We start from the raw sequence: 67,969 nt of genomic DNA on the forward strand, positions 1-67,969 counted from the left end.
TTCTTCACCTGATCTTAACTCTCTCTCACCCCCCCCCCCCCCTCCTCCCTGCACCAATATCCATTCGTGCATCATCTAATTTACCTCATTTATCCGATCCTGCTTTGAAACATCCACCTCAGCAGTTCGGACACCACAGCACAGTGATGACGGTTGGGGAGGGGGGGCTGAGCGGGGGGGGGGGGGGGGGGGGGGGTGTTGCTGGGAGTGTCGGGGCAGGCGGAGTCAGGAAGGAAGGACAGGTAGATGGGGTATAGCGTGGAACGTTGGTCAGATGATGGTGTTTCGGTTGCTTCTACCCACTTCTGTTCCTCACCATTAGCAATGAAAAATTCATCTGTGATTTTATGCTGGCTTGATAGCGCTTATAAAATATTAACCCTCCCCCCCCACACACACACACACACACACACACACCCATCCCTGCACTTCTTCTGCAGGTTCGTGCTGCATTTGAGTGCAAGCTGTGTCGCAGGTAATGGCTACACCGGACACCACGCTCTCTAAATGTGCTTCATGTGCTTCACTAAACTAGAATTACAGAAGAGAGCTGTACAAATCTCATTTAAGGTGGAATTTTCTGTCTGTGGCATTTTTATTTATTTGAAGATGTGCCAAGATCATGCCAAACTAGTTGACAAAGTTTTTATGGTTACACCACTTAGACATTTCTTCCATAATCCTCTAATATATTCTCTCAAAATGGATTAAAAGCAGAAATTTGATGCTGGGTTCACAAAAAAATAATGTGTGCAAGTTATTAATATGTTTATTTTCATATTTGAACCCCTTTTAAATTTGACTAAACCACATAGAAACCAAAAATGGTCATTGACTCTTATTTAGTTAATAGCTAATCAGCCACCTATTTGTGCCAGTTATTACATGATACACTCATTCAGCACAATATATCACAACTGGGCTGACTTCAGAGCTTTCAGTCACAAGTAAAGGGAGCTCTCTGTGCTGAAAGCTGACTGTTAGTAACAATGATGGTTTAATACAATCAGCTCGGCTTGATTCGGTGTCAAAGATGCTTTCACAGATACGCCGAACACTCTGATTCTAATATTTAATAGCCATTAAGGAGTCTGTGGTCCTCTGTTTGCTCACGTGTGATTGCCTGTATGGAAACTATAGCTGAGAAAAGAAAAACTACATATGTATTTGTGCTTAGACCTTCTATAGAAAACACTTGTTTGATACCTTATCTCGATTACGGACCTCAAAACATTGATGGAGTTGTGTTGGCAAGGTTTTGTTGCGATTGGAGTCGTCCTACGAACCACATTGTGTAATGCAAGTAGTCTCATTCAACACTGAGCACCTCCAAGTGTGATGAAATGAGTTTTGATAGGTATTGGTAGAAGCATCTACCTCTAGAGCCAGACTGTGATTATGTCATGCATGGAAGATAAACACTCCTCATCTTTAAACTGTGACTGACAGGAAAACAGAAGGTTGCCTCTGGCTGAGCTCGAACCACGTGGCACGCTCTCTGTCTGTTTATCGAGTCTGTTATGCTGATTTGTTTAGTCTGGTCCTGAGACGCCGCGGTTTTTATCGTGTTGTCTGTCGGTCGAGGTCACTCGAGACCCCTCGCAGACGGCCGCTAATGCCCCGATGCGGCGAAACTGTGGATAAAAGGATTTGCGATGTATCGACGAGCGCTCGTGTAGCAGTCGGCCGGAACAGTTCGTACGCACTTTGTTTTCCTTTTTACCGTTTGAGTGTTTGTCTGGTGTCAAAGAGTCAGGCCGGTCCAGCTGCATCTTCTTGACATGAATATGAAGCCAGTTACCTGAAGACTGTAAGTTAACTGACTGTGGTTTGCTTTGATGCAACATGAAGTCGTTCTCAATGGGAAAATAAAGACGCTACATTGTAATAGTTTTCTTTTCCTTGCACGCTAAGGACTTTCCAAAGATCTGTCTCATCGATATTAATTCATATTTACCTGATTAAACACGAAGATATTAGTCAACACCTTCCATCTGGGTTGCATATGCTCGGCTGGTAAAGATGTCAGTCAAACCTGTCAAACTTGCTTTTTTTTTGGCATTTAAGCTCCCACTGGGAACAGTAAAACTGCCAAGACACACACACACACTCACACACACACACACACACACACACATTATGTCCCATTTTCATAATCTTATTTGATCTAAAAGTTTGGATGGCTGTGTGGCTGTGAATGGCATCATGCCCACATTGATGCGGGTGTTATTATATGAATGTGTGTACTGCTCTACTAGACTGCTGGGAACAGTTTTCATTGACTTTTCAGCTCATAATCTGTCTCTGTCTGACTCTCTCAGATTTAATCAGCTTAAAAGAAGCACTACTGCTAACCGTACTGTAACACACACACACACACACACACACACACACACACACACACACACAGTTTCCCAGAAACGTTCATGTTAGCGTTGTACTCATTAAGCTACACAACACCAAGTGGATGGATGTAGATGTTTATAGGAAAGGCAGTAAACCACAGTGAGCTGCTGCCACTGCTGTACTATGCATTCACTGTGGGCAACATGATCAATAAGTCACCAGAGGTCCATTCATGGCATCAGTTATTACAACAGAAGAATATGCATCTTGAGCAATGTAAGACCTTTAAGTTGTCTATAACTTCTGTTGAATCCTAATACTTTTATACTGACGCCTTAAGACTTTACTAACTGAACAAGGCATGTGTTAACACTCATCATCACCTGTAGCGTGAGTGCCCTGTTAATATACCTGAGAGCAGTCCCCAACTAATCAAATGGGGTCACAATGTTAATATTGGGGAAGTAGAAGGGTCTTGTTGATTGGTTGACACCGGACAACAATCTGGCGCAATTAGTCTTGCAGTGGCACCTTGCGTGGAAGTGTGATTAGCAATTAGTTCCATATCTTGATGTCACAGTTGTAATGAGTGCGTATCACCCTGCAGATCATTAGGTAGGAGATTGTCTTTTTTGAAAAGGTATTGGACAAACCCCCAACATGATTAGAGTTAGGGGTAGTAGGATAGATGCTGATATTGATATCCTTTTTAAAAGATCATTTGACATATTTAGCCTACATGTTTTGCATAGAGATTGAATTTCTAACAAAGGCTTCAGTTTTTTCCAGCGCTTTATGAAAAGTAACCCTAATTAATTTAGATAATCATCACACTCAATATTTAGCCACATTTTTCTCTAGGTCAAAGTTCTGACTGTACAGGGGTATGGTTCCACATCATTTAGTCATTCCTCTATTTTCTTCTTATGCCTTCTTATTTGTCTTCTTCCTATCTCATCCCTGGTTTCCTCTTTTCAGTGTGTTCTCCTCTCCCTGATAGTCATTTAGGGTCACGTTGCTTTTTATCTGGATATGAAAGTGTGGGGCACAAACCCAGGTCCCAGGGCCCAGGGCCCCCTCTGTCTGGTCTTAAGAGCTCTGACCCTCGGCCTTTGACCCTCCTAGAGGCAAAGCCTTTCCTCCTCTACCCTCCTCCTCCTTCTCGAGGACCACACTCTTTCCATTCTCTTGCTTCTTTTCTTCCTTCTCCTCCTCTTTCTCTGTGCTCCTTTGTTCTGCTGGAGGCTGGACCTGAGCATTGATTTAATGCCTTCACAGCTGAGGGAACCTCAACAACTCCAGTTTTTACATTGGACCTCAGACATTTTCAGGCTTCATTGGCAGTGTGTTTCCGTCACTGCGTATCAACAATGAGTCAGGGACGAGGATTTGAGACCAGGTTTCTTTTTTGTTTAGCTCGGGACATTTGACCGTTATATTATTCATTTATAATTCTATAGACTTAAGTTGTTATTTTGTACAATCAACAATAAGAAAACAAGTTATTTCATTTTAATTAAAAGTTCCTGCTTCAAGGAGGTATCGATGCACCCAATACGAATGATAAGTACATTAATGTAAACATTTAGAATCAGTGTTTATTTAGTGAAGACCTCAGGTTGACAGAGGATGTGAGAACAATTGGGTCAGACCCCCCCACCCCCATGTAAATAGAAGGTATATGCATATTTTTTGAAAAGACAATAGATGAGTGAAAGAACTGGTAAGCAAATGTAAAGCATTTTGTTTTGTTGTTTGTCCGCCTGCCCATCCATCTTCCTTGCCCGCCCATTCCTGACCTGTTACCATGGTTTCAGCCAACGGTGCAGGCGGCGACAGTAGGGGTCAAATAAGTTCACTGATGGTGGCTTGATGGGGGTGGGGATATCTGTGTGTGGTTGGGTGGGGGGGGGGATCGAACTGGAGTGATGGTATGGAATGGCGCTGGAGAGGATAATTGGGTAGTTGATGTGTTGATAAGATGGAACTTTGCATGTGTGGGGTGGGGGTGGGGCATCATGAAGGTTTTGGTGTGTATGATGGTAGTTGCGCATGTGTTGGTGTAGTGAAGGGGTCAGTTGTTCTATGTGTTTGGAAGGTTGGGGGGTGGAATTGGTGATATAGCTGACGGTCCGAGCATTGATCGTGGATCAAAGGGCTTTATCATTTTTTGGGGGGGGGTTGGGGGATGTCAGGTATTTTGGTTGCACAAAAGACTATTCATCTGTGCTAGAGCCTCCTGGGGATTTGGGTGGAGCTTAGTGTGGGAGGTAGAGATGGTGGGGGGTTGGTTGTTGTTGGGGTTTAGGTCTTTGATGCTCAGTTGGGTGGTGTGCAGGGTTAGATAAGGAGCGGTAAAGATGGGGTCACCATAATGATTGCCAACGAGGTCCACAGCAGAATAGGTTACAGGTCCTCAATACAAGCAGCTTCAGTGAGGAGGCCTGAAGGTGTGTCACAAAGCAACAGATGGAAATAATCCTGTGTAGGGATGGATATCAAGAACCTTTACAGTGTCAGATTCTTGAGTATCAATTAGAAACAGCTGTGTTCCAAACACTGATTTAGCACCAGAACGCACCTTCCTGGTGTTTGATATCATGGTGGGACATGAACTAGACACCAGGGGTACTCACACACTGAATCAGAACTTCCTTTACTTTTGTGACATTTCGACCAACTACAGGTCTTCCACAGGCAAATGGTGGGACCTGAGCCACGGCACAAAGAAAAAGAAAATTGATTTGGTTTCCTTCAGTAAGACGATGTAGCTTTGAGCTCCCAAAATTAAACAACTTAAATCAATGCTATACAATCCATATGTACTTTCATTTTCACCTTATCAAATGGAGAGTGATTTAATAAAAAATGCTATAGAAACAATAACTCCCTAACCTAAAACCCTTTCGCACCTCTTTTCTCGCAATGGAACAGTCCCAGAATTCTCAAGGAAAACGCGAGAACTGAACCCCGAGAAGATTGCAAGAAAACGAAGGAGGCTTTGCATTACTAATGTATTGAAAGCGGAAGGGGGGGAGGAGGGTCAGCCATGTGCAGCAGAGAAGCGGTTAAAGATGAGAAACAGCCCGGAAAAAACATACACAAAAGAAAAGATTCTAGTGATAACAGCAAGTGCACGGAACACACCTGCTCACAACCATACACAAACATGTTTACTGGCAGAAATACAGGATTAAGATGCAGTTGCACACACACATGCGACTGCCACCCTTTTTATTCAGCACTCCACCCTTCCCCCACCGTGTGTGGGCGGTTGAACAGGACGCCGTCCCACTGCTTTGCTGTTGATTTGGTGGTTTTCTCCAGCAACTGGAGCTCAAGGCTTCTAATAGTAGTCTACAGCAGCTGGACTGTCATGTCAGATGTGGCGCATTGGGGAAGTAGACACCCCTTCCATCCTCTCCACCCCCACCTACAGAGATGGTTTGATAGTCAGACTCAGAATCTTTACAACAGACTAGAACCAAATGTTTCTAGCAGTTTCTCTGCTCAGAGATAGTGGTACAGATGGTGCAGGGATATCAGGACCTTATGGGCAATGTGTCGAGATGATACAAGACTATCTCCATGACAAAGATGCAAAGTGCCTACCAGACTCATACACATCTCCATCTGTGATTGGTTAAATTTGCACAACAAGGTTTGTTTCAAAAGCCTAAAGTTGAGTTTCATCTAGCGAAATCTTGAGCGAAAATTGAGTCATCAATGTAGGTGAACAAGCCAACAGTGTTGGCTCTTCCTGAATGGATTCCCAAAGCCTGGCTGGCCCTGACCTTTGACAACTTATGGTGAAATATGAATGTTTCTTAGCTGGAAACCCTGACAACCGAAGTGTTGTGCTCATTTAAAACTACCATGGATACCATTGTTAATGACTTGTCGATGTGTATATATAAGATCTCTTGTTGCCCAAGTTGTCTTCTTTTGATGAGGACTCTGTGTGTTCAGACATGCCAAAATAGAATGTCTATACAGTTGAAAAGACTTAAAGTCCAACAAATACTGTCTGCACTGCATCATGTGACCTGTGACAGTTCAATTTGATTCAAAAATACATGATTCATTCCTTGAGACGAAGTACACATTTGAGTTCATTCACACACACACACACTGCACAGATAGATCATGTAGATGTGGTCCTGTACAGTTTGGGATTTGTGAGATACTTGATGGATATAATTGTAACGTCTGAGAGGTTTCCATGATGTGTGATCGATTGGTTTAGGCTGAAGTTTGGTAGATGGTTAAGACTTCATCAGAGATTTCTAACCCCTTTCAGACTGTAACAATGACCCTGGTCCAGTAGAACCTGGGTGTCCTGTCAGTTGGAAGGTGCTGAGATGGGGTTAGTGTTAGCAACCCTAGAAAGACGCCTGTTGGAGTTTTAACCTTTTTCTAAAGGTGGATAAAGAAATGTTGCACCCAAAATAAAAGCAACGTTTTCATTGAGCACTTTTACTGAGGTCAAAACACAAAAAACATGTTGGACATCCAGCAGAGGTGATGGATGTAGCGTTAGTACACCGTATAGATTTAGTGTTCGTACTAAAGGAGGTGACTTCAAACAGACTCTTCCTCTCTGCACTTGTTTGTCTCTCAGGACACGTTCTGACTTCATTCAGAGGCCTCGTCTGCCTTTCACTCCCTCTCATCCGGGGAAGTGTTACACCTGTCAGCAGTGTCCACTTCCAAAACACACACAAACACACACACACACACACATGCACAGAGAGTATTTGGCTGCTGAGACACTTGTCTTTCTGTTTGGAGATTTCTTTTTCTCCCTGACTTCCTAACATCCTCTCCTTCTTTTTCTCTCCGCAGGACCAGGAAGCTGCAGATCAGAAACATTCCACCTCACCTGCAGTGGGAGGTGAGTTCCTATTTCCTCTTTTATTTTTGTTGCCGGTATCATTTACAAGCATGTCACATTCCTGCCGACCACAAAATCTTCACTCCCTATTTTAAATCAGTTGTCTTTCATATGTGGGCTTCGTCTGTCTAGGCTCTAAAAAACAGTATTTGCTCAAATATGACATTTCACTGCTGCTCTAATGACCCGTAATGTCGTTAGAGTCCTTTCAGAGTCTCTAAGTGGTGTTTTGGGGAGTTCGGCTTAAGAAAATCATATATAAAACAATCTAAAATGCTCAATTCCATTGTTATCATTAGATCACTTGGGTCCAGGCTTGTGTTTCCCATTTCAGACATGCATTCATCAGCCTCTCAATAAGCCCTCTTATCACTTTTTATAAAAGCCACATTAGTGGAGTGCACTTGTGGTGGAGTAGTAAGAGCGCATGCCACGTAATTGCAGCGTCCCTGGTTTGAATCCGGCCAGGGACTTATGCTGCAGGTCATTCCCCTCTCTCTTTCTCCCTCTTTCCTGTCGGCCTCTATGCCAGTCACTATATAAAAAGCCCAAAAAATAAATCTTACAAAAAAAAAAGAAAAGAAAAAACCACAGTAGTAATCTTGAAACCTTCAGTGACTTTCATTAGATAATACCTGTGAATTGAAAGCAGTTAAATTCATACAAGAAATACATACATTAGTGTCTTCACCTTCTAACATCACTATAATCAATTTAATATCTCATCCTATCTTATTGCGGAAAACTTTAATGCATTGAGGAGTTCAATCTTCTCCAATCAGATCAGGCTATAACATTTATTTTTTGAATATGTAGCGAAATGTTTCACACACACACACACACACACACGTCAACATCCCATCATTCAGTGCTCGTTCATGTCAAATGTTATAAAGCCGGCAGCAGAATTTGCTTCCTAATAACATAAAATGATGAAACTGATGTGAAAAGGTGTCAGTGAATTCACTGTGAGAAATAACAGAGTGTCACTCGGTCCACAGCGGTCATTAATTAAAGCTTCAACAGCAAAATTCATTTCGAATCCATCAGTGATGTGAACAAACAAACAAAAAAAAGTCTCTTTTCTTGCTGTCGTCTCCTCCCAAATATCACATGAGCATCATGTCTTTCTGTTAATGTCCTGTCACACCTGAATCAAGCTTTAGGCCACATTAATGTTAAATACACAACAAAAAGACAAGGATCATAACTATATTAAAAGGGGTGCAAAACACAGAACCTTTCATACAGGTTAATGTATTCAAAGTGCTACACAGTTGTAAAAAAAGTCTATATATAAAAACTCCACATGGTTCTAAAACCTCACAGAGAGGCATGAGGAGGCTATTTTGGATGTTTACTGGCGTTACCAAATATAGATATTGGGCTGATAAAGGGATGAGGACATGGACACCTGTTATTCTCTACAGTAAGACTTCCATTCTTTATGTGCTGTTTGGACCTATGGTGTCTATTTTGACCATATGCAGCATTAATGTATTAGTATGTAGCCTACATATGTGTGGAATGAAGCCCAACCTTAAGGTGATTTTGTTCTGTGGTTCGATTGTTTTTTTATGTGTCCATGTGGTTTAGTCAAATTTAAGGGGTTAAAATGTGAAAATGAACACATGAATAACTTGCACACATTCTTTTTTTGTAGACTTAGCATCAAATTTCTGCTTTTAATCCATTTTGAGAGAATATATTAGAGGATTATGGCAAAAATGTCTAAGTGGTGTAACCATAAAAAAGTACCATAATAATTCAACTTGCTTAAAAACAGTAAATTCTCAATAAAACACCATATAAACTAGTTTGGCATGATCTTACATTATAACTTTTTATATTAAATAAAGGTAATGGAATAAAATTGTTCTAAATATTACATTTACTCTGGGTTACCATGGAGATCAGGAAACATTTATGTTTTTTAAAAGAAGTAATTATTAGTATAAGTTCACTTATATACACTGTAGGTGATAAAATATTGAATTTTGATCATTATTTTGTGATTACACCATTTGACATTTTCTTACTTTTGGTAAAAAAATGGTGCAAATGTCATTTCAAATGACAGAAAAACAATAAAAATACTAAATATACATGTTAACAAACCTGATGCTGCTTTTAAAACTATTTTTTAACATATTTTTGAATTGTCCATCTTGCCAACCCTTATTTATCACTGACCCATTCACAGTTAAAATTGCCTCTTAATGTTTATGAATGGTAAATTCATAAATTGGTGATTAAGGATTCATCACCAGAAGTCAGAAGTTTTCCGCTGCAGTGAGCAGACCTGAGCATATCGGATCTGCAACTGTTTTTTTGGTTCAGAGTCTCAATTAGTCCTCAACTTCAGAACAGTCCACAACAAAAAACGGCTCTGTGCAGCTGATGAAGTGAAGCCTGACTGTTTGTCACATTAAAGTCACAGTCAAATCTTGTGATTGTGAAGCAGAGGGAAAAGAAAGAAGGAGGGAGGCAGAGTGGAGCTAATAAAAGCCGACTGACAGCGTGAAGTAAAGACTCCTCCACTCCTCCACACTGTGAGGTTTTGGATAATGCCATCCAGACTGACCTCACTGCAAATATTTGCACCACTTGAGGCATGTGTTTGTGTTTGTGTGTGTGTGTGTGTGTGTGTTTGGGGGTGTTTATCGGTCGTATTTGCTGACTGAATCAAGAGGGCCCGAGAACCACAAAAATCCAGCAGTCACTCGCAGCTTTTGTCGCCTCGCAGCTTCAAGATAATTCTTAACGAGCGCCTGGCGATTAGAATCCAACATTAACTAATAGTCACGTATTGATCAACGCACGGGGGCCGACCGCCGTAAGCCCTAACCTATCGATCGTGCTGATTGTTGCAGTTACGTCGCTGAATGTCAAGCACCAGCTACTGTAACGTTTAACAACCGCAGGAACCCGATTGGGCCTCCGTGTGATTGTCAACATGTGTACACATTAACCACGGTAACAACACAACAGTCTAAGCTGCAGGCAGGATTACATGCACGTTCGGTTCAGTGTGAAGTGCTGCAGAGTACAGGATGATAAAATATTCAAACATAAAGAGATACTGAGCTTCAGAGTTCATGAGGGGAGCGTTCACCAGCATCACAAGATGTTTCTCAGTACATGGAGCTTGGACTTTAAGGAGTCTCTGCTTGTTTTACCTGCTGCTGTTCCCGAGGTCAAGAACACACTTCAGCTTTGATAAATCTTATTAACATGAATAATGAAAAATCTGAATTTTTGTGTTTTTGTTACAGCAGTTTTCTTGCTGTATTTACTAGTTAAAACAAACCTTTAACATCAGGAAACATATTGTTACAAAATAACCTTAACCTCCAATGAACTACCAATAATCCAAATTGAAGCAATAAGACATGATCTTTTTTCTATATACATTATATAATGTATTTTGATTGATTTAATCTTAATATTTACTGTATAAAGTGGTGTTTTGTGGCATATGAAGCTGCAGTATTTTATGACTAGCAGTGAACAAGTTTCAAACTAGATTTTCAGTGAGTTGATGAAGTTTAAATTCAGTTTAAAAATGTATTTCTTAACAATAAAAATGTAAAATTCCTAGTTGATCCAGATAAAGTGAGACACAGAAAACTACTGGAACATTAACAGGAATATTCTACAATTGACTGTTTATGGTTTCAGCTGTTTTTTCTTGTTGTATTTATTGATGAAAAGAACATAAGAAAACATTTGGTCACAAAATAATCTTAATTTAAGGTCCAGCGTCCCATAAACTACAGATCAGTAAGACGAGCTTTGTTCTTTATACATTTAATCATATTTTTACGTTTTTTTTTTTATCTTAATACATACTGTATAAAATATTATTCTCTGTGGTGTTATGTAGTGTGTGAAGCTACAGTATTTTTATGACTCAGCAAATCACATTTCAAACCAGATGTTCAGTGTTTTGAAGTCAATTCAGTTTAAAAAGTATTTTTAACCACAAAAATGAAATGAATTCCCAGTTGGTCCAGATAGATTGTGAGGTTATGTGACAGACACAGAAAGGTACAGTAAAACTACTGGAACATTACAGGAATATTATAGAAATTGACTGTAAATGGTTTCAGCTGTTTTCTTCCTGTAATTAATGATGAGAATAAACATTTAACGATGTAAGAAAACTTGTCACAAAATAATCTTAACTGAACGTCCGGTGTCCTATAAATCAATACCGATCAGCCAATTTGAAGCAGTAAGACATCAACTTTTTTCTATACATTATATCATATTTTAAACTTTTAAAATCTTTATATATGTAGTGTATAACAGGTTATTCTCTGTGGTGTTTTGTGGTGTGTGAAGCTAAAGTATTTGTATGACTATCGATAATCAAGTTTAAAACCAGATTTTCAGTGAAGTACATTTAATTTAAAAAAGGTTATTTTTAACAACAAAAATGAAATAAAGTCCCAGTTGGTCCAGATAGAGCGTGAGGCTTCATGACAGTAATATTATAGGAATGTTATACAATATACTGTACATGGTTTTTTCTACAGAGCTGGAGGGTCAAACATAGGCCTGACTTTTTCTAAATATATCAATTCTAAACTGTGAAACAATAAGTATTTAAATATGATAAAAAAGGTCCAAAAATGTAGCTTGTTCTAACAGTGTAAGATCACAAGACACCCAAAGCAGCAAATGTTTAAATCTGTCCGTCTCTGTGTTTTTTCTCTTTCCACCACCTCCTCCTGCTGAATCTATTCGCTTCTCTTTAATCTGTTGATTCATCAAACGAGGCTGAAAGCAGGAGATGGGAATGCAGGAAGATCAATAGGATCCATGTGTGCGCTCTGTGTGTGTGTGTGTGTGTTTGTGTGTGAAAATGTACCGTTATTGTTTCTGTGAGGGTGTGGCGCTCGGCCTGCCTCCCCTGGCAAGCAAGTGCCTGTGGGAGTGGCTCTATGTGTAAGTGTGTGTGTGTGTGTGTGTGTGTGTGTCATTTGATTATGTGCCAGATTTCTCTCCCTCTCTTTCTCCGTCTCTCCGCTGGTTTAATCCTGCCATCTGTGTCCACACGGGGGCGACGTCTCTCCGCAAAAACGGAATGAAATGTGTCATTAAAATGCTTCTAAACCTTTTATCAACATGTGGCGTTCAGGGTCAAAGGTCACAGAATGAATAATCAGTTCAAGAGAGAGGTGCTGACACTCCTCCTAGACACATTAGATAGGTTACGTAGAGCAATATGATCAAGAATCAAATAAAAAAGTGTGTAAGATGTTAAATGTACCATTAAATACAACATTTTACAACAGGTAACAACACAAGCTTTAGCTGCTAGATTGTATTATAGAGGCAAATTTCTAGAAGAGAAATGTCTCAAACGTGTTGTCTTCCAATCAAAATGTAGTCTTTTAAACTATTATCTGAGTACTTTAACAATTATAAATAACTATAAATAAAAAAAACATCTGTACGTATATATTAACTTAAATATAAGTATATATCTGGAGTTAAGAAAAAGGATCAAACACACAAACAAAAATGCTGCCTACATGAAGTTAAAAAATAAAAATATACCAGTACATAGCGGACAACATATTCGCTGATACTGATAGATCTGTGACAGGCCGATATCGACCGTTAATGTCAGCTGATCGTTATATCAGTCGGACTCTAATCATCATCACTGCTTTTTTCAGTTCTTTGTCAAATCAATTTCCCCGCACTGTTTAGTCATCATCAGTTAACTGTTTCTTTGCGTTTCTTTTTTGTGAATAACCGAAGTGTATTCTAAATTTCCTTTGTGTTTCCCTCATGGACTGACAGTGTTCTCTCCTTTCTTTTGGCTTCCTCTCTTTCTGCTCTCTCTTTCTCTCTGTGTATCAGGTGCTGGATGGTCTGTTGGCCCAGTGTGGAACCGTAGAGAACTGTGAACAAGGTAAGACCTCTGAGCTTTAACCTCACTGAACACCAGTGACACCAGTGACACTACACTAACATGAGAAGGGAAATAGAAGCAAGTTAAGAGCTCTAAATCAGGGGTGTTAAACTCATTTTAGTTAAAGGTGCCACATACAGCACAATTTTATCTCAAGTGTGCCAGACCAGTAAAACCGTTGTATAATAACATACAAATAATATGTAACATATATATTCTAACTTCACTATCTATTTACAAAACAGATGAACAGTCTGAAGATGTCTTCAAGAATGAGTGCATTTCAACAATATTATCGCTCATTTTTTCCCGGATTATTTAGCACAATTGACAACATTTTGCACAAACTTCAATATATAAATGGTTTGAATATGACCACATTCATATTCATTGTTTTTTCAGAAAATTGTTTTCTGGTCAAGGTGGAAAAAAACCCATCTGAATCAGCAGAAAAATTGGCACTCATTTTTTTTTTTTTCAATTTTCATACTTTTTCCATGCAAACCTATCTAGTGGGCCGGATTAGACCCCATTGGCGGGCTGGTTCTGGCCTGCATTGTTAAAGCTAAATTTGGTGCTTTGCTGGCTCCAAGTGGTAGCAGGGTGATAAATGCTGTGTTCATTCTCAAAGTTAGTATTTCTCAGACTTTAATATACACAAAAATCATGCAAGAATTCTTACAGATAAATATATCTGCCCCATTCAGTGTAGTTAATCTTAAATAGCACATGTCAAACTCACCTCAGAGGAAGAAGGTGTTTAGCAGACACACTAATGCAGCATCTGTACTATTTAGTCTGTTTGTGAGTGTTGCACCTGCTTGTCAGCAGCAGTTACAGCAGCTTTCATAAAGTTCTTATTGAGTACTTGAGCAGCCATAACTGTTTACACTGCAGACCCATTGAAATGTTTACTGACACATGAATAAACCTGTGTGTGCTGTATTTAACAGTCTTTCTTTCTCTCTCTCTCCTCAGTGAACACAGAAAGCGAGACTGCAGTGGTTAATGTTACATATGCATCCAGAGAGCACGCCAGGCAGTAAGTTTCTTCATCCCTTTTTAATATTTTGTTAACACTCTTTGTCTCTTTCACTTCATCTTTGAAGTCATCTTGCTCTCCTCTATCTAAAAGTCACTTTTTCCCCCTTTGATTCTGCCTGTTAGTTTAAATGGACTTCCCTCTTTCATATTTTACTGATAGATTTGTGCATTCATGCCTGACTGTTACTGTCAATCACTGCTTTATTTCACTCTTTCAAATAACTAAAGGTAAATAATAGAAATCTAGATGTTTATAACACTTATTGATCAGATTTACTAAGAAATTTCCCAAAAAAGCTGCGCCGAGTTAGTCGTATGTTCTATGCTGTTTGGGTGCCATCTAGTGGCCTTTTGAAAGAACTACAACTTGAAAGTTGAGCTTTGCTTATGAGTCTCTCATGTCTGATCAGAAGCATTGTGGTCTTTTTACTGAAGTAAAACTAGCATCACCACACTGTAGAAATGTTCTATTACAAGTAAAAACTATATGTTTATAGTTTTTCTCAAGTAGAAGAACAAAAGTATAAACAGAAAAATATATTTTACGTATCAAAAGTCAAAGTCAACACACTGCAGAAGTTGGTTGGTAGTTCATGGTTGATGTGGAGCTAATTTGAACAACTTGATGTATTGTTGGGTAGTTAATTTATCATTTTAACAGCTGATGAGATGTTTTATGTTCAAAATATTATTAACCATAAAGTAGCTGTAATGAAATGTATCAGTACAATAAAAAAAAGCACAATACTTTCCTCTGAAATGTGGTGCAAAGTAACATAAAAGCGAAGTACAAGTACCTTAAAATCAATAGAGTACTTGTGTAAATGTGCTGAGCTTTCACAATAAAATGAAGAAACCCAATGTAAAGATATATAAAGGTCCAGCATTGTCCCTCACTTATGCTCATCCTTCTTATTTTACTTCCATTAATGTACTCACAGTTATTATTAACTTACTTGAACTACACAGTGATAAAAATGGACAGAAACACAATTCCTCAGTAACTGATGAGGCCTTTTAAGAAAAATAGAGCATTAAAGTATTGTAATGGTTTATATTAAATTCATTTGGATGATTCTGTTTATGACTGACATACTGAGTGCTGCTCTCTCCCTCTCAGAGCCATCCAGAAGCTGAATGGATACCAGTTTGAGAACAACGCCCTGCGTGTCTCCTACATCCCTGACGAAACCTCTGAGCTGGAGGGAGGGCAGCGGGGTCCCGATAATGGCCGGCGCCCTGGCTACGGACCTCGCGGACCTCGTGGCGGGTCCCCCTCCGGGATGCCCTGCAAACCTCCACATGCCGACATCCCTCTGAGACTGCTGGTACCCACACAGTACGTGGGAGCCATCATCGGCAAGGAGGGAGCTACTATCCGCAACATCACCAAGCAGACGCAGAGCAAGTGAGTGCCGATCTAATGTGTGTATGTGTAAATGTGTGTTTAGCAGTAACACACAGTTAGTTCACAGTTTGTCCCTGTAGTCTTACTAGTGCTGCATATCAGCAAAAAGAGACAATTCCCTTTTCCAAAAATCTAAACAAGAATGGTGAGTTTCTAATGTTTGAAACCCCACTAATCACTCAAAATTAAGGAAATAGGTCCAAAATATTCTGGTTTCTGAAACCCAACCTCAGGTATACAAACGTACATCAGTTTGGCCTGACGTCCATACAATTGCTAATATCTTTTGACTACTTATACCTCATGATTGTTTGACAACTCAGTCTACACCATTTGCTCCAGATTTTTTCCTGATCACTGTTTACTCATTCATGCATTCACCTTCAACTTATTAGATATATCTAAGCTGGACAGCTACTGACTTCTTGACCTTGTGTCAAAAAACAGCAGGATAACAATATCTCTTGACAGGTCAGGTCAGTGTAGGACTGCACCACTTTAACATAGTCCCTTAATGATTTGGTTGTTATGTCAACTGTGTGGGTATTTTTTAATGTACTCATCTGTTAGTTCAGTTTCAGCAAACCTCAATAGCCTCTTGTTAGAATGCAGCACTGGCCAACAACAGATTCAGTGTTTTACATCATTATAACACATTTAAGTTTGAGTTTAATTTGTACAATTGATGATAATCACTTGATTTGTAGAGTTGTGTATATTGTAGTGAAATGTGGTCAGGACCAAAATAACTCGAAATATAATAAGTATTTTCTGAACCTATTGAATAGAGTGACTTAACCCTATTACCAGCCTGAGGGATGCAGTAGTATTTCCCATCAACATGGTCGTTATATCCCTGAAAACCTCCCAGAGATCTCCTATATCTATTCATATATGTATATTTGTGCCGTATTGAAACATTTTGCACATAAAACCAAGAAAAAAAAAGATTTCAATACAAATTTTCACATGCAAAATGATGTCATGTCTGAATAGGCAAGGCAGATGTATTTGTACAACAACAAGGCAATTCAAAGCGCTTTACAGAAAACAGAATATGCATCAAGATCAGATTAAAAAGCAACACATGGTGAAATGAAAAGACATTTAAATATGGTTTAAAGTGTTAAATTGGGCAAGTAATAGCTTTACTTGTCCTGAAAAAAAAAAGTACTACATGGCACACCTGTGAGACATACACTGCCTTAGAACTCCATGGTTCAAAGGGTTAATAAAGTTCTTCTGATCTTGTTCTCTCTCTGCAGGATTGACGTGCACCGCAAGGAGAACGCAGGCGCTGCTGAGAAGCCGATCAGCATCCACTCCACCCCCGAGGGCTGCTCGTCCGCATGCCGCATGATCCTGGACATCATGCACCAGGAGGCTAAAGACACCAAGACGTAGGTTTAAAAGAGCCATCCACCACACGATCCTCCACGGTTACCTTAACGAAGCTCTTCTTAACATTGAAACATCTGCGATATTTTCAACATGTTAACATTTGGTTTGTGTTTGCAGTGCTGATGAGGTTCCTCTGAAGATTCTGGCTCACAACAACTTTGTCGGACGCCTGATCGGAAAGGAGGGACGCAACCTGAAAAAAGTCGAGCAGGACACAGACACCAAGATCACCATCTCCCCGTAAGACACACACACACATACTGGAATATCTTAATTGTCTCTTTTATATGAACTGATCACTGATCAGCTCCATGTATCAATAATAAACATGGTGTGATGGTTACAGTCTTCAGGACCTGACGCTGTACAATCCAGAGAGAACCATCACACTCAAAGGCTCCATTGAAGCCTGCTGTCTGGCCGAGGTGGAGGTCATGAAGAAGATTAGAGAGGCCTATGAGAACGACATCGCTGCTATGAATGTGAGTCTACACACACACCGATAACACACAAGTACTCCAGATACCACTGCTAAACCAAACCACTAACATTGTCTAAATATAGTTAGAATGTTCTACAAGTTTAAATATGGAAGCATCAGAAGTTTGATGTCTGAGAAGATTCTCAGTCATCCAGGTCATGGTTGTCCAAGGAGGGTTGAATGGATTTCTTGGTTGTAGATATTTGAAGATGTTTCGACTCTCATCCGTCACTTCTAACTGACTGGTGGAAAGTCCCAGGTATTTAGCCTCTGTGGGCTCAATATCAACGTCATTGATACCGCTTGGCGGCATGATGGTGTAGTGGTTAGCACTGGGTTCAAACCCGCTGGCCGCCTTAGGCCCTTCTGTGTGAAGTTTGCATACTTCATTCGATACCCCTTACACATTTTTGTACACTTGCTTTTATCCAACATAACAGGTGTGTAAAGTAGCCACACTTAAGTGCGTCTAGGTGGCATCTTGGCTGCTGAACTGCTAAGCGTGCTAACTCAAATTCACCACGACTTCACCTCCACTGAAGGGTTGTAGCTACTGTGGCAGTGGGCCAATCACGTCGCATTAAATTGAAGAATGCTTGTGTTGATTGGCTGTGAGCAAGTCCATACAAATAGTCATATTTTCTAGCTCTGGGTGCAAAAAGGATCGATTGCCGGTATCATTTGACGGGAGATGTTTCGATACTACTTGGTCTCGATTTATTTCGGTTGATACCTTAAAGGTGACAAGTACCGATACTAAGCCCTAGTCCAGGGCATAACCTGCCTCTCACCCTGCCTGTGAACCCTTTAGAGGATAAGCGGTATGGACAATGAATGATTGATACCAGTTGGTTCATCAATGCTCCTGGCTGTTGTAACAACAGTTGTTACAATTGTCACATGAGACCAAATGTAAATGGTTCTTAAGTCTCCAGGTTAAACAGCTGGGACTCCTCACCAGTCAGTCAGAAGTGAAGAAGTATCTACAACCAAGTGTTGGTACCCTCCATTCAAGCCTCCTTGGACATCAAAGTGTGTGTGGTTGTGTTAAATCATGACTCTGTAGACCTCCACAGTCAATGCGTTGATAAACTTCTAGTTTACAGTCTACAAAGCATGACGTGTAATGAGAATGTAGTGTTTTCCATGTTAGCCACGTTTTTGCATAGTAACTAAGTACACCAGTGAGACACAGTCAGTCTAGTAAAAATAGTAATTCTAAGTGTTAAACATGCACCAAAAATGATGGTGTTTTTGTCTGCTTTAGATGATAAAGTCATGTTTACATCACTGTGACCATTTTCCAATGACTGCTTATTTTTTATTCTGTGCTACGCTTATTCTTTAACTGCCCCAAAGTCTTCAATACTGAATACAAAAAAGAAAGAAAGAAAAACAAAAACATGAAAAAATTTAGCAAAATATATAAATGAACCATTAAACTGTGAAATAATTTAAGAAATTGCTAAAACTCATCATTATATAACAACTTCTCATTTATATTTGATCATATATATATGTTCACTTTCAAAATGCCCCCTTACTGGTATTATTATACTTACTGGTTATTTCTTAACTATTATTTGATATCATATATTATTTCATGTCACTTTTAATGACAGAGGAGTTCTACCTTTCAGCCAATCACATGCTTTCAACCAGCACAGTACAAAGAAACCAACCTCTCCTTTCATTCATCTCAACAAGACTCTAGGATGTACAGAATAATATCAATAGTAGTCATTTTAACATGACAATCAAAACATCATTTTTCCTCGATCACACACGTAAACTTCCAGATGGTTTCTAACCTGCTGTCTCCACAGCAACAGACCCACCTGATCCCTGGACTCAACCTTGGAGCTCTTGGACTCTTCCCCTCTTCCTCCAACATGCCCCCACCTCCACCTGGAAATTCTGGGTCTGGTGCCCCGTACGGTTGCTTTGGGGTAAGAAAACCTGCCAAAATCTTGACTTCCTCCCTTTTAACACATTGTTTTTATCCTCTCAAACCTCACAACTTTTTTTTTTTTAATGATTTAAATGTGTTTACTTCTGAAAGACAAAACTGTTCCTTGACATCAGACACTAGGACTGCTATCACCTCTTTATTTAAGTTGGTACATCTCAGTTTTCGTTTGTGAATTTAGCTGCAATCTTTCCTTTTTTATTAAGTGCTGGCTTCTAATTTCTTATAAAGTTAAGGTAACAACATCATATTCCCAAATAAATATTCAGTGTAAATAATAAAGTCTATGCTTTGTGTGTTCTCAGGCTCCAGAGCAGGAGACGGTCCACGTGTACATCCCAGCTCAGGCAGTGGGAGCCATCATTGGAAAGAAGGGACAGCACATCAAACAGCTGAGCCGCTTCGCTGGAGCCTCCATCAAGGTCTGTACTGTACAGGTTTACCTTGTTGTATGAGAGAACAACATATGAGAGAAATCTCCACTGAGAGAAGACAGATTTCAAAACTACAAATAACTATAAATTAAATATATGTAATGTATAAAATGAACATTTACATTTACTTTTTTAAAATTCTGAATTCTCTATTCTATGAAAGGTGCTCTATAAATAAAGTTTGTTATTATTGTTGATACATTTGAATTTACAGTTGAGTTATATTGTTGTAAAAAGATGCTAGAATTGAACATCAATCAAAAATACATGAAAATACAACACTGAGTAAAGAGGTCTCTGAAGCTACATACATTTAATTCTCTGGTATCCAATTTCAATACAAACTAAAGCTCACAAATCTAACATTTCATCTAATAAAGTATGAAGCTACCAAGAATCCCAAATTACAAGAAAAATGGCACAGCCGCCTATACAAATCTTTACTGATAACATTGAAAACATTATTATAGAACAGTTTAAGGCTTTAAAAAAAAATACAGTTGAACTATTCAAATACTTAAATATGGCTGAAAAATGTAAAAAAATAAAAATAAAATTTACATTAACATTTGGATCCTAACTCATTTTAAGGCTTTTTCCTTTTAAACATCTGTTTGTCTGTAAATCACTGAAAATATGAATAATTTACAGATGTTTGATGGTTTACAGACATACATAAAATGCTGTGTGAAAGCTCAACATCAGTTCTTTTAACTGGTATCCTCAGCTTGTCTCTACATGATGTGTAAATAATGATATTACTATAAATAAAACTGTGTATTCACTGATGAAAAGACAGATTTTACAGTGTTTAAATAGTTAGTGTATGAATTAAACATACTATTTCTAATTAAACCAATGATGCATTTCTTTATTTACCACCAGATTGCTCCAGCTGAATCTCCAGACTCTAAAATGAGGATGGTGATTGTGACAGGACCCCCTGAGGCTCAGTTTAAGGTAAAAACAAGATGCTGCCAGCTTAATACATTAATCACTGTTGAGATGATATTAAAATGGATGTTTAATTATTTGCCTTTTACAGGCTCAGGGCAGAATCTACGGCAAACTGAAGGAGGAGAACTTTTTCGGTCCAAAGGAGGAAGTCAAACTGGAGACTCACATCAAGATGGCCGCTGCCGCTGCAGGGAGGGTCATTGGCAAGGGAGGCAAGACGGTAAGCCACCTGCATCTGACACTCTGTTCTCTCCACCTTTCAGTTACCTCCCGTGCTATTCAACCCTACTACCTTCAGCCACAAGGTTGTTGCTGCCTCCTCACATCACCACGTTTTGTGTTTCCAGGTGAACGAGCTGCAGAACCTGACAGCAGCAGAGGTGGTGGTCCCCAGAGAACAGACGCCTGATGAAAATGACCAAGTCATTGTCAAGATCAATGGACATTTCTACGCCAGCCAGGTAAGCTCCCCAACCTACTGTGTTACCTCATCAGGCTTAATGTCATCATGATGTCATCAACAAAAGACCATAAAATATACACTACTGTGTAATATCAGTATTTCAGGTATACTACTACATCTATTACTTTCAGGTCAACTGTGCAATATCAATAACAGAATCAATTTGCTGCTGCAATCCTGTAAATGTTCACCACTTTAGGACTAATGAAGGAATATCTTATCTTATCTTATTGTATCGTATCATCGTATCTTATCGTATCGTCTTATCTTATAGTATCATCTTATCTTATTGTATCGTATCATCTTATATTATCATATCGTCTTATCGTATAATATATCGTCTTATCTTATTGTACTGTATCGTCTTATCATATAATATATCGTCTTATCTTATTGTACTGTATCGTCTTATCGTATAATATATCGTCTTATCTTATTGTAATGTATCGTCTTATCGTATAATATATCGTCTTATCTTATTGTATTGTATCGTCTCATATAATATATCGTCTTATCTTATTGTATTGTATCGGTCTATCGTATAATATATCGTCTTATCTTATTGTATTGTATCGTCTTATCGTATAATATATCGTCTTATCTTATCGTACTGTATCGTCTTATTGTATAATATATCGTCTTATCTTATTGTATTGTGTCGTCTTATCGTATAATATATCGTCTTATCTTATTGTCCTGTATCGGTCTATCGTATCGTATCGTCTTATCTTATTGTCCTGTATCATCTTATCGTATCGTATCGTCTTATCTTATTGTCCTGTATCATCTTATCGTATCGTATCGTCTTATCTTATTGTACTGTATCGGTCTATCGTATCGTATCGTCTTATCTTATTGTACTGTATCGGTCTATCGTATCGTATCGTCTTATCTTATTGTCCTGTATCATCTTATCGTATCGTATCGTCTTATCTTATTGTACTGTATCGGTCTATCGTATCGTATCGTCTTATCTTATTGTACTGTATCATCTTATCGTATCGTATCGTCTTATCTTATTGTACTGTATCGGTCTATCGTATCGTATCGTCTTATCTTATCTTATCATGTCGTATCGTATCGTTGTATCTCATCATATCATATTGTATCGTAAGTTACAACTGCAACACTGTTTCCAGTTTGTACGAATCCTCAATGTAAGTGACCTCCAAATTTGAGTAATAAACATATGACTTCAATATAACTGTCAAATAAACTGAATTGCTACCATATCCACATTTACTAGAGGTCACAAGTCCTCATCTTGTATGCATTAGGATAATTCACAACACTAGTTACAGAGAACACACCAACCCTTTATTCTTGAAATCAAAAACACTTAAACTTATAGATTTAGTTCAGTTTCAAACCGCACAAATCATGTACAAAGCAGCCAACAATCTACTTCCGGTCAACATTCAAAAACTGTTTTTTCAGAGAGAAGGGGGATATAATCTCAGGGGGGAAATGAACTTCAAGCATCCATTTGCTCGCACAACTTTAAAAACTCACTGTGTGTCGGTATGTGGGGTGAAACTGTGGAACAGGTTGTCGGGGGGGCTGAAGCAATGTCCAAGCATGAACATGTTTAAGCAGCGGTATAAGCACATGGTTTACACTAGGTACAGGGAGGAAGGAGGGTGGGACGAGCACTAGGGTTTGCACATATTATTCTCTTTATTATTTGTTTATCTGTTTAATTTATTTTATTCCTTTTGAGTCTGTATCAGACAAATATGTTTGATTATTTAGATATGGTAATAAGTAAATATAAATAACAATTAGGATTAAAATACATACATAAATAAGATATAAACACACAGGAAATAAATAAATAATAAATAGTTGAATTATAAATTGGAGAAGGGGTAGGATTCAATAAGCGAATGCTTCTTCCTACTCCTTTTCAAACATGTTTAATCAATTTTGTTTTCCTTGTTTTGGGCGTTTGACTGTTGTTTTCTGTTATGTAAGATACATATATTTATATTTTTTTCTTTGTTTTTGTTTTTCTACATGTTTGAAATAAAGCCTTCATTCATTCATTCATAATGATGAACTTATACTCTTTATTTACATGAAATGTGTTGATTTGTTAAGTGGCTTGAGAATGCCTTGATTTAGTTGTATATGCCAGTTGTTACTGGTCCATCAGTGACATGTAACACTTCAGCTGCTTGTTGTTACTGTAACAAAGCAAATACAACAAAAGTAATTAATGTCACATATCAACGGTCACATTTTAGTCTTTCATGTAGTAAGCCGTACTTTGTATCCAATTAGACAACAACTAGAAATGTATTGTTTATTAAACAGTTAACAAGCATAGTTATAACCTAATTAGACACCATACGCCTAAATTATGCTGTAATTATAAACCACCTATAAGACCCCAAACTACTGGCCTTCTTATACACTATTATACCTAATTATACTCTAATTAGAAACCAAATAGGAGATCCTCGTACACTGTTGCACACTGTTTTAAAAAGATCTAATTAGAAATCAAATAAATGCCATATCAGATCCAAAACATGCTATAGTTAGATGATAATCTACCCTTATTACCTACTTATGCTGTAATTAGATACCACATTTAATGCTGCCAACATGAGGCTATCATAGATTAATTAGACAACACAGGCTGTAATTAGACGCATTTAATGCAATTTATCTGGCATAGAGTCAGAAAAAACAGAGCTCAGAGAGCAGTACATGTTACATTTTCTTATAGGGGCATTTGTTGCTAATTAGAAGAAAATTGTAATGTAAATTTAAGTGAAGACACACCTACACTTTCTTCAGCTGCACTGTAGTCTACTCAAACTTGTGAATTTCTCCAGCTGAAACACGTGTTAATTTTTTTGGCCACTTGGGGGCAGTAGAACAAACTGTAAACCGCACATTGACATATCAATCAATCAATCAATCAATCTATCAATCAAACTTTATTTATACAGCAGCTTTCAAACAGGTTCATGCAGTTCAAAGTGCTTCACAGTTGATTGACACGCTGATAATAAGACAGAACAAGTGACAACATAAAGAAAAGGAAGAAAAAAGATGAAGGAACAAAAACAAAGAATACAAAAAAAATGAGACCAATGCACACAAGAGAAAATAAGAATGATAAAAATGTTCATATACATATATATAGTCACCTTATAAAGCTCATATGATTAATGTGTCCAATATGATTAAGAATAATTTATAGTATTTTTATTCTATTTGTTTTGATATTTTAATTTTTTTCTACATTATTTTGTTTTAATTTAATTAATTAAATGTATTTTTTGTTTTCATTGTATTTTAATTTGTTTTATGTTTTATGTCTTTATTTGATCATTCTTATTTTCTCTTGTGTACATTGGTCTCAATTTTGTTCTTTTTTTTCGTTCTTTTTCTTACTTTTCTTTATGTTGTCACTTGTTCTGTCTTATTATCTGCTGGTCAGTCAACTGTGAAGCACTTTGAACTACATGAACCTGTATGAAAGCTGCTGTATAACCATCATCTCAGAGAAATGTCTCTCTCTTTACTCTCTAAACGCTCACTAACTTTATCTGTCTACCCTTTGGTGTCAGCATAGGTAGCAGCTATATTTCCTCATGCAGCTTTCATTTCATGCCTCTCCTCTCTGTCTCCTCCAGCTGGCTCAGAGGAAGATCCGGGACATCCTGACCCAGGTCAAACAGCCACAGAAAGGCGGGATGGGCTCCAACTCCAACCCTCAACCCCAGGGCTTCACAGAGATGGGCAGCCCTACACAGGGACTGAGTCAGGAAAACACACCACGCAGGAAGTGAGGGCCCCCACCCCCCGCACCATACTCACACACTGTGGGGGTGCGCCCCCCACCCCCTAGCCTGACGGACGGACAGACAGACAGACAGACACATGCACGGACGGATAGACGAGACGGACGGACGGATACAGGAGAGCGACACACGGACCCAGCGATAGACAGGGAGAAATATTAAAGAGGGAGGGAGTACGCCCGATAGCCGGCGAGATAGATTGGCGTTTTTTTAAAGAGAAAGAGAAGATGAATCAAAATCAAAAGTTGAAATGAATAATAATAATAATGAAAAAAGAGGATAAAGATAATAAAAGAGACATGAGAACAGAGACCAGATGCCAGGCCAGAAGAGAGACTGAGTGAGGATGGAGGGATGAAGGAAAGGAGGGATGGAGAGAGGGAAGGGGCGGTGTCCTCCTAGTGTGCCTTAGAGGGGCTGCAGCCGCCTCCTCATTTGCTGCTAGACTGGATGGGTTTAAACAACAGGAGCCGACATAACTCTAAATGTAAGGATGGAGCCTTACTGCTGTTGTTTACGCCCGTCCACATCTGTTCACATCTGTTGCAGAGTGGGGGGGAGAGACGCTTGCCTGGAGACATCTGAGACACACTAGCAGGGGGGCCTGTTTGTCCCTCGGTTGCCCGCCACCCTTACAGACCTCTCCAACCATCTGCAGTCAGTCCTATATTTTAAGGGTGGTTTTTTTAAACATAGAGATATATGTATAGAAATGTTTTATTCAGAGCTATTATTGATAGTATGCAGTGAGGCGGAGCCGGGAGAGGGAGCAGGGAAACTGCTGCAGCGGCACATGAGGGGGGGAGGCGGGTAAGGTGAAGGGTGCAGCCACTCACTCACCACCCTTAACCCCCCGCCCTCTTTAAGCCAATGAGAGTCTAGAAGAGGGGCCGCAGATGTTAACACTGCTCTTTGAAGACCTCTCCGAATAGCGGAGAGATTGGAAGAAAAAAAAAAGAAGAAAAAAAGAAGAAAATATGAGGTTGTAAATATATAATCTTCATGTAAATGTTAAGAAATGCTGCGTCTGGCCGCCTTGCCTTTTTTTTTTTTTTTTTTTTTTTTTAAAGAAAAAGGGGGGGTCTTCTGTATATTTCCCCAGTCCCTAGTCTATGATATGTAGCATAATGTAGCCTACAACGAGGCCAGGGGCAGGGGGGATAAACGGATGCACCCCCCTCCTCCTTCCACGTGTTAACCGTGTGGCGGAAGGCGCAGCAAGAGACAGTAAAGGGAGCGGAGGTCGCAGCTGGTCCTGCAGTTCTATTGCAGAGGCTTAGCTCAAACATGTGAAACCAGTAGATTTAAAAAAAAAGAAAAGAAGTAAAACATCAACTTTTAAAAACTACAAAACAAGCCAGCAGCTATGCTCGCTGGCTAGCGGCCCGCACCTTAAATGGCATATTTTATATATATTATATATATATGATATGTGAGTTAGCCCGGCCCCTCGGGTGAATGTATTGAAGGCAGCGAGTCAGGTGTGAGATTTTGCGACACCTGTGTGAATAAGTCCTGCAATGACAGACAGACAAGGTGTGTCTGAGACTTTCTGCTCATTGCCTTCTTCCAGCGCCTGAGAGTCAAAGCCAGTCTCACACCAAGATGGCTTTTTTTTTAACCTCAGAAGAGCTGAGGGACTTTAAAAACCATCCCTGCATTGAAGTCACGATGGCTTCTAATGCTTAAAGTTATTTAATGAGTCTGGCTTTAACCAAGCGCTGGAACCAAAAAAACAAAGGCAAAGTCTTCCAAAAGCTCCTTGCCTTGAGTTCAGAAAAGGTAAAATCAGACAGAATGGAAGCAGCTTCCTCGTTCTCTCTCCCGATCTGCTGAAGGCCTGTGGGCGGAGTCTCCAGACCCTGCCCGCGTATGATAATGAGGGGCGGGGTCTATGCCTGGACGCTCTCGCCAAGATTAGAACAGATTAGAGAAGAAATGAAAAAGAAAAAACCTACCTCAGGGTAAAGTTACCTCAGTATTCCTAACTTTTCTTTGCTTGCTGGTGTTTTATATAAGAAGAAAAAAAAAAGAAAAGAAGAGCTGATAGTCCTGAATATTTTTTATTTTTTTAAGGAAAAAAAAGTATTTTTTTTTAGGTATTGTCTTGTTGCTTTGGTTATTTTTTTCTGTTTTTTGGGTGTGATGATGGTTGAATGAGCTCAGGATGACGTGGAGGCTGTTTTTTTGTTTTTTTTCGTTTCGTTTTCAGCAGAGAGTTAAAATGCTGGTCTAGAGAGGAAACAGGTCGAGTGCCATTTTTTTTCTTTTTTTTGTTAAGGTGAGGGAACATGCTCTCCGTCTTCCTGAAGTGTGATTGGAGCCGTTGTCTGAAACAGAATATTGGCCAATGGGGAGTGGTGTTAACTTGAGAGGGGGTCGTTAAAGGTGCACACGGTGAGCGAAACATGCCGCGTCATCAGAAAAGGGTGGTACCTTACTAACACGTGATTGGCTGTTTCAGAGGAGCAAAAAACCTCCTGCTGAGGTCGCATTATGTCAGCGCGACTCCCCCAATTTATCGTGGCTGCTGGTCTGCCGTGTGCCCTGAAGGGACCCTCCTCTCCTGCCTTATTTTGATGACATCATCATGAAAGCGCCAAACATTACAAGAGGGCTTAAGTGTTCAAAATAACTTACAAGAGGTGATGTTTGTCACCCACACAGAGGACATGTGAATGTGTTTTTTTTTTTTTTAAAGCCATGTTCACCCTGTTCCTCCTCGACCTTTGTCACCTGGAGGTCGAGAATCAGATCAGAGTTGTGTTGAATGCAGCAGCATTAGTGGTCCATCTACAGTGTAACTGTGCATGATGGAGACTGAAAGGGCATTCTACCCCCCCCCCCCCCCCCCCCCACCACACCACAAACACACACACACACACACACACACACACACACACACACACACACACACACACACACACACATACACTAACACACACTCACATATACACTAACACACACCTGAACTAGCTCTGACTTCTCTGAATGTGAATATTTATTACCTGTGCACTGACCACGACACCTCAGAAGCTCCCTATTGGCTACATGTACGCTTGGAGAGAGTGTGTGTATTTGTGTGTGTGTGTGTGAAAGCGATTGCAGATGTGTGTGTGTGTGTGTGTGTGTGTGTGTGTGTGTGTTGGTTTTAAATGTTCATTTTTGTCAGGGGGTGTGGTTGGGTGAAACTTTGGAGAAAAAAAAAGCAGAAAAAAGTAGGACGAGAACCTATGGCCCTCCGTCTGTGACCCAGGAGGGAGAAATCTGAGAATCTTTCGAAAAAAATGGGAGCAAGAGAAATGAAAAAAGAGCAAGAGAGTTTAAAAACAAACAACACCATCAACACTGCTGAGTAATAGATTCAAACCTGTACATAAGATATTAAAAAGGTGATCATGATACTTTTTTGTATTTTTGGAGAAAAAAAGCTTAAAAAATCAAAATGGGAAAAAGCCGTAGAGAAAGAGAGTCTAGATTGCGCCAAGCCAAGTCACCAAGGGACACTGCCAGATTATTCAGTCTTTTTAACGTCTTGCCTGCGCTTGGTGACACCGCCTATCTTCATCGGCCCCCCCCCCACCAGCTCACCATCAAAACAGGGAAAAGTCTATTCTACCGTGTTTATGCTTCCATTTTTATCCAGAGGTGGTAACTTCACAGCTGGACGCAAAGTCGTCCTGGGTTAAGTTTCCACCTCTTTCAAAACCATAGAGCTCTGTTCACAACCACCAAGACACACTATTCAGGATTCATTATTCAGCCTGCAGCCATTTGGATTGGTTAGGATTTATCTTTTATTTTATTTTATTTTAGTTTTTATTTAGTTTTGACGATACAGCAAGCTTTATTTGGACGTGACATCTGGGGACGTTCTGTTGCACTAATTGATGAAATATGTCGACAGCGTCAAACTATCGAAAAAAACGACTGAGAACCTCCTGTAACACCCGAAAACTCAACGCAGATCTTTTTAAAGGAAAACAAACAAAAACAAAATGTGGAGAGGAGGAAAGGAAGGAAGGATGGATAGAAGGAAGGAAAGTTGAAAAGGAGGAAGGACAGGAGGTGTGACGCAAATAAACGCCCCCTCCACCATCTCCTTTCTTATTCTTACCAGGCCTCTCCGTCCTTCCATAAAAAACACTCTCCTCATTTTACTTTTGCCTTCTCTACTCCAAGAAGAAGAGTGTTTTTATTTCCTTTTTTTTATTTAAAACTAAAAAAAAAAGAAAAGAAGAATCATTTCATTTTTGGAGCGGGCGGGACGTCAGGGTCCCTCGCCCTCTCTTGCGCTGGTCTCCATCGTGTTCGTTTTGCTTACATCTGTTCAAGACCTTTATCGATCTCTTTACTTTAACCACCTTTTTTTTGTTTCTTTTTTTTTCTTTTTACTATCGATGTTCTGACTTTTTTTTTTTGGAAAATGAAAAATAGTTGAATTTGATCATGTTTTTTTTTCTTTTATTTTTTTCGAATGCACAAATCTATTAACAAAACAGCTACTAAACACGATGAACTACTAACATGTAGCTCAGTGCATGACAGTAACTGTGCCAAACACACAGGAAGGGTCTCAGTCCAAAATGCAGTAGAGCCTTTTTGAGTAGATAACCTGTAATACTGAACTTACAGAAAAGGGTCTTAAGATAACTTCAGTAGCATTTCAGAAAGTGAAGGTTACTTCATTCAAACTGGTGATATCTCATTCTTGGAGCTGAACTCTTCTCATCTTGTTTTTTCTATGTACAGTAGAGACAGTAGCGACAGTACACTTTAGGCTTGTTGTGTCTCCGCACACACAAAAAACCCCACAAAGACAGAGCGCCCACACACACACACACACACACACACACACACACACACACACACACACACACACACACACACACACACACACACACACACACACACACACACACACACACACACTGTGCTACCTTTTAGCACCTGCTCTGTGGCAGTAAGAAATTAAATTCACATGAATCACATTTCATTGGATTTTCCTCTCTGTTTGAACAGGAAGGAAATCCGATCTGGATCACTTCTGTTTGACTCTGGGCCTAAAAGTGCAAGTTATTGAAGAGTTTTATCAGCTAGTGGACAGAGATTCCACGTGATAGAAAATGTAATTATCAAACTTGGATGATTTTGTTGGATCAAGCTTATTCCAAGACTGTTTAAAGGACCATACCAGTGTTTCTGTCATGTTTTATCCCATTTACTATAAATCGCTACTTCATATTACTGATGGCCATTTTCTAAAACATACATACCACATTTTGATCTGTGAAAGAGTATTTGTAGGTTTACATTCATTTCACTAAGACGTAAAACAAACCCTCGAGGATCCACCTTAGCTGTTGTATCTATTGTATCTTGACGATGCGAATAATCCAATTTAAAGCTAAAGGTACACTGTGGAGTTTTCTTCTAAAAATCCAAAGCTCTGTTTAAATTCAGTGTTACTCTTCTAAAGATCTAACAAACATCTCAAATGGGTTTCAATCCTCATAAAAGCAGATTTTTTTCTTTCGGAAACATTCGAAACCTGCTTTGTTTACATCGACTATTGCTAGCTCACGGTCCTCTTGTTCCCTGCATTGTGCCACCATCTATCAATCAATCTGTGGCATAGTGTCAATTAGCATAAATGTTAATTACATCACCCGGGTGGTTTTGCGCTTGCACAAGATACAAACAAAATGGGGACCCGCATCAAAACACTGCTGCTCCTGGTGGCTGCTTGATCCAGCCTCCCCACTGAACATCATACCTGCTTTTACTGTCATTGAAAATATTTGTTTCCTGGTACTGCAGTGAAGACCAGTCTGTTATAACTCAGCAAGGACAAGGACAAAAGCAGACATGATGTTCACTGCGGTGGATTACTTAAATCAAGCAACTTTAAACACCTGCAATGACAATTTTTGGCCACATGATGTCAGTGTTCACCAGCTAAATTCTAACTTTTGTTTATCTGTTGTTTGGTGGACAGTGGGGCTTCTTTTTGATGAAAATAACTGCCTACTGTGGCCAAAAATGATGTTATGAGAGCGCTGACTGGTACTGAACCAACATAGCAAAGTTGCGGGTGGTTAATTTAAGTACCAAAACAATAAACTGAAAGATGCTGAAAAGAATCTCTCGAGAATTCTCTGTAGTGGGATGCATGTAAAGTCATTGAAAGGCACATCTAAAACACTACAGCATGCTTTAGAAAATGGTCAGCACCGATGTAAAGTACACACATGGGCTCCGAAACTCACTGTTATTGTCTTTTTGTAGATTTCTGGTAACAACTGCTCTCAGTCAGAAGGCAGTTTCTCTCAAAAATACATAAATAAGCTTGGAAATTCAGACTTCAGGGTAAACTAACTTGCCTGGCTTCTTGTTTGTGGCATCATAGGCCTTATAGCAAGAAGTTTGGCCCTGACAGATGTATAAAAGAAAACAGATAGACAGACTCCAAGCTCTTGCGAGGACAGTTTGCCATAAAACGATGCAAGCTCCTCCATATCGTGTATCCCCATTCCCCCCTACCCCACCCTGTACCTCAGCAGAAACGGGCTCCAGTCATTTTGAAGCAAAATGGAGACCCGGCAGAGGGACACCCTACGGAGACGTAACAAACAAACCTCTTGACACATAACTAGGAACGCTACCTCAAAACAGACGCAAACTCAGCTAGAAGATTGTTTCTTTTATTTTCTTTTTATTACAAAACAGACAAGAGCAAATAGTCAGTCAGACAGACAGACAGACAGAAAGGACGGACAGTCTATGTTATAGTCACAACATTTTAATTTTTTTTTTCCACTCTTCGACTTTAATTTATTTTTCGGTTTTTGAAAAATTTTACCTCTCCAGCTTAGAGATGGGACTGTAAAAATAAATGAGTACATAAATTAAAAAAAAGACAAAAAAAGACAAAAAAACCCAATATGGACACATTGTGGTGCAGGGTGGCGTGGGGTGAGGGCAGCTGGGAAGAGGATTTCCCTCACGCATCGGGCAGAATTTTCAGTCACCTGATTGGCCTAGGTGTGGCCCAATCATAAAGAGGTGTTCACTCGCATCTACTGCTCTGGGAACAGTTTCTATTCCACTGTTCAATGTTATTTCCAGTCAGTAACCTCACGTTTTTTATTTTTAAGTTTAAAAAAAGAAAAGAAATCAATGCCGCTTTGAATCTTAACTGAACACTGCAAGTTTTTCATTCACCTGCCTCAGACCGCTAAAAATGACCCACAATCCTCCTTCAGCTCCGCCCCGCTGCTCCACTTCCCCTCCCTGTGATTTCACCTCCTGAATCAAGGGGCACGACTCCTGTAACCATGTAATTGTTTTGTTGATCTACCTCTTAGGAAAAAAAAATAGGTAAATGGTAAATTTTTTTTGAAAAAGGACACAAAAATAACTAAAAAAAAAAAAAAAGTTGCTTGAAAGAAATATAGGTAAATGAATAACTGGGTAGCGGCATCTCCATATACTGTAGTGGATAGTCTATTAAAGGAAAAAAACTTTTACTTCTTCCAAAGATGATTTTGTTTTCTTTCTCCATTCTTAGTTGTTTTGTAAGGATTATGAAATGGAATAATTAACTGAAAGGGGGAGACAAAAACTTACTGCCTGTTTTTAATTTCTTCTTTAAAAAAAAAAACCCAACATAAATGAGATTTCTTTATCCAATTTGCATTTCTTTCATTCATTTCATTAAACTTACACTTTTTTTTAACTTCAAACCTTTTTTCCTGTTTATTTTTGGTTGACTTCTAATTTCTCTCTCTTTTTTTATGACAGCAGATTGTATCTCTTGTGTTTGGGTGCATTTAGCATTTTCTTTCTCTCTGTGAAAAGCCTACATGAGTTAGAGCGCCCTGCGAGGACCTTCTACACTGACCGATGATCTATTTTCACTTCTAATGAGTCATTTGAAAAAGCAAAAGGACCTGTTGTTTTAGCTGACTGTGTAGCTGCAGGTAGAAGGAGGGGGACCCTGAATCATTTCTGTACGTGGGCCCTTCTCATGCTGCCCTGAGCTGGATTCAACTAGACTATAATCCGATCTGGGCTCAGCCTCTAAACTGAAAATGAAATTGACCGTCAGCCGTGAAGAGGCTCTTTGCTCGAGTCCCAGCTTGTACAGATGCAGCATTAGAAGGGTAAAGTCTCCCTCCTTCCACCAGATGGCGCCTTTGGTCTTTACAGTATATGGACTTTCACCCTCTGCCTGCCTGATTCCTTTAGTCCTCATCAACACTTGTTTTAAACTCCTTGTAAACAAAACAGAGCATAGATATGAATGTGTTATTAAAAGATGAGAAAACGGATCCTCTTGCCTCCTCGTGCTCTTTGTGTGTGGTTTATATGAAGTTTACAACCATCATATTTAATCTGTGTCTTTACTCTTCAACAACTTAAAAAAAAAGTTTGTGTTCATTTTTAGGCCTATTAGTTAATTTGGAGACAAACAAAACCATACTATTTCTTGTCCACTTACATTAAAGTTCACTATTATGAATTTACATACATTTTTCTCAATTTAAGTGAAATAAAAGGTATCTTTAAATTTCACATCACATTGACAAAAACAATGTGTAAAACCTGATAAAACATTTCACTTAAACTTTTTTTTTTTTTATCTGAATGTTGCATAAAAATTAATTTCCCCCCTTTTTTTAGTTTTAGGACATACAGACAGACCCTGCTTTGAATAAGTGTGTCTGATGAGGTTTTCCACAAAAAAGTTCAGTTAACTTGTTAAAAAATCTCAAAATCTCATCTACTCCTTCCCCTTCAAAAATCCAGACTCTATGAATATGCAAATATTCTTCATCACACTTGTATGAGTTACATAACAGACCGTGATTGGCTCAAAACTAGACAGTATGACTACTAGTCATACATATAACCCTTAAACTCAGATTTAAGGTGAGCTCACAGAAACACAGTACAGTACAACAGTGATGCTCAAATATCCAAATAAAGAAAAACCCATGAGGTTGAAGGAAGCTGAAACTAATAGTCCCCTTAAAAAAAAGTCACATATTCTGCAGTTCGGTCTACAACAGCCCAGCAATTTTTGAGCAATCGCTCCTCTGTTATATGAAAAAACTATTGCTGTATTCCATCCAAACACAAGTAAACTAAGAATTTCCTACACAATTCAATCTGGATACTCACTGTTGAGACAGAAGTATCAGTGCTAAGATCAGAGTGAGGTTTACTGATGTCTCCCTTTTCCCAATGGACACAAACTCCGCACTCGTCTTGACTAATCAAAATAAGCCTCTTTCAATTTACCCCAGAACATCTTTCCTAAGATTTTACATCACTGTGGGTCTTTTCTGCGCAACCCAAAGCTGCCCCAGAAAAAAACCATTGGTGTAGAGTTAGCCTACAGACTCCTCCCAAAATCAGGTGTCTATTGCAGTGTGGCCTTCAGATTTATTTAATAATGAAATGCACACATTTGGGACTTTAGACTTTTAAAAAACTGATAACTAGAAGAGTACACTAAGTAGAATGCAGATCTCTCCCAGGTGTGTACAGTCAAGATGGAGGCAAAGACCACAGAAATGGGGATTTCTACATCTCATATTGCTCCTAACTTCAGTGGATTAAAACATGTCAGGTTTGGAACTGATCGACAGATGCTCTGGTTCAAGATGACATCACATTTTTCTATGTCAGTTTTTGAGCAATGAAAAACGCCAGAATGTGCCCTCCAACAGACTAGGTAAGCCTTGTTTCAGCCAAGCAAATTTCCAGAAATGCCTTTTTTTATGTCGCAACGCATATTATAAAACAGTGAAACTGCTGAATAGATGAAAGTCTAAGCTTTACAATAAGTTCATAATGAAACTTATCAATGTTTAATTAAATTCACAACCTAATCTGCTCTCAAGGTACCGAAGTTTGGCACTGATTGATCTAATTTGGTAACAAGGCATGAGTGGTTGTCCCTAGCAGAAACAAGATTCCAGATTGAAGCAGATGTTAATCACTTGTGGCCTGGTTAAGAAGAATGAGGAGTCAGCAGTCAATGGTGGTATAAAACAGGTATTTCAAAAACTGACCATGAGAGATCCTTGAGCCATAAATGTGCACAAAATACATTAGGCTGATGTCGTATGTTGAGATAAGATGTGGACAGATACACATGGACACATATACATGATCAAAAACATGTTCAAATCCAGTCTTACAACGAGTAAACGTGTCTTTTGCTTTAGCACCCCTCCAGCGGATGGTGTCCTAGGTAACTGTGGCCTGTGTCCTAGGTAACTGTGGCCTGTGTCCTAGGTAACTGTGGCCTGTGTCCTAGGTAACTGTGGCCTGTGGCCTGTAGGTAACATCCCTGAACAGTATCAGCAGTTTCACACAGTGGATTCATTTATTACTGCATTACCAGAAAACCATACTGATATAAAAACATCAACATTGTGATAACATCAGTTGTATTGTATTGACAATTCCTAAATATGCAGGGCAATAGGCCCTCTACTGACAACCTAGGTTTAAGGTTCTTGAGTTCCTGAGGTCTAAGCAGACTATAGGTCACCCAAAAGCTGGATTTGTCTAGGACTCAGGTTATGCACTGTGGGGCACTGATGCATCTGGACAGTCCATTAGCAGCTGATAATGGTTCCTGAATGGGTCAGGATAGAGACAAATTGTTGTAAGAAGCTTAGAATACCTATTCAGGTGCAACCACTCTTGATGCCAAACTAAAACTAATTACAACAAGGAGTGATTCTTGATATTTTTTCTAAACAAAGTTCAACATTCTTTGCTCAAAAACCAAAATGGAAACTTTGCCACGCAAAGCAGGAGGCCATGGTTGAGACTGCTTATGTTTGATGTTGTTATTCATTTAGTCCACCAGATGGCGCAGTAGCACATAAAACGTGTATATATTCACCAGTCTGATTCATGTGGTTCTAATAAACCCTTACCACATATTTACATCAATACAAATATCTGATTATAGAGTTGAACAGACATACAGGAGAGGGGACACACAGGAAAGGTTGAGGAAGTCATCTGAAGAGAGACAGAAGCTGTATGCTGGTAAATGAAATTGAGTTCAATTTTGTGTCTTAATGCACATTATACAGTATTACAATATTGCCACTCTACACTATGATGAAATAGTCTATTTGATCATTTGACACTGGCACATACAACAGAGTGTCACATGTTAAAATATTTTCATGAGGCAGCATAACAACAGAAAAAGAAAATGACTGAAAACAAAAGAGTAAAATATATTACAGTTTATAATATGCCACACATGTGTATTTACAGTATTTACAGTACATATTCTCTTTTGAATCATGCAAAATTGGTTTAACAGCTATGAAGTCACTTATTTCCAATTAAGCCAACCATATTGACAAAGTCAGAGTCATAAAAAGAGTTTAATTCATTTCAGGATGTGATGTAGGCAGGAAATGATACTTGCCCTCTAACCCACATCCTGATTTCTTCTCAATTCTCTTGATCTATCTATAAATGACGTCTGTCTGTTTGTTTGTTATTCGCATATCTCTCGAACCGTTCATCCGATTGATTTCAAACGTGACAGGTGTCTTGCTATGGGCACGAGTAAGTGCAGTGCCAAGTTGTTGACGTTGTTTGGATAAGAAATGTATAAGATATAGATAAATATATCGGTAAAAGAAACACACATTTGCTGTTTTTAAATTATAACACCACTCTATGGGCTACAAGTGTTAATGGTTTCAAAGATAGTGCTTCAAGAATCTCTGTTAAGTGTCTCAACATTCAGAAAAAACTGTTAAATGTGTTACTTTCACATCCATTCATCTGAATTCATATGATTTGAATTCCTCTCTTTGAAATGATAAAAACTTGATTTCAAGTATTTAAATAACAAAAATCACAATAATCACCAGATTCAAAACAGTTAGAGTTAAATTCTGATCTTAAAGTTGAAATCAAATCGCATGCAAACTTGAACTAACAGGGAAGCAAAGAAAGACCATAATAATTTGAATTTATAAGCAAGTGAATACATCATTGTGAAATGCAACTGCAACAGATGGACCACCTTTAACACAACGGCCTCACTGGATTGATATTGGGATACTTTACTTTCACTGTCATTTGAATGAATTTATGTGATTTAAATTCCTTCTCTTGAAATGTCTTGCAAAACCTTAAGGTCAGGGGTTTCCAGTTGCTCATCTGAGTTTGTCATTATTATGACTGATGAATACGTTTTTGAAATTTCTCAACTTTCATAGCGTGAGACGGAAAAAAGAGAAAGCCATTCTTAAAAAAATCACATGACATCTCAGCTGTAGTCTGCCGGAAGCAAAGTGGCAGACTCAGGGCTGAAGAAGATTCTGTGGTCTGATGATCATTGTCAAAAAGTTGCATTCAGTGTTGTAAGATTATAAAACATGAAAACCACTAAACGGGGGTGAGTACTGTTTTTGTGCACTGTATCCAGGATGTGATATGACTGTTTATAGTGTAAAGTTGGAAAAAACATTTTCCCAATTTTGTTTTGACTTTGTATTGTGTGTTTTACATAATGTAGAAATGAAACTGGGGCAACTCTGCACTTCTCTTATTGCACTTCTGTTTTTGCCTCTGCAGGAAATGAGGGTGCTGTGCTTTCGTTATCAGGACTTGCAGAGTTGAAGACGCTCAGAAAAACTACCAAAGTAAGTCTCATATTAAAATTTTTTTATATTCACCTCTGTATTGTAATATATTGTGTCTTTTATTCATTTTTGCTTCACTTTAAAGTAAACCATTTTTCTTTGCTTACTGTTAATTAATGAAGAGCTTGTCGTCTGTGTTTTAGAGGATTTTATTTGTCTCCTTAAGTCACTTTGTTGTTGTAACAGATTGAAAAAAAAGGTCTAGGCCTGAAAAATGATCGGACTATGTGGCCGCTTTGGTTGAAAATATGAATATCCTAACATATTAGTTAGTGTTTATTTGTTTAGGTTATTACTATGCTGGAATTCTCACTCTGTAATGTCATGCCAAGTTGCGAGAGTGTCAGCAGCTTCAAATCAAATAGTAAAATATACAAACACACCCAACAATAAGCTGAGTCTGCACTCTTTCACTCTTACTACAACAGATTTGTAAGTGACAAAAACAACAAAAACAAAATAGTTCAATTCGAAGAGAGGAGACCCAAATACTGAGAGAAAATACTGAAAAATGAAAAAGAGATTTTTTAAATTAATTTATGAAATGTGAATGTATTGATGACACACCCCTGAGTCTCATTGGCTGAATCAGTAGCCACAAAACAGAAATAAATAAATAAATAAATAAATAAATAAATAAATAAATAAATAAATAAATAAATAAATAAATAAATAAATAATAATAATAATAATAATAATATTTATTTATTGAGCACTTGAAGCAATTGAGCATTTGGAAAAACAAAACTCAAAGTGCTACAAGACATAAAAAACAAAAAAACAAAACAAACAAAAACATCAAACATAAAATAATAATTAAAAGACAAAAGTTCTAAAAAATGGTATTGCCATATGTGCACTGGTGAGTCAGGTTCTTGTAATGAATGCAGAATTGGTGTGATCTGTTCATGCTTTCGCAATCTCATCAGGATCCTTGCAGCGCTGTTCTGAACCTATTCTTGCTACGGATCCCAATGACAAATGCATTGCAGTAATCCAGTCTGGAGAAGACAAAGGCGTGAACCAGCTTTTCAGCATCAGATGAGGTTAGCGTGGGATGGAGTTTGGCAATATTTCTGAGATGGTGAAAGGACATCTTGCAGAGGGGTTTGATATGGGCTTCAATAGTGAGTTGAGGGTCAAATCTTACACCAAGGTTGGTGACTGATGAGGAGAGGGGAGTGTCATGATCAGAGAAAGTAATGCTAGTTAAAGAGGTTGACTGGATCTGGTGTGGGGTGCCAACTAAAATTGCTTTAGTTTTGGAGCTTTTCAACTGGAGAAAGTTGTGTTTCATCCACACCTTAATCTTCTCCAGACAGGCGGTGAGTGTTGATATAGAAGATGATGATGACGATGACAAAGCTGCAGTGGAGAGTGTGTAAGTTTTCATGTAAAGTTGTCATCAGCGTAGTGATGAAATGAGATTCCTTAGCGACTGATGACATGGTGAAAGGGGGAGCATGTATACTGGGACACTGCAGGTGACAGTGTGTGTCCGGGATTTTGCACTTCCAAAGGAAATGTACTCTGTTCTGTCAGTGAGGTAAGACTGAAACCACCTAAGGGCAGTGTCAGTGAGTCCAGTGGGGTGATGTAACCGGTTGAGGAGTATACCATGACCAACAGTGTTGAATGAAGCAGAAAAATCAAGGAGGATGAGGAGGGAAGGTGAGCCAGCATCAGCTGCCCTAAGTAGGTCATTTGTGACCCAAACCCGACTGAAATTTTTCAAAGAGGTTGTTATATTAGAGGTGGTCCTGAAGGTGTTCAGCAACTACTATTTCTAGTACTTTGGAGAGGAATGGGATATTAGAAATCGGGCTGTAATTGGCAAAAACTAAGAGTGGGTTTCTTGAGAAGTGGTCTGATTATGGCAGTTTTTAGAGCAGATGGAACATAGCCAGCCTGGAGAGAGTGGTTTATTACAGTGGTGATCAGGGGCCTTATGGCATACATGTTTTCCTTCAATAGGGCTGTAGGAAAGGGGTCGAGGGCACAAGTGGAGGATTTCATCCTCTTGATGATAGCCTCAACCTCTTGCTGTGAGACTTCTGGGCAGCAGTTAAGGGGCTGGAAGATCTCAAACTGTGAGTAGGCAGTAGTTTGGGAGAGGTAGATTGGATGAACCAGAGAGGACAGAATGGCTTGAGTCAATTTTTTTTTAAAAGGCCAGAAAATGATAGCAGTGCGCTTCTGTAATGTCTGTAAGTGAGGGAGTTTGTGGTTTGAGAAGATGATTGATAGTGGAGAAAATAACCAAACTCAGCTGCAGATAGCTGGCTTCTGTTTTTAGGTTCTAAGCAGCAACAGACTGAACATTGTAAGATTCTGACAGTCAGAAGCACCTTAACGTCACAGTGTTATGAATAGTTATGCAATCACTTACAGATGTGGAGACTAAAGAGAGTTTGAGTGCTTATTTAAAAAAAACAAAAGAAACACACATGAATTTTCATAGATTCAGATCAGATAGAACTGAATGAAAAGACTATAGTCAGAAAAGTGATTTCCGTATTTAGCCTGAATATATATATTTTTAAAGTTTATCTATATTTTTCTATTTTCTATTCTGTGCAGACCAGCTACTATCTGCTGGTTGTTCGGGGTAAGGAGTGAATCAGTTATGGTTAAGATTACGGTCTGTCTCCAAATATTCACTAGACTTGATACTTTGGACTCACTTTGAAATAATGCTGAATCAGTGTTTGTATGATGACCTCATACTGCCTCCAGGGGATTTTTATTATAATACATGCAATCTTTTTCTTTCCAGAAACTGTAACTTTTTGAATACTGTCTGAATTTACCTTGTTTTATAAATCTTTGCCATAGTTCAGACAGACTCACTGACTGATCACAGTGAAAGTCATTTCTACATATACAGCCACAACTTTTTTATCTTGATAATCTTTTTATGATCAACTCGACCTTCAGTTGTTGCATGTAGCTTCACATTTCAGAGTGTGCCACTTCGTCAACACTTATCTTTGTATATTCATAAACGACGTAATACCATACTATCAAAATTCCACCTAAACATTCACAAAAGATAGGTACATCAGAAAGAAATCTGCAGAATAATTTCTATAAAAGATTCCCAGCCCACCATCACCTCCTTAACCACTGGACCAATAACACTGTAATATTATAATGAGTGTATATGCATAACCCATAAAGCATACAGATACCCCTTTAAAGAGTGGAACGAGTGTTGACGTCTTTTGCATAATTTCATGTCATTTTACCATACTGTAACGAACAATGTATGATGTATTTCTCAATAAACTGACAGGAATGATTACAACAACCTTGTTGCAATGAAGTAAGTGACTGTGTTGTGGTAAAAACACGGACACAAATCCATTGCTCTACGATGGATCTGTGTGCAGAGACAGAGGATGAGGTCCCTCCTTTTAAATTATCTGAGGAACATGACAGCCACAACAAAGCTGAGAGGTAAGATGAGAAATTTTCACTTTTAAGCCTGTCCCCAAGCTCAAAGTAGAGAATACACATCGAACACCACATCATTATTCAGATTAACAAAGTCTGTCAATGTTAAAGCTCATTCCAGCAGGAGAAACCAGACTCCCCTGGAGCCAGCTGTGTATCAGTGAAAGACAACAGCTCCATTGCTGAACCTCTTGCCTTTGAAGACAGAGATCTCTCTATAGAGCGGAGATGAAGATGTATTAAATACATGATTAAAAACATTTCACAGAAACGCAATCAAAACATTTCAAATGCTGATTCTTTCTGTATTTCAGGTTCAGTCTCTTTCATCAGGAGAGACCGGACTCAGTTAAACCCCATTGTGTGTCAATAAAGGACAACAGCTCCATTGCTGAACCCCTTGCCTTTGAAGACAGTGATCTCTCTATAGACCAGAGGTATTTATATTAAATACACAACTTCACTGAAACATAATAAAACATGTAAATATGATTCTTTCTGTACTTCTGGTTCAGTATATTTACTCAGAATGGACCAGACTCTTCTGTACCCAGCTGTGTGTCTATTAAAAGCTCCCACTCTATGATGCTACCTCAATGCTTCAATCATGGGCAACTCTGTATTGAACAAGGGTAAGACTTACAGTAGTTCTCAGCTGAGTTTCATTTTACACAACACATTCAACTCTCTTCAGCAATCCATCTATACTATATGTGTGTGCCACATTTGAAGACAAGTACTGGACTTCAATCTGGTTGATAGGAAAAGCTTTACAGTTTGATTGTATGCCAACTGAACTCTGCTCAGTAATTCATGGTGTTCTTAATAATTAATGTTTGTGGATCAATATCCATGTCATGTTTTCTCCAAAGAGACCACCAGGAGGGGCCAGAGGTTGCCACTGGTCAATCTGACAAGGAGCATGATGAAGCAGATCTGGCCTCCGTATTTATGGTGTGTAAATAATCTAAATTATTGAAAAACAACCATCTGTCATAATTACATCCATGCTACACTCTACAAAAATGAGTTGTTAACACACTTGATGTGATTCGGATTTGTAACCATACTCAACTGTTATGGAGCAGTAGCACTGCTGTAATGGAAAGCCTACTACTATTAGACTTGGTGTAGTTACTCATGGAAGCTGCATTTATCACTTTTTTTGGTCAACTGGGGCTAGTACACCACAAGATGCTGGAAATCCAAGATCTCCACCAGTTCTGTTAGAACCAATCAAATATCTGGGTTTTCACAGCTAAATGTCTGCTGTATTCAGAAGCTCATCACTAACTTTGTGTACAGTGGGTTTATCAGAGCTTCCTTGCTGAAAACAGCTGCCTGCTGCTGCTGGAAATACGGTTGATGAGAGCAGTGAGACTGAATCAAAACTGTAAAGTTGCAGGCTAGGAAAGCAAAACCATGAGCTGGAAGATGTTAAAATGCACTGTAGAGTTGGTGATAGTTCTCTGTGGGTTTGTCACCATATATTACCCCATTCACATTACACAGAGTCATTTGACCCATTTTGTGTGCAAAGTGTAATCTTTAACTTTAATCTGCCAATAATGGAAAGAGAAATAAAATTGTGAGAGAGCGTTGATTGGATATTCTCACAGCAATACTCCATCAGATTCATAATTGGTATAATATAATTTGGTTTTTATGTACAGATTATGGTACCAAAGAACCAAATGGTTTTAATGCACAGTTGTATAGCACATGGCATTGCTGTGGTACACTCATTAGATCCAATTAAGGGCACTGCCAACCCATTAGACTATTCAAGATCTCTGGGATTAGTGCACTATCAATTTTATTAAGAAACATGGATGTGTTATCAGAAGTGGTGTGAGGAAGAGTAGCGTTGTGGTCCTGTCCTATTCAGTAAGTTCAGTGTTGTCTTTCTTTTAGTTGAATCGAGGCCTGTCTTTAGCATTAAGTATGACAGCTTTATTCATTGGAAATTGATGTGTTGTGTTGATGGTTCAGGGAATGTCAGGCTTCACCACCCTCAGCCTATATTATTAGATGATGAAATCTCTGTGCAACAGAAATCTACACATTGCGACTATAGTTCAAATGTATTGCTCCACAGTGGTCAGATGAACAGGGCCCACTGGGGGGCTTCCATGTGCTTATAGAACAATAGTTAAAGGTAAACTCCACTAATTTTACCCATCAACATGTTTACAGGTGTTGGCAACTGCTACTGCACATGTGAGTTGTATAAAATTTGCAAATGATGTGGTTGTGAGGGTTTGCAAATTCAATTCACAGAATGATGCCTTAACTTTTCTATGCCCAATTAATTCCATCTGAATTTTTCATTTTATTTATTATTCCAGGTGCTAGAAGAGAACATCATCACTTTTGTGAGGACTGAGCTGAAGAAATTCCAGCAAGTTCTAAATCCAGATTACACAAAATCCTTAGAGGAACACAAAAGGGATGGGGAAGTGGTCAATGGTGAGGAGGAGGAACAGAGAAAAAGCAGCAGAGAATCCCTTCTGAAGATCACATTGTACATTTTGAGGGGAATGAAGCAGGGGGAACTGGCTAACATCCTGCAGAGCAGTAAGTTATCAGTGTAGCTGTACACACAGTGCACAGTGGTTTGCATTAAAAGTAAAGAAAAAAATCACAACAATTGCCCTGCAGCACTCAATTGCATGTACAGTACATCTATGTATTCCCACCATATATGAGATGAGTTATGTCATGCTGCATTAATGTACCCCAAAATTACTATATCCCTCACACATGTTTAATTTTTGTATTTCTGCTTAGGATCTGCTGGAGTGTGCCAAAATAAGCTCAAAGGTAACCTAAAAAAGAGGTTTGACTGTTTGTTTGAAGGAATTGCTAAAGCAGGAAACCCAACACCTGTGAATAAGATCTACACAGAGCTCTACATCACAGAGGGAGGAAGTGGAGAGGTCAACGATGAACACGAGATCAGACTGATTGAAACAGCATTCAGGAAATCATCAAGGCCAGAAACTATGATCAAATGTGAAGACATCTTCCAACCCTTACCTGGCAGAGATCATCAACCAATCAGAACGGTGATGACAAAGGGAGTGGCTGGCATTGGGAAAACAGTCTTAACACATAAGTTCACCTTGGACTGGGCTGAAGACAAAGCCAACCGCAACATACAGTTCATGTTTCCATTCACTTTCAGAGAGCTGAATCTGCAGAGTGGAAAAAGGTACAGCTTGGTGGAACTTCTTCATGCCTTCTTTACTGACACCAAAGATGCAGAAATCTGCAACTTTGACAAGTTCAAGGTGGTGTTCATCTTTGACGGTCTGGATGAGTGTCAGCTTCCTCTTAACTTCCACAACAATGAGATCGTGACTGATGTTACAGAGCCGACCACAGTAGATGTCCTGCTGACCAACCTCATCACTGGGAAACTGCTTCCTTCTGCTCACATCTGGATAACGACACGACCTGCAGCAGCCTATCAGATCCCTTCAGAGTGTGTTGACATGGTGACAGAGGTGAGAGGGTTCACGGACACCCAAAAGAAAGAGTACTTCAGGAAGAGATTCACTGAGGAAGAGCAGGCCAGCAGCATCATCTCCCACATCAAGGCATCACGGAGCCTTCACATCATGTGCCACATCCCAGTCTTCTGCTGGATCACCGCTTCAGTTCTGAAGGTTTTAATGGGATCACAAACCATTAAAGGGTTGCCAAAGACCCTGACAGAGATGTACATCCACTTCCTGGTGGTTCAATGCAAAGTTGGGAATGTCAAGTACCGAGGAGGAGCTGAGACGGATCCACTGTGGAACACAGAGACCTGCAACATCATCATGTCTCTTGGAAAACTGGCTTTTGAACACCTGCAAAAAGGCAACTTGATCTTCTATGAGTCAGACCTGATAGCGTGTGGCATTGATATCAGAGCAGCCTCAGTGAACTCAGGAGTGTTCACACAGATCTTTAAAGAGGAGTGTGGGCTGCACCAGGGCAAGGTGTTCTGCTTTGTCCATCTGACCTTCCAGGAGTTTCTGGCTGCTCTTTATGTTGTTCTGACTTTCGTCAACACTGGTGTCAATCTATTGTCAGAACCGGAGTCAACATCCCGCTGGGTTTCACTGAAGAGGGACAAATCTAAAGTAAATCCCCTCTTCCAAAGTGCTGTGGACAAGGCCTTACAGAGTCCAAATGGAAACCTGGATTTATTTCTCCGCTTCCTCCTGGGTCTTTCACTGAAGACCAATCAGACACTTTTACAAGGACTGCTAAAACCACCACGAGGCAGCTTAGAGAACTATCAGGAAACAGTCAAATACATCAAGAGGAAAATCAGGAAAAATCCCTCTCCAGAGAGATGCATCAACCTCTTTCACTGTCTGAATGAGCTGAATGATAATTCTCTTGTGGAGGAGATCCAACAGTACGTGAGTTCAGGAAGTCTCTCCACAGACAAACTGTCTCCTGCTCAGTGGTCGGCTCTGGCCTTCATCTTACTGTCATCAGAAAAAGATCTGGATGTGTTTGACTTGAGTAAGTACTCTGCTTCAGAGGAAGGTCTCCTGAGGCTGATGCCAGTGGTCAAAGCCTCAAGAATATCTCGGTAGGTGCACTGATAAAAGGACAGACTTACTATGTTAAATATAATAGTTTTTATTTGTGATGAAATACAAACATTTAAATTTCAAGTATTTTTCTGTCCTTAATGCAACCTCAGGTTGAGTGACTGCAAGTTGTCAGAGAGAAGCTGTAAAGCCCTGGCCTGTGTTCTTATGTCCAAGTCAACTCGTCTGAGAGAACTGGACCTCAGTAACAATGACCTGCAGGATTCTGGAGTTAAGCTGCTGACTTTTGGACTGGGGAGTCCACAGTGTAAACTGGAAACTCTAGGGTTAGTGATGAATGAATTCAGTGCTTATTCATAGTTGTTCTTTTTGGACAATTCTTCAGATCACACTTTACAACCAGTGCAAATTTTCAGTATTAATGGAGAAAGTAGTACTGTAGTAAAAGAGTGGATTTCAGAGTGGTGAACTTTGGAGTGCATTTGCATTTATGGTCAGAAGTTATGTAGTGCTTTAATCCAAAGTGCTTTACAATTTGCCTTTACTCACAGACCACTGGTGCCAAGTTAGCCATGCAAGGCACTTGCTTAAATATCTAGACCACATGGGGTTTGTTCAAGAGGGACAGTTCACAAATGGTTAAGTAGGCATCTCAATAATAGACAACAATACAATTTGCTGGTAGTAAATCTGAATGTATGAAGTTAAATATGAATTCCCCGAAGGGTTGGTATTCAACTCTAAACTTTGGATTTTTATTAATTAACAATATTTGGGAAGTATTAAAATGTTGCTTTTTGTTTTGTTTGCTGTCAAGAAATAGATAGAAAATATTTTATTAAGTGTTGGCATGTAATGTTGAAAAATATCATTGAGCAAAATGTTTTTGCAGAACTGCCCAATTCTTGCCAGTTAACTTCATTTCATAAACACAATTCAATTAAGAGAAACAGTTTTTTCTCCAGGGGTCAAAGCCTCCAGTACGTGTTTGAAAATGCATATGTAACCGGGCAAATTAATTATAACAACTATTGCCTCTTCAAGAGAAATTAAAGAAGCATTTCTGATTTCTATGTTTCATGCCTCTTCAGGTTACGTGGCTGTAACTTGTCAGAGACAAGCTGTGAAACTCTGGCCTCAGTTCTCAGCTCCCAGTCCTCCCACCTGAGAGAGCTGGATCTAAGTGACAATGATCTGCAGGACTCAGGAATGAAGCTGCTGTCTGCAGGACTAGAGAGCCCTCAGTGTAGACTGGAAAATCTCAGGTTACATTTCTTTCCAGAATGCACCAGAAAACCAAAGTGTTGTGATTTCAAAACATATTTTATATTCCTCCATATTAATCAAAATGGCCCCGAAGCTGGGTGGTTCAGAGACAGATGTTCAAAAGCAATGCAACACTATTGCAACACAAGGGAATAACACTATATATTGTCTCATTTTCTTTAATATGTAACGTAATGTAATGTGATGACAGGGAAGCTAAAGTTAGTGTTATGTTACAGCCAAAACAAGTCCAGAATTGGAGCTTGCATAATACAACATGAAAAAGGAAAAATAAGGAAAAGGAAAACACAGAGCTGATTTGAAAAAGCAGAAGAATACCGTTCCAATCCATTTTCTGTGGCTTATCAAGGACCTGGTCGTGATGGAGGCAGATGGAGTGAGTTAACCCAGACATTGTTATCTCTAGCAACATACTCCAGTTCCTAGGCAGGAAGAAATATGTAATCCTTCCAGTGCATCATGGGTCTGCCTGGGTGTCTCTATACCAGTTTCAGGTGCATGGAACACCTCCAAGCGAGGCTAAGACTAGACACCCTCTGAAGGGAACTCATTTCAGACGCTTGTTGCCACAATCTCACTCTGTTACTTACCAAATTGTTGTTGTTGTTACCATAGGTGAGGGTTGGAACATAGGCCAACTGGTAAATTAAAAATGTTGCCTTCCAGCTCAGCTTCTTCTTTACTACAGTAGTCTGGTACAGAACCCACATTACTGTAATCTTACCCTTACTCAGGATCAAGACCGAAGATACTTGAACTCCTTCAATTCACTTCTAACCCAGAGGGAGTAGTCCACAGTTTTCCAGCAGAGAACCATGCCCATAGACTTGGAGGTGTTGACTCTCATGCTGGAGGTCATTGTTTGATGAAACCAACAGAACTGCATCATCTGCAAAAAGCAGAGAAGCAATTCTGAGGCCCTCATACTGGACACTCTCCTAGCCCTGGATGAATCTGGAGATTCTGTCTATGATAATCACAAACAGAATAGCGACAAGGGACAGCCCTGATAGAGCACTCACTGTGACCATGTTTGACTGTATGGTTGTGGGCTTAAGTTTACAAATCACACGTAGACTAAGGACCACTCTGCACAGCTTTTGCGGCCACTAAACTGGTGCAAATGAGACAAGAAATAGCGTCTAATTCACAAAGCACCTGCAAACAGTGTAATATGGTAAACTGCACTGCCAAACAAGATTCAAGATTCAATACTTTATTGCCATGACGACGTAGTTGATTGGAATTTGTTGCAGTGGGTCTCACAAATACATCAACATTCACTCATCATTCCAGGATAAAAAACAAGTGCAAGCAAATAACGTTATGGTTATACATTCGACGCAAATAAATGAATTAAATAGAGACTTTAAAATACAAATCTGATCAATAAGTCAGTTGTTTGAGTTGGAGCAAATTTGGTGTAGTATGGTACTGTATCATAATTATCACAACCTAGCCTAATGAAGATATAGACTACTATGTAGAAAGATCTGTCATGTAACACATATACTGTATGTATATGAATGTAATATACACTGTATATGTATAGGTTGTCAGGCTGTCAGGTCGCAGAGGAAGGCTGTGTGTCTCTGGACTCAGCTTTGAGCTCCAACCCCTCCCATCTGAGAGAACTGGACTTGAGCTACAATTATCCAGGATACTTGGGAGTGATGCTGCTCTCTGCGAGACTTGACAGTCCACAGTGCAGACTGGACACGCTCTGGTAGGTGATATTAGTGCAAAGTTATAGCTCATTCAGTATGTAGTTTGATCTATCTGTATGTTGCCTCATTATTTCTTGTGTCTCTCCTGCTACAGTGTTGACTATGGTGGAAGGCATCGCTTGAAACCCTTCATGTGTAAGTTGATTTTTTCTGATGCATCTGATAAAGTCATTATCAGCACCTCTGTGGAGGTAAGTATTACAGATAAGAAAGCCTGAAAGTATAGAAGAGCTTAACCCCAGGTAATAAAGGTTTATATCAAATAAACCATGCCTACTAGACTTAGGTAACCAATTATGCAAATACAGATAACACATTTGCTGAAACAATGTGATATTTAAAAACTAGATTTTGTAGGAGAATAAAATGAGAATTTCACACTAAATAGACCGTGCCTTTGTTAGATACCGAATAAGTTAAGATAACTCAGAGTGCTGAAGCCTCATAGTAGCTTCAGCCAAACCTTCAAATGCAATAGTGCAAATACAGGGCTGTGGAATTTGACTTACTGTCAACAAATCCAACAATGAATGGAAATAGTATTGTGTGTTTATCAAAAGCCTGATATAGCTTATTCCTGTGTCCTGTAGACCTCTGTTTTTGTACAACTATTACATCACATCAGTGAGCCACATCATTACGAACAGCTTTACAGACTAATTACAGTGATCACATTTTTAGTATTTGGAGAGTAGTTCTGTGTAAGGCACAAGCCACATTTTTCCATGTCTCTTCAACTTGTATGAAGTTAGCATTAGAAATTAAGTTCTTTGCACCTGGTTGTGGAAATGACCACATGGTTACAAAACATAAATTCCACTTTTTCTTTTTGAATCTTGTGTTGTCAATAGTAGAATTAATAAGGACACATAGTTTTGACCCCAAATTTACATCAGTACTTATGAACAAGACCAAAGTAATGTTAGTGTGGGCCGTCAATCTTTCCCTCTCACCACATCTATGATGTATTTTATCTCTTGATTACTGTGGTTCATACTCAGCTTATCAATCAGACTTTGGCCCAGGCATTGTCAGTTTCTCAAAGAACCTCTTTGGCAGAGCTTACTCTTTTCTAATTAATCAACAAATCATTCAGAACATATCAAATAAAAAATGTACCTGTTGTGTATTCTTCCCTTCCAGATGCCTGTGAACTCAATCTGGACCCGAACACAGCACACAGTCAGCTCTCTTTGTCAGAAGACAACAGAAAGGTGACAGAGATGACAGAGGTACAGCCTTATCTTGATCATCCAGACAGATTTCACCACTGGAAGCAGGTTCTGTGTAGAGAAGGTCTGAGTAGCAGCTGCTACTGGGAGGTGAAGTGGAAAGGGTGGGTGAATGTAGGAGTGACATACAGAGGAATCAAAAGGAAAGGAGACTCTAATGAATGTTGTCTTGGTGAGAACAGCAGGTCCTGGGGTCTCTTCTGTTCTGTTCATGGTTACTCTGCCTGTCACAATAAGAGAACAACAGGCATACCGGCCCGCACCTCCTCATCTGACTCTGGCAAAGTTGCAGTGTATCTGGACTGGTCTGCTGGTACTCTGTCCTTCTACAGGGTATCTGCTGGTGCACTGATCCACCTCCACACCTTCCACTGCACATTCACTGAACCTCTCTATCCTGCGTTCAGATTTAAGTTACAGTGTGCATGTGAATCGTCTGTGTCTCTGTGCAAGTTTGAGTAGGGAGAATCCCCTCCAGTGGAAAGAGAGACCCACACCGATGCTCAGAGACAGCTGCTGAAACACAGCACTTAATATACAGTAGGGACATACACACAGACGCACACACCCACACTGGAAAAAACAGTGTCGCTGCCCGAATCAGACTGAATTTGTTTGAGTTTGTGTATGCAATAATGTAACATCCACAGCCAAATGTTAGACTACTGCAAGAACTTTGAAAGTACTTACCTTCTGTCTAACCTGCACACAACCTGAGAACATTACCCTGCGTGTTGCATCTTTGATGTAAAGACTTTTATTTGTCCGTTATGAGAATGTTCTGTTTCCCTGACCTTGGGGAAATACCTTTGACTTGTGTCACCTGTATGAAAGTGGCTGTTTTGGCTGTAAGCCCTTTTGGCTTAAAGGCCTCTTCTGGTTTTGACAAGACTGTTTAAGACTATGACTATTAAAGTTCCAAAATTGCTTCACAGTTTAAATCAACAGATCAATTTAACCCTTTGAAACTGACCCATCTCCACTTTTGCTCTCCCAGATCAAAAAAAACAACTTTGTTGACTTTTGTAAAAGTGAAGAAGAATCAACAATTGGATTGATCATTTTAATCTAAGACTATGCATGTAAGCTTACTGATTTTGCTTCATACACTGTGTGTCTTATGGTAATGTGTTTTGTTATCATTGAGAGGGCCATCGCTAAGCTGTTGACTCTCAGAAACTTGTCTTCTGACTCTGTTGTGGCTTTGGGTCTGCCAGACCTCTTCCTTTCAGAGTTTCCCCCAGTTTCTGACTGCCTTTTGAAGGAAACTGTACTGACAGACACCTTGACTTTCTTTGCAATTTCTCTGTAGGAAAGACCTACATTTTTAAGTGTTTTTGTATAATTTTCAGTTTTGGGTAACCTTACCTTTTTTTTAAACCTCTGGCAGTTCACCACTTACCTTTGTACCATTTCAAGCTATTCATTGGACTTGAACTGCTTGAATTTCAATAAAAAACTGGAAAAATTGGGGTGTTCTAAAACTTTTGACCGGTAGTGTATATAATCAAGCAATTGTTGTTTTTTGTTGATATGATTATTATATTATTGTTTTCCATGATAACTTTTTTTATATACATTATGTAATTGTATTCTTTTCCCACAAGCTTAATTTAAAGACTAACTTAACACTTATTCAACCTATTTGAGTTAGTAAATTACATGTACAGTGACTTTATTGCACTATTTATTGATCCTGCTTCTATTTTGCAACAGAAATTATTTCCTTTTTCCAGAGAAAATTATGTGTACTGAACTCCTAAAAAAAAATCCGAGAAAAATGTATGATGTACTCTGGGAACCGTTGTCCCCAAACTGCGAGGCGATGTTAAGCTCAATCGTCAGAGTCACTACAAGCTAACTTTAATTCAGTAGTTCAAAAGGCCAAAGTTTGTTTACTGAATCAGCTGTCGGTAGAGTTGATGACACACATATCACAGATCGCATGGGAGGCTTATGTTGCACACCTTGTTTCTAATCTTGATGTTGCATTACAGTGTCATGCGATATGTTATCTGTGCAGCAGCCACACCTCATATTTGAAAATGATTTTCCTATGCAAAGCAAAGAGAGAGCTTTATTTTTCTGATTGCAGAGTGATATTTTTTATCTTTAGTATAAACTTAAACCTTGAATGTTGACTTTAATACATAATGACTTTAAAGTAAACTGGTATATAATAGATGGTGGGGGGCTCTATAGTGTTTATCAATGCACATATAATGGGCAATTTTGCCTTTGAACACTAGAGAGCATCATTTCATCAAACACAACCATGTTTTAATGGGATCTTGACAAGGTTTTTGAATGCAGTGAGGGCCCCCTCTTGTGGTGTGAATTGACCACAGCAGCTATGTGCAGATGAGATTATTTATCATTATAGATTTAAACTGTCTGTGAATATTCTCTCATTTGTATTATTATTTTTTTTTGCATTGCTCATAGCACTGGCATACTTGGTCTATAATGTAAATGCAAGAAAACATAATTCATTGTTAAAATCACACTTATATTTTTATTCATCCAGCTATTTATGTACAAAAAAAAACAATTTATAAAACACACCCCAAATTCTGCAGCATTAAGATAGCAATATGAAATTACCAGAACAGATTTAGAACATTATATATTCATTTTACCCAGAATCAAAACTGAAAGCAGTGCCACTAAAAGTCAGTGCAGTTTCTATATTGATTTGCTGTTGAGAATAATCCCAGATTCTGTAAAAGCGATTTGACACTTATCTAGAAAACAATCATTTAAACTCAACTTTCTGTAAATCAGAATACAAATTGATTTCCTCACATCTCCACATAAATCACAGCTGTGTCTCATCAGTCCTCTGATCCAAAACTCAGACAAAACACCACAGTGAAAGAAATGTATGAATGTGTTCTGACTTTGTGAACTTTCACAGGAAAAACCAGAGTAGAGTGTTTGAAAGAGAAGTTCAGTAAAAACTGTTAACGGTGAGATTTCTGAGTGGAGTGGTGCTGCCCTCTAGTGGCGGTTACTGTCAACAACATGTGCATGAAGGTTGTATTTAATTCTAGGCATGTATTCAAGTTTATAGTGTGTGTACATACACAGATATTACTGTTGGGATGATGTCACTTTCAGCCAAATTACATAGATACAAGTCATTTATAGTAAAACACTAATTGATATAAAGATGCACCACTCCCCCAACTGAGTTATAAAGGTCCTTGTAAATGTATACTAAGAGTTTTCCCAAGTTCAAGTTGTTTTTGCAAGATGTTAAAGGACCTTAAAGACCTGAACACTTGTGTCAGGATGTTACTGTCCCTATGTTTAAAGGTAAGACAGAGAAATATCAATACTCAACTCAGGAAAAGTGTTTCTAAAATTGCACTGATCCAGAGCACCTTTACAATATATGACACGGCTGGTTTAGTCTAGCAGTCACATAATGTTTCCAGTATTGGAAAGGTCACAGTTCCTCTAATGGCCACTAAATCTGTATTACAGTAAACATGGAAAACCACAAACCTCTCTAGAAATATAAACTAGGCACAATTTTTTCTCTCACAAGAGTCTCAATTTCTCTTATTCTGATAAGTGTCCTATAGTGCCAATTTTCAAATATATCGTCCTCCTAAGGCTCAGTTTTTCCCAAGTTTGGTTTAATGGCTCCAGAAGCCATAAACCCCAAATTTAAACTGTCCCTTGGAATGCATCAGTGATTGAATGTTGGAGTATTTGTGTCCTGTCACTTTGCAGCTCTCTGGTTCTCATCCCTCATGTCGTCACTTCCAGGAAACATCTCTGGGTTCTCTGCCAGCGTGGCTCGCACTTTCTTCTTCTCCTTAAACCTCCCTGAGTGGGACACCTTAACGTGGCGCCCCTTGCTTGCTGTCGTTTTATCCACGATCCTCTCCAGTCTTGCGTCCAACTGGGAATCATGCTCTGTATCCTCTGGGTGGGCAGCAGCTCCGGTGGCTGTGCTGGACCCGTTCTGGCCAGTGGAGGCGTTGGATACAGAATCTGCTGGGATTTCATACAAAACCTTGGGCTGGGACTTTTTTCTCCTCAGGAAAGTTAGCTTCCACCAGCCTGACTCCGCCATGATGAGTAAATGGTGGGATGGATGGAGGGCTGAGGAGAGGAAAAAGAGATTTAAAAAGGTTAGCTGAGTTAAAAAAAACAGTAAAATAGAAAAATTGAGGATTGTTACATTATTGAGATTAACCAAGAATGTGATAATCTGCAACACACAGACACTCCATGTACTATATGTTTGTGCACCTGTCCTTATAAAAGTGTCTATCTATTTGTTATAAGTGTGCGTGTGTGTGTATCTGAGCACCTATCTATCCACCCATGACACTGTTAATATTTCAGTGTAATTCAATAGTCTCCATATGCTGTGGATGCACACAGGCTCAGGTTACAATGTGTGAGAGTCAGTGAGTCACATCAAAGCATGTCTGTGTGTGCATGCTAGAAAGACAAAGAAACTTATAGGAGGTTTGGCCAATGAATATGTGTGTGTGTGGGTGTGTGTGTGGGGGGTGGGGATGGGGTCACATTTTACTGGCTTTTAACTCAGCTTCTCACGGAATTCCCATTGGCAACATGATGAGACAGTGAAAGGGACATTAATTTCGTCGTTTATGTAACTGTGTCATTCAGGTGGATGACAATGGCGGTACAATGGGGTTTCAGGCTTTCCAGCAGATTTGGCTTTCTGCAGGGATTTGCTCCCAGTAATGTCCAACACTGATGCTGGATGATAAAAGGCCTGGCTCACATTCTGCGTTCCAGTTCATCCCAAACTTGGGGAAAGCATTTCTTTAAGGAACTGCCTTTGTACACAGGGGTATCGTTATGTTGAAACAGGCAAGCGAAAAACACAAACTGTAGCCAAAATGACTTAAACATTCTTTTCATAATATATAGTATGCTGTAGCATAAAGGCCCATTACATGGTTCTGGCACATTTACTTAATCACCCCTCCCCTGCCAGGTAGCCTTTATGAGTTTTCTAACAAAAATTACATCATAAGCACCTTTATTCAGCTCATGTTGACTTCAGACAGGTAACTGCAACAAGGATGAGAATGTGCACACAAATTGTTGCAGAAAGGTCGCACAAAGATGGTGTGCATTTTGGCTTGGGGATTAGGCTGGATTTAGGATTTTGCCCAGGAATAGTCCCAATAAGTAACACCTTGTAAAACCACAACTTGTCATTTTTAGACTTTGGCTTTGAAATGGGTTAGGCAAAAAGATAGCACATAGGTGCTGGTGGGTTTTCGTAAGCTAGCTGCATCCCATTCTTCAAGTTTTATTTCTAAGCTTAGATAATCACCCGCTTGAAGTAGCTTCATATTTAGTATCTTCTCATCTACAGTACCAGTCAAAAACTTGGACACACCTTCCCATTCACTTGAATGAGACTGCTACTGTAAATCCTGGCAAGAACGTGAAAAAGTGTACTCTCCAGGATGTCTAAATATTCCTTTAATAGGAACTAAGGGGTTGAACTAAACCACAAAAGTCTTACGCAAACCAAGAGTACGAAAGAAGAGTAAGAAAGAAAGAAAGAAAGAAATGATCCACCAACACTTAAGATGGTTAACTGAACCTTTTTTCTGAATTGAATAAAGATCAACTTCACTTGGCATACAAACTGGCTGCAGGTCAGCTTGGTTTCTGGCCCCAGGGCAAGTTTTTACAGCAGCTGAGCAAACAGAAACTAAACCACATTGTTTTATTGTTTCTTTTATTCTCTCTCTCTCTTTCTCTCTGTATTAACATGAAGACTTGATACGTTCAGCTATCTGATCGTTGTTCCGCTCCCTTTGTGTCTTTTGATGTAGATTCTATAATACTTTGAAGTGACGGCTGGTATCGACTTCCTAGCTACCCTAGCAGTGTTTGAATACCTTTTGGTGGTTCAGTGGGAGGGAGTGTAGGGGATCCACCATTTTGTTGGATTTGGAAATTGATGATGGGAGGTCTAAAATAGTTCTGAAATGATGAATTGCTCCCTGCAAACTTTCCTCCAGAACCATGATTAGGTGGACATTTCTGTTCTAAATATACAGTATAGCTATGGTGCTTACTACCAAATGCTAGCATGCAAACACGCTAACCCAAGATGGTGACCATGGTTAACATTTTACATCACCGTGTTGTCAATGTGAGCACATTAGAAACTGGCATAGCTGTAAACTCTATTAACTATTTGAGTTAATATGTTGCTAACTTCAGTCTACACAAATCATTTTCTTTCTCAGTCACTGTAATGTCCTATTCATGGTGACCCCAGTTGAAACACAGCTACCGCATTTATGGGTGTGATTATCTCCTGAGAAACACTAAGTGGATAATTTTAAGTAAAGTGAAACATGAAACATTTTGTACACACAATATTTTCCCCAGGAGAGCGTGACCTACACCTGAATACAAAAAGGGGAAAAAAGGCTTTTATGAACTAGATGCAGTTTGAATTACTATTGTGTTAAAGCTGTTGTATAAAGGTGCAACATAGACATCTATTAAAGTAAAGTCATTTGTGTGTATTAACCCTCCTGTCGTCCTCCTGGGTCAAAGTGACCCCATCTCTTGTGACTGTTCCTTCTTTCCTTCCTTCCTCCCTCTTTCTTTAGTTTTTCCTTCCTCCTGTCCTTCCCTCCCTCCTTACTCCTTTCCTTCCTTCCTTCCTCCTTTCCTTCCTCCCTCCCTCCGTCCTTCCTCCTTTCCTTCCTCCCTTCCTTCCTCCCTCCCTCCTTCATTCCTTGCTTACTCATTCCTTCCGTCTTTCCTCCTTTCCTTCCTCCTTCCTGACTTCTTTCATTCCTTCCTTCCTTCCTCCCTCCTTTCCTTCGTTCCTTCCTGCCTTCCTTCCTTCCTTCATTCATTCCTTCCTTCCTTCCTTCCTTCTTTCCTCTCTTCCTTCCTCCCTCTCTTTAATTATTCCTTCCTCCTGTCCCTCCTTCCTCCCTCCCTCCCTCCTTACTCCTTTCCTTCCTTCCTTCCTCCTTTCCTTCCTCCCTTCCTTCCTTCCTTCCTTCATTCCTTCCTTCCTTCCTTACTCATTCCTTCCTTCCTTCCTCCCTCCTGACTCCTTTCATTCCTTCCTTCCTTCCTTCCTTCCTTCCTCCTGTCCTTCCTTCCTTCCTTCCTTCCTTCCTTCCTTCCTTCCTTCATTCATTCCTTCCTTCTTTCCTCTCTTCCTTCCTCATTCCTTCCTTCCTTCCTTGACCTGAGGTCAACAGGAGGGTTAAGACAATTCCAACCGTGGTATTCCAATTCCAATTCATATCTTATTATCATTAAAAATTAAAAATAACTGTATAGCATTGATTCAGTGTTCTAGTAATACTGTGTACAGTAGAATATCTTGGAATATCTTGGAATATCTCAGAAATCTTGGTGAGAAACTGAGGCAGTTGTGATTTAAAACCAAAAAATCAATACATTTAAATTTCACAGTCTGCAGTCACTACGGGTCCAGTTGTCTGGGTGTATTCACTGCGTTACCAACCACGATATTTACTGAGTGTATGTGAGAGAGAAAGAGATCAAACATGGGTGGGAGTGTTCAAAGGTTGTTATGCCTGGCAGGTAGGAGAGAGAGGTGTTCCAAAGTCTTTATTCAATGACTGAATTAAAATGAAATGGGCCACTCACATGTTACACATTCAGTGTGTTGCACAACAGCACTTACACAGTAAACATGAGAACGGACGTAGTGAGGATTAAACATTGTAGTCCCTCTAAACAGCTAACACTTTGTTATCCAAGAAGAACAGGTGATTTATATTCCTAGCCAACATTTTGGATTCTTTATCAACTCGTATGCTTGCTTTTATTGAGTGATGGACCAGTGTCAAATTTGCCTCTCCCTCAAAACAAAGGTCAGATTTCACAGTTGGTTGACAGAGAGGACCATCTGAACTTTGGGCCTTGTTTGAAGAAACAAACAAGGCTCTAACCTGTGAGCTTTTAGTTACAGGAAACTCCCTAATCCTGCTGCCATAAAACTTGATATCCTGCTATAAAATCATTTTTACATCCAGGCTGATTAAATAAAGTGGAATTGCTTGTAGATCATTTAGGTCATGTTTAGTTACAAAATGACTAACCGTGTACATAGTGACTTCTTGTTTCCTCTTGGCGAATTGCTGTAGCTGATGAGCTAAATGCTAACATGCTAGCCAGCTGGGGAATGCAATCATTCAGTCACAATAGGTCCCCTAAGTTCTTTTTATTTTCTCTGTTCCAGGGTGTTTACTCTCCTTCAGCATTTCTTTTGTCAGGACCATTTCATTCAATAAAAGGATCTATTAGAGAGGGCATTAGCTCAGTAACTTCACTTATTATGTTATTAAAAAGGTCAAAATCTAGCTGTCTGCAAACCATGTCTTTTGAGGAGAAAGCTCTTCTTTCCATGAAAAGTTAGCAGTGTCAAGGTGGCTTGCTATTGGTCAACACGCACACATTTGTGAGTCAAAGTTCACCATTTGAACTTTATGAGAAAAATATCAGTGAATTTGCCATCTCAAGGAAAGTGAACCCTGCCAAGTGCTGTTTTGATCACGTCAGACGGAAAAAAATAGACTTGATGATTAGCTGAAACCCAAATTATAATCAGTACAATTAGTGTGTTCAGGTGTTTAGATTTTTAACAATATGCATTGGCTGAAAAACATGGCTGAAACCTGTTTTGATCGCCTGTTAATGCCTCAGAATTGTGGCTCTAAATGTAAAGTTTGTCTCGAGGGAATGAGCCACATTTCATACCTATGTGCCCAATAGAATTTGGTATCTAAAAAAAGGGCATACTTCCTGATGGTGGCACTAGAGGTTAGGTTGCCACCAAGCATCCTCTGGAGACTAAGACTATCCCAACCTTAGTATCAGATTCAACACTAATCCCAGATGTTGATACTGAACATACTTGGATACTGGGTGGCAATGTACGGAACAGATTTTATTTTAATTTTAACAGTACTTTATATTGATATATGATATCTTGCCCAACAGCCCAGTCGTCGTGTCACGAGTGCTCCAAAAACCATGAAATCAATGAATAATACAATTTACTGAAGTGTAGAGTTAATGCAGCCGATAAATTCCATATGTGAGGTAGACTTGGAAGGCTTAGTGTTACAACTGAAGGAAGTTAGAAAAAAATCTTGATATTTCCTAAAAAAGCCCGTCCAAATATAAGAAAACGGTAGAAAATATTGGCACCAGTAAGCCATAAATATATTCCAGACAAACCAATGAATAATATAATAAATATCTTAGCTGGAGGAAAACATAGATAGCCAAGGCAATAGCAAAGTGATTACAGTATAAACAAACCTAATCACCAAAGTGTTTATCTTCTTTCGTCTTTTGCTGATAATCAACTGAAGCTGGGTCAGGGATCCAAATTCAATATATTATATCTTAAATCAATATATCCAAATAAGGGATTGTACATATAAATAAATTGTGGTTATATAACTGCATAGTTAAACACATTTAGCCTAAAATGTACTTAGAAACTTATGGATCTCCATATTCAATGCACCAAAAATTGCATTGATGTGACCAAAAACAACGCACAACTGGTTAATAGTGTGGTGGATAGTGTGAGGATCAGTACAAATCGCTTAAAAGTTTTTCCTTAAAGATGATTTACTCAATATTTTTAATGATAATTTCATAATTTAAATATTTAGAAGGTTGACAAAAACCATTGACTTGTATGTGGATCATGTCGATGTGTCATGTATAGGCTCACCTGTTCGAAACGGATGTGGACCCAGCTGTTGTCTCCTTCCAGCTGTGGTGAGTCCGGCAGGTTTTAGGATCAGTTTCCAGCTTCTTGTTGAACTCCCAAAATTATTAGTGAAATTGCTCACTGTACATGGGGCCAGTTAATATATAAGCCGTCTCAGCGAAGTGGCAGGAAAACTGACACTCAAGTCTCACCTGACAGTTTGTAAATGCAGTTTCTTCACAGAGAAAAGTCCTTAATCCATTTTCATTTACCACTACACTAAAAGCAGAAGAGGATGTGCAGTTACATCTGGTACTTTCAGAGTGCTGTGAACAAAGCACGTTTAGATGAGAATCAAGCCTGGAAACCATAGATTGCTTGGTCTAATCCACCCTGTTCCAGGGTTAAGATATCTCTCCTGAAGGTGGCAATAGAAAGTCACAGAAATGACTAGAAATGAGAGTTAAGATGAGCTGTTAGTAGTCCACAGTACAGATCTCATCCCTCTGGTTTGTCATTTGTCCTGGTAAATTCTTACATCTTCATATTTCCTCTTTCTTTCCTGTCCACATTCACTCCTCTGTCAGTCTCTTCCTTGGTGCTGAGTTACAGGTGCTGCGGTTGGCCCCTCCCACTAGCACACACACACACACACACACACACACACACACACACACACACACACACACACACACACACACACACACACACACACACACACACACACACACACACCTACCTTACTATACAAGTGAGGACCTTGGCTGAACAATATTGACTACAAGTCACATCCTAACCTTAAACTCACATTTGCCTTCACCCCTGACTTAGTTTGAATTCAGCCAGTTCACACGCACTTTCAGAGATTGATTATCATCAAAATGGGGTACTTCTGATTATTTGAGCGGCTACATAAACACATTTACCAGGTCTTCTTACTCATTATTGTCAATGATGTTTCAGCCAGAGCAAGCATAATATAGTAATTTATATCAATCTTTCAAGGCGCTTTTAGAATGTACAGTATGCACCTTAGATGTATTCCATACTGTGTTTTGAATCTATCATGCAAAACAGCATATTTGCATTATGGAGGCTTAATTTCCTGAAGTAATTCTTTTAGCGGTTCATCACTTAACTTTGGAAAGTGTTAATAGTGGTTTCACTAACAAAGACCCCACCAACTTAGATATGAGCTTAAAGATTTATTGCAACAATAGTAGAAGGGTTAGTGGTGGAGGGATGGAGGGATGAGATTTGAAGGTCCAAAGGGTTGGGGATGAAGGGATGAGGGATGGAGGGATGGAAGGATGAATGTTACAGGGAAGGGGGATAAAAGGATGAGGGTGTAGGGTAAGGAATGAAAGAATGTTGGCCCAAGTTGGATTGATCAGCGTGAGATGCTGTACCGATCTCGTGGCAGGTATAGGGAAGGAACCAGAGTGGGGTGAGACTCTGGACGGGGGCGCTATCTCTTCTTCCTGTCCTGGATGAAGCCCACATGGTTCCTCAAGTCAACAAAAGAGAGAGAATGTTAGAAAGGTTTTGGGAAGGAGGGATGTGAGAACTGAGATGAAGGGCAGAGGAGCAGATAAGGTGTGACTTAAGTACTTCTTGTGTGGAAATAAGACAGGTATCAGGCGTGGTCACTGTTCCTGAATTTAAAATGCTATAAAACATTAGTAGAGATGTCACCAGGCAGTTTCTTGTGTGTTCAAGGTGGCTAGTGTTTGGGGTGTTATCAGCAGAAGTAGTGTGACATTTTTATAGAACCAAACTTCATGCGACATTGACTCAGGGCTCAGGCCCAAAAACTGTTTCTTTTTCTCACCTGCGGTTAAGGTGTCTCAACCATTACGACAGCACTTTCAGACACCATGACCTTCCCCCAACACTAACCATGTTGGTTTTTTATGCCTAAAACTAACCAAACCTTAACCGTAGTGGTAGCAGATCAAGGAATCGTCAAATGGATCAATTATGCAATTAGAACCAGCTTGTAAAGGCACTGATTGGTTAATTAGACTTGTATGTGGCTAGTGGTAGTGGCTTGAGAAATAAGAGTCAGTTTTGGGAGCAGTTTCCTCACTGCTCTGTTATAACATACAAAGCTATGATATTATAGTAAAACAGTGGATTCAGAATGTATTCTGACACCTTAACCACAATACTTATATTTATATGTATATTCTTGTATATGATCTTTCAGTTTTCAATTTTTACTACATTTTTCACTGTGTCATTATGGGTTATTGAGAGATTGATGGGCAAAAATGTCAATTTAATCAATTTAACCCTTTCACGCATAGTGGTCACTACAGTGGACAGCTATTCAAAAGCTGTTTTCTTATATATACGGATATATATGGATTTTGATGGCAAAGTTGCTCTTCGGCCACCATAGTGGACATTAGTGCATCATCCCATACACTACCACCTCATCTGCAGTAACTTTTTTGGTTGTAAATCAGTTGATTTATGTTATTATAATGTAATTTGATGGACAAAAATGAAGTTAAAATATTGTTTTTCAAACAAAAGAGAAATAAAAACACAAATATCCAGAATGATCTGGCTGAGGTTATCATAATTCATTCATGAAAGGGTTAAAATGAAATCTGCAACACAAGGTGTGAAAAAAGGACTCTCCACTTTTAATACTCTCCACTGTATATCTGCTGTAGCCACTATTTTTTAGCTTGTAGCTTTGTCCAAACACAGTTTAGTTAGTGTGTATGCATATCTAGTGATTGACCAGTACTGCTGTGGGGCTGAAAATAAGTTACCATTACAGTAACTTAAACCAGTCCTTGTCCTAATTCTTCAACTTGAAGGTGAGTTAAACTTTCACCCTTCAATGCTAATAAAACCAGTAACATTTCAGGTATTTGTTTTCATTAAAGAAAACATGGATTCCATGTGGGGATTTTCAGGCGTAAATGAATCACTGTCCTCTCTACAGTATGTATTCATATCTGCTGTGACTGTTTCAGGAAGTAGGACACCTGTTAATAATTAACTAAGTTATAATCTTCAGCATGGTTACAGAAACTATAAACACACACACACAATACCTGTTCACAGAGAAACTATGGCTTCATATCTTCAAATCTGGGAAGTGTCTACTCTCTCCTGCTTTTATCTTTTTATTTCTTTGTTTATGATTCCATTTTTATTGCTTTCTCAGAAACCACAATGTCTCGAAAAACAGACATCAAAAGAAAAGATATCAGTAATAACAAAACAACTAAGAAAACAAGGAAAAAAGACAAGGATGAGGAAATTTAAAAAAAAAAACTTCTTTAAAAAATCATTTTAATTCTGCCCTTGTGCATATGCAACATGCAACAGCATATGCAAGCATGCACAACCCCAGTATAATTCCTTACAGTACAGGTTCCATAGTGTAGTGGTTATCACGTCTGCTTTACACGCAGAAGGTCCTGGGTTCAAACCCCAGTGGAACCAGATCTCAAATAAACATTTAATGACTCTGAACAAAACTCTAACTTCTTGCATCAGTGAGAGTTAATCATGAAATGTGGATGACAGTGACTCTGCAACTTTACAATGAGAGATGATTTGCGAATTAGTCTATCTTCAACCAGACAGGAAGAACCAGGTCACAGATTTGCTGACTTTCAGTCCTGCATGGCATGTGACGTCCAGTCACTGCTGTTAAGTCTCACTTCATTGAAGTTCTTGTAAGGATGTGTAGAAGCTCCTCCTGTTGTTTTCCTGTTGACCATGCAACTTTTGATGACTGTTTATAAGTCATAAGATACAAATTATCGCCCAATTCTGTGTTAGACCTTTTAGCCAACTTCCTTCCAACTTATTACCACAGGTTTTACACATTTGGAAATTATGGTCAATAGGCCTCATTTAAATTAAATTATACTTCATATTTGAATTAACACCTGTTGTCTACAGGTAAAAATTGACCAGAGGACAATAGGAGGAGGGAACAGGATGGTTAAGTTGTTTTGTTTTTGTTAGCAAACAGCTTCTTATTTCCACATTCAGCAGTTATGGAGCAACATCATCATTCCATTTGGAGTCGTGTCTCTGTCCACTTGAAGAAGTCCAATACTCACTCTCTTGTAGTTGTTTTTGCTCTCTATCAACTCCTGAGGGAAATATTTTGCTCTTTAGTTTCCAAATGCTCCATTATGTTCACCAGCTAGTTGCTAACTATGTCAGTTTTCAGTTTGGTGCTGAGCACAGTGGCTTTCAAGAGCTTTTTTGCTGGAAAAACAGCTGCCTGCTGCAGCTGAAAACAACGCTATGAGAACACTGAGTGTGAGCCAAAACCGTAAAAATTTTGGAAAGTAGCATTGGGGCACTGCAGGGGACTGTGCTGGCTCCATATCTGTTCACCCTTTACACTTCGGACTTTCATTACAACACAGTAAGTAGAGTCCTGCCACATTCAAAAGTACTCTGATGACATCACGATTGTGGCCTGTGTGAGGAAAGGACAAACTGGTCTAGAAGGCTGGCTCAGTGCTAGGGAGGAGCCTTGACCATCTGGAGACTGTGGTGGACAGGCGGATGCAGAACAAGATACTGGCTATCATGGACAATGCCAACCACCCCCTCCACCACACCCTAGTGGGACAGAACAGCAGTCGCAGTGGGCGGTTCATCTCGTTACGCTCACGGACTGAGGGCTTCAGGAGGTCCTTCATCTCAACAGCAATGAGACTGGTTAATGCCTCAGCTGAGGCAGGGGCTCCTGACTGGGGCCCATTCCATCCTCCACCCCTTCATCCCCACTCCGGCATTTTAACATGGACTTTTATTATTTATTCTACTGTACTACACACACTTTTTATCATAAATGCTCACATTTTATCTCTTTTTACCATTTCAATATTTTAACTCAGTGTCTATCTATCTATCTATCTATCTATCTATCTATCTATCTATCTATCTATCTATCTATCTATCTATCTATCTATCTATCTATCTATCTATCTATCTATCTATCTATCTATCTATCTATCTATCTATCTATCTATCTATCTATCTATCTATCTATCTATCTATCTATCTATCTATCTATCTATCTATCTATCTATCTATCTATCTATATATCTATCTATCTATCTCTTAAGCTCCATAAAGCCAAGTAGAGCTGTAAAGTCGCTAAAAACACTCTGCAGGTAGGTCTTACATCGTGGGCAGCTGTGGCTCAGGAGGTACAGTGGGTTGTCCACTAATCAGAAGATCGGTGGTTCAGTTCCCGTCTCCTCCACTTCACATGTTCATGTGTCCCAGGCCAAGATACTTCACCCTGAATTGCTACTGATGGCTGCACCAACGGTGTGTTAATGTTAGCTTTCTCTTGATGAGCAGGTTGGCGCCCTGCATGGTAGCCCCTGCAATCAGTGTATGAATGTGTGTGAATGGGTGAATGTGACATGTAGTGTAAAAGCACTTTGAGTCAAAAGACTACAAAAATGCTTTTTAAGTACAGTCCATTTACATTATTAATTTGATATGTTGAAATTATGCAAATGTTGAAAGAATACAAGTAAAAGTCCTGCCTTCAAAATGATGCATTAGCATAAATATTATCAGGAAAATATAACTCAAATATCTGTCTGTATTTATGGCAGTATATGTTTGTATGATTATTACTATTAATACTGATGCATTAATGTGTGAGCAGCATTAAATGTGGTTTCGTGGAGGGCAAGTTGATTTACTACTTTACATATGACAGCCGGGCAAAGTGGGCAACTGCCACCTTCGGGGGCCCATAAGACCCCAGGTTAACTGTGTGCTTATATGCACCACTGAAGTACAGTCTGGATGTAATGAGAGTGGCTCCAGCATTATGACCATGGAGAGGGGTCTGTATCAAAAAACGTTTTAATACCTTCTATATTTTGGTGATTATAATACTTACATGGTGCATATTCCTAAAAGAAATTTACATTTAAACAAATTATATACAAACTACCTTTGGGAACTTGGGTCTTGTAAAGTTCCACATCTCTTTCCTGGTAATTCATTACAAAGAGAAACATACTGTGATCAGTACGGAGCGTTACAGAGATCAAGCAGGAAGACACTAGTTTTCAATTCCAAATAAGGGCCCTAAAACTGGTCACCAAAACAGAACTGAACTCAAGAAGTGGACTCACACACAACAACTGTTAGAAACACTGAAACATCTGTAAAACTTGAGATTAGTAGAAGTAACATTACTCTCATCACTAAATATGTTATTTTGACCATTTAAAAGAAATCTCTTTAGAGTCCTGCAACTTTATGATGCAATAAAGTTGTGCAAATACTTAATGTGCAATACTAAATCACTGGAGTAGCTCTTTAAAACTCATATTCAGTCTCAGCTGGAAGTTTTTACCTGCAGCAAAAAAGCTGATGAACACGCTGATAGAAAAATGTGTCAGTTTTCTGTCAGAGGTGACTAATGCAAATCAGGAACAATAGCATCGCTGTGATCCTAATCCACATGTTCTCATCTCTTTATCCAGACCTCTCAGCCGCCCGTTAAACTGTTTTTCATGAGAGAGAGAGAACAGGCCGATCTGTGCCCTTTTGTGTTTGATTTCCTGTATTAAAATGAGGCAGACAGCAGTGGCGCAGCAAAGGATTCAAAGATATCCCCCACAAAGGAGCACGCAATCACAGATAAGGTTTCACTCATACTGATCACAGCAGATACATTTCATTATGAAGAACAGGGAAAGTCAGATATGTTCGAATAATTACACCTAATGTCAAATAACCACAGCTTTAGTAGGAGAAGAAGAAAAAGAAGGAGGATGAAGCTTTTTTTAAGCTGTTTTTTTTCAAAAAATATAAAAGGATGGTTTTGCCCACACTATATGGAACAATACATTCTGGCATATGACAGTATATGACCTGAGGCTACTGCTGTATCAGTCACAGTTAGCTGACCTTCAGCTCTGTTGCAAACTACACATCACAGCAGTCAAATCTCTATTCAAATCATGCCGACTTCCTCTGTGAAAGCTGAGAGAAGCTGATTGAATAACACAGATTTAATAGTCTGAGAGGGAGAAAGGGGAAATAAGGAAAGACAGAAAGAAAAGAAAGAAATGAGAGAAAAGAAATAAGTGGGATGAATAATCAAATCATATATACTCAGTGTCACAGTTTACCTGTTATGTTTCAGCTGATGCTGCGGTGTGTTGGTCAAACATCTCCATCTTGTGGTGCTTTTGGTGAAGTGCATCTACACCACCTGCTAGACTCATACATTTGTTACCAAAGGAAGAAAAACAGAGTGATACAGATATTAGAGCATGCAAACTTAAAGATGATCACAACTGAACCTCTACCCAGTCAAAGGCATTTTTTTTTAGAAATGGAATTTCTATCTTTTAACCTCCCTTTTTTAATTTGTAGTTTATTACTGTTTAGGTTCTGAGTTATACATATGTTGAATTTTCATATTCAGGCATTGACATAAAAAAGGAAAAACATAAAAAATACAGTAACAAAACTATATACAAACAAGGAGTAACATTTCACATATAAATATTCAATAAAGTAAAGAAATACGATCAGGCCATTTGGCTGTGATGTAGTTACACCATTTTTGCCAGTGTGAAAGAAACTTTTCCATTCTTTGGTTGACAAAGCTGCTCCATTCTATAGGTTTCTGTCACAATGTCTGAGTGTGTTTTAAGATCCATTCAGCATCTGTACATGGATGATATATTCCCTTTACTGGTTTCTGATCGATATGCTCTCTTAAACAACTCTAGCAGGCTGGAGTTTGCCTCTGTTACATTTTTAACCTTTGTGCTGACATAATGTCGTATCTTTAGGTATCTAAAGAAGTCCTGCTTCTCCAATAGGTGATTTTCTTTATTCTCCTTTTTAACCTAGTTTTTAGTCTAGCTTTTATTAAACTTTATCTCTTTTTTTCTTTGTTCCTGGGGGTGCATGTGACTGACAACCTGTCCTGGTCCCTGCACACCTCCTCTCTGGTGAAAAAGTCCATCCATTCTTCTTTTTTCTCAAAAATCTTATTTCCAGGAGGCACAGATGAGGACTTAGTTAGTTTTTATAGGGATAGTGTTTTATAAGTTTATTTAAATCTATGTATGTATTTGCTCT

General features: G+C 39.1%; 3 protein-coding genes, 1 long non-coding RNA gene and 1 other non-coding gene across 5 annotated transcripts in view; 4 read left to right on the forward strand and 1 right to left on the reverse strand.

Moving 5' to 3' along the window:
* The window catches only part of igf2bp1 (insulin-like growth factor 2 mRNA binding protein 1), a 55,077-nt gene extending 29,945 nt beyond the window's left edge, over positions 1-25,132 (forward strand). Inside the window, exons 3-15 of the mRNA XM_062438760.1 lie at positions 7,192-7,240; positions 13,118-13,169; positions 14,148-14,211; positions 15,334-15,621; positions 16,887-17,021; positions 17,140-17,262; positions 17,369-17,504; positions 19,330-19,452; positions 19,778-19,894; positions 20,792-20,866; positions 20,952-21,083; positions 21,211-21,324; positions 24,977-25,132. Of these exons, the coding sequence (XP_062294744.1) occupies positions 7,192-7,240; positions 13,118-13,169; positions 14,148-14,211; positions 15,334-15,621; positions 16,887-17,021; positions 17,140-17,262; positions 17,369-17,504; positions 19,330-19,452; positions 19,778-19,894; positions 20,792-20,866; positions 20,952-21,083; positions 21,211-21,324; positions 24,977-25,132 (1,564 nt within the window). The remainder of the gene's footprint in view (positions 1-7,191; positions 7,241-13,117; positions 13,170-14,147; positions 14,212-15,333; positions 15,622-16,886; positions 17,022-17,139; positions 17,263-17,368; positions 17,505-19,329; positions 19,453-19,777; positions 19,895-20,791; positions 20,867-20,951; positions 21,084-21,210; positions 21,325-24,976) is intronic.
* Positions 25,133-37,831: 12,699 nt separating this feature from the next.
* Positions 37,832-41,514, forward strand: LOC133999480 (uncharacterized). Its single transcript, XR_009927382.1, has 3 exons — positions 37,832-37,845; positions 41,141-41,304; positions 41,413-41,514. It is a non-coding gene; the product is annotated as an uncharacterized LOC133999480 (long non-coding RNA).
* Positions 41,515-41,619: 105 nt separating this feature from the next.
* On the forward strand, positions 41,620-51,273 carry LOC133999476 (protein NLRC3-like). The gene is made up of 10 exons (XM_062438667.1): positions 41,620-41,738; positions 41,817-41,933; positions 42,174-42,255; positions 43,650-43,878; positions 44,092-45,895; positions 46,010-46,183; positions 46,949-47,122; positions 48,697-48,870; positions 48,966-49,006; positions 50,015-51,273. The coding sequence occupies exons 2-10, from the start codon at positions 41,884-41,886 to the stop codon at positions 50,563-50,565; spliced, it is 3,279 nt and encodes a 1,092-aa protein (XP_062294651.1). The 5' UTR covers positions 41,620-41,738; positions 41,817-41,883; the 3' UTR covers positions 50,566-51,273.
* A 1,331-nt stretch (positions 51,274-52,604) lies between these two features.
* Positions 52,605-60,420, reverse strand: prr15la (proline rich 15 like a). Its single transcript, XM_062438670.1, has 2 exons — positions 59,867-60,420; positions 52,605-54,219 (listed from the first exon to the last, which is right to left on the reverse strand). Exon 2 carries the CDS (start codon positions 54,188-54,190, stop codon positions 53,834-53,836), a length of 357 nt encoding a protein of 118 aa, XP_062294654.1. The 5' UTR covers positions 54,191-54,219; positions 59,867-60,420; the 3' UTR covers positions 52,605-53,833.
* Positions 60,421-63,240: 2,820 nt separating this feature from the next.
* Positions 63,241-63,313, forward strand: trnav-uac (transfer RNA valine (anticodon UAC)). Its single transcript has one exon. It is a non-coding gene; the product is annotated as a tRNA-Val (tRNA).
* The last annotated feature ends 4,656 nt before the right edge of the window (positions 63,314-67,969 follow it).

Source organism: Scomber scombrus, chromosome 18 (genome assembly GCF_963691925.1).
Source record: "Scomber scombrus chromosome 18, fScoSco1.1, whole genome shotgun sequence".
Lineage (NCBI taxonomy): Eukaryota > Metazoa > Chordata > Actinopteri > Scombriformes > Scombridae > Scomber > Scomber scombrus.

Excerpts from the sequence above, each read along its gene's own strand:
- LOC133999476 (XM_062438667.1), top strand. The coding sequence starts at position 41,884 with ATGATGCTACCTCAATGCTTCAATCATGGGCAACTCTGTATTGAACAA. Across the intron at positions 46,184-46,948 it reads TGTAAACTGGAAACTCTAGG|GTTACGTGGCTGTAACTTGT; the intron begins GTTAGTGATGAA and ends ATGCCTCTTCAG. Across the intron at positions 47,123-48,696 it reads TGTAGACTGGAAAATCTCAG|GTTGTCAGGCTGTCAGGTCG; the intron begins GTTACATTTCTT and ends GTATATGTATAG.
- prr15la (XM_062438670.1), bottom strand. The coding sequence starts at position 54,190 with ATGGCGGAGTCAGGCTGGTGGAAGCTAACTTTCCTGAGGAGAAAAAAG.